This window comes from Tiliqua scincoides, chromosome 4 (genome assembly GCF_035046505.1).
Source record: "Tiliqua scincoides isolate rTilSci1 chromosome 4, rTilSci1.hap2, whole genome shotgun sequence".
NCBI classification, from domain to species: domain Eukaryota; kingdom Metazoa; phylum Chordata; class Lepidosauria; order Squamata; family Scincidae; genus Tiliqua; species Tiliqua scincoides.
This window is the reverse complement of record NC_089824.1, coordinates 70,558,360-70,630,448: the sequence shown is the minus strand read 5'-3', so window position 1 is coordinate 70,630,448 and position 72,089 is coordinate 70,558,360. Positions and strand designations below refer to the sequence as shown.

At 43.2% G+C, this 72,089-nt stretch overlaps 1 protein-coding gene across 1 annotated transcript; it reads right to left on the bottom strand.

The window, feature by feature from the left end:
• Positions 1 to 25,594: 25,594 nt before the first annotated feature.
• On the bottom strand, positions 25,595 to 52,410 carry SALL3 (spalt like transcription factor 3). The gene is made up of 4 exons (XM_066625076.1): positions 51,923 to 52,410; positions 32,849 to 35,791; positions 32,292 to 32,632; positions 25,595 to 28,777 (listed from the first exon to the last, which is right to left on the bottom strand). The coding sequence occupies exons 1-4, from the start codon at positions 51,999 to 52,001 to the stop codon at positions 28,346 to 28,348; spliced, it is 3,795 nt and encodes a 1,264-aa protein (XP_066481173.1). The 5' UTR covers positions 52,002 to 52,410; the 3' UTR covers positions 25,595 to 28,345.
• Between the last annotated feature and the right edge of the window lie 19,679 nt (positions 52,411 to 72,089).

Here is a 72,089-nt window from a genome sequence, read left to right as displayed (position 1 = left end):
TAGGAACTTTCTGGGCCCCCTCCTTTGGCTCCTGGGCCCCCTTTCTGACTCTGGGCCCGGGTACAAATTACCCCCTTTACTCCCCTTTCCTAGTCCCTGATCAAACCACTGATAATATGCTACTGCATGAAAACCACCGATAACTTCAATCAAGAGACTAACACCCTAATGCAATGTTTCTCAAACTGTGGGTTGGGACCCACTAGGTGGGTCATGAGCCAATTTCAGGTGGGTCCTCATTCATTTCAATATTTTATTTTTAATATAGTAGACTTGATGGTATGTGACTGCATTTGGGGAAATGTTACAGACATGTACTTTTAACAAGCTACTATGTACTACATTCTTTTAACAATGATAGTCAATGGGACTTACTCCTACCTTAGTCTGGGTAGGATTGCAACCTAGGACTGTTAAAAATTTTCCTGCTTGATAACATCACTTATGGTCACGACATCACTTCCAGTGGGTCCTGACAGATTCTCGTTGTAAAAAGTGGGTCCCAATGCTAAATGTGTGAGAACCACTGCCCTAATGTTCAATACATTCTTTCTTGAGTTAATCTATTCATTTCAGTGTTATTGACTTGCAAGCAGTTGTCCTTGGGACTGTAGTTTGACATAAACACACAATCCTAAGAATATTTACAAAGAAGTTCAGTTGAACTCTGGGACTTAGTTCTAAGCAAACATGTTTAGGATCAAGCGAAAAGTTCTGGTAAAACGAAAAAGAAAAATGTTAGGCAAGTAAAACACATACCCCACATTCATTTGAAATGCTGCTGAGAAACAGCATGGCCACACTGACTCCTGTATCATTTCCTTCACACACTTACAGCCATGTATCTACTCTGCATGTACAAATTTATTATGCATGATCTGTTCCCTTTGAGGCCATTAGACTAGATCAATGATCTTCAGCCTGTGGGTCCGGAACCCACTGGGGCTGTAAAGCCTCTTTTGTGGGGTCACAAGAAAGGAGACTTACATCTTATCAGCTGTTGCTCTCCAGAAATTAGTAATCAGAGATACTGTTGCTAAATTTCACTGTAGTACAGAGCCATCACGACCAGTAGGAACTAGTAAATTGGTCCTCCATAAATTTGTCTAATTCCCTGTTAAAGCCATCCAAGACTATTATTACATCTTGTGGCAACAAATTCCACAAAGTATGCCTTTCTTAAAAACACCTTCTTTTGTTCACCCTAAATAACCTACCAATCAGGTTCATTGGATAAACTCTGGTTCTAGTAGTGACAGAGGGAGAAAAATTTCTCCCTAACCACTCTGTCCAAATCATGCATAATTTTGTAAGTCTCAATCATATCTTCTCTTAATATCCTTTTTCCCCAAGTTAAATAAAGCCAGATTTTATAAATTTCACCCCATAAAGAAGGTACTCCAGCTCTCTGATCATTTTGTTGCCAACCTTTTTCCACATTTTCTACAATATCCTTTTTGAGATGTGGCGACCAGAACTGAACACAGTATTCCAACTGCACCATTGTTTTGTATGGGAGCATTATAACATTAGCAGCCTAATTTTTTTACCCCTTTCTTAAGGACCCCCTAGGATGGAATTTGCCTTCTGCACAACTACAGCACACTGGGTCAATGTTTTCATGGAGCTATCCACCATGACCCCAATATAATAAGAGAATATTATCTGATAGGGAAGTAAAAAAACACCTTGAATTTCCCTGAAAATTACTTTTCCTTATGTTATGCTATCTATCTCTGAATCAATATCTGAGAAGCAGTGAGAATGTTACAAATGACAGGACAATGAAACTAGTGATCTTCTGCCTATCTGGGATTTTTCCAAACCAAATATATAATTCTTATTTATGATCAATTTTTCCCAAATTTCTCCTAGAGCTCACCCTCTAATTTCATGGTTTTTAGAGATACATAGAGATATATTGATTCAAAGATAACCAGGTTTAGTACTGATGGCATTTTCACTTCAATTAAGCAAGGTACTGTTGGAGAGAGTTCTGGATATGATTCCCATTAATATACTATTTCGAGCTAAGTCAGTTAGCCACCTCCATCACTACTTCCCCTGCCTCTTTATACTCAAAGTCACAAAGCTCAACTGTAACTTACACACTTGAAAAAGACTCATTTTAGACACCTTCCAATTAATATTTTATAGGTTTCAATGATGACTGCTTTATCAAGTCCACTGGGGAGAGAAGCCACAACAATTATTTATAATAAGTTTGTTAGCTATAATTTCCATTTCTCTTTGAAAGCACCGATGGATGTTTCTAGAAACTGCATGTTAAACAGAAGTGCTTAAACTTGACCTTGCACTCCATCCACTCTTTGTGCACAGCGGTGTCTCTTTCTTCCCTTGAAAGACAGGTGCAATTTGTAGCCATACAAATTATACAGTTCTTGCTATTAACATTCTTTTATCTAGTAAATTACTTACATCGATTATGCTGAAGAAGGTTCTATGAAATGTTGCTAATGCATGTCTATGATTTGGCTGTAATATATAATTTTTAAATGAAGACAAGGCTGAAAAGAAATGACATCTTGCGGTAGCAGATGCGAACTAAGATCTTGGCCACATGCAGTCATTAAACACCCTGTGTTACGATTTGCAAGAATATGTGTTCTTGGCCCTGGTGTCCTGGCTAGATTCCAATTCAGGTAATTACTCTGTCTACCTAATCTCCCCTGTAGTTCCAATTGGATAAGTTATGGTATTTTCTTTATGCTTATATTTAGATTGTTTAGCTAGTATTCCTTGTGCTAATAAGTTGTGTGCTGCATTCCACTGCAGTATTAACTGTACTTCATACGAAGACAAAAGGTATTGGTTGCAATCACTGGATTGATAAAGACGGTCTGAATTCCTAGGGGAGGTTCATATGCTCCTCCCTCAGCAGTGTTGAATATCCTGTCTCCAGACTGCAGTCTGAGGTGTTACGAAAGCTAAGTTGGAAAAGGCAGGCTGACTGATTTCCCCTATCTTACTTCATTCCCACACTTTAGTTTTATTAATCCCAGAACCAAGTTTTTAAAATTGTTTTTAAGAATAGAAATATTGAGAGTACGTCTTCCCCTCAGGCAGATCCAGGCCAACAGCTCCTCTCCAAAAGGCAGACCTCCTTTTCCTCCAAACTAGAACACGATCCCTCTTCATCAGTGTTGCTACTAGGCATTTGGTCTTTAGCTGGAAACAGGTTCTAGGATTTGAAAATAGTTCTTCAATAGTGCAGGGAAAGAACCCTTTTTGGAAGTGACTGAAGTAGACTGAAGAATGTGTGGTTAGGGGGCAGCACAAGCTCAAAGATCAATAAGTCACCGGGCCCTGATGGCATCCACCCAAGAGTTATTAAGCAATTGATGAATGAAGTTGCTGATCTCTTGACTAAAATAAGCAACTTGTCCCTTGAAACAGCCACGGTGCCAGAAGATTGGAGGATAGCAAATGTCACACCAATCTTTAAAAAGGGAAGGAAAGGAGACCCGGGTAATTATAGGCCAGTCAACCGAACATCTGTTCCAGGTAAGATGGTGGAATGCCTCATCAAATAATTAAAGAAAAACAGATAATTAGATAAGGGGAAACCAGCCCTGTTTAACCAAGTGAATTTTCTCTGTGCCTGCCTGCAATAACACCCCCCCACCCACAAAAAATCAATGAGATTTTCAGCCCTCCTAAGTGCCCACCGTACCAGCGGAAGCCTGTTTTATTCTTTGGAAGGGGGTGCTGCCTTCTGGAGCAGTTGTTGAGCTCCACTTTCATCAGATTGGGACCATGCCTCCAGCCTTGCATTCCCCTTTGCCTGACTTGACCAGCAGCCAAGGCACGTTTGCTTACTCATGAGTAAATGCAACCATGTGGCTTACTTTCGCTTTCCATAGGGCTCAATACATTTGCCTGCTTGGAGGGAGCGACTTTATTCTTGGGTGTTTTGGGGGGGGGGCGGCTTTCATTGGATAGGAACCATTCTGGTGTCATTAGATTCCTCTCAGCCTGCCCTTTCCAATGGACTAAGGCACATTTGCCTACTTGTGAGCAATTGTGCGATATGGCTCAGTTTCACTTTCTATAGGGCTCCATGCATTTTTTTTGTTTCCATTTGTTTGGCTATAACTTTTGATGGAAAGGGGATAATTTCCTCTGGTTTTTTGCATTGCATTCAGCCAGAAATTCTGCATCCAACAGTATATAGCATGATGGGGTTATTCCTAACCTACACAATGTTAGCGATGGTGGGTCATTTATGATGTCACCCTCTCCAAGGCTGGTGCCTGGGGTGGACCGCCCCCTCGCTAGCTATGCCACTTGATAGGAGTAAATCTACAGAAAAAAATACAAGAAAATCGCACCTCCCACCATCACCCTGCTCTGCCTACTTTCCTGTGAGAAAAGGCTTGAACCGTGAGTGTGTGGATTATTATTATTATTGTTGTTGTTGTTATTGTTATTGTTAACAGTATTTATATACCGCTTGTCGGGGTTCCCCTCCTCCCCCAAGTCCCCAGCTTACCCAGGGAGGAGGCTTCTGAACCAGAGCAGAGGCAGCAGCCTTCCCAGCCCTCTCAGGAACAACCCTGGCAACTCCAGGTGAGAGAAGGTGGGAGGGAAACAGAGAGAGGAAGGGAAGGAGTTATGGTAAGCCCAGGGAAGGGCAGGCCCAGAGACAGGCCCTTTTTATACCATCCCTGTGAGGGAAGGGGAGGGGCCAAAGGGGAGGGGTCTGCCCTACATAAACCTGGAGACCAGGGATGACAAGGCAGTTGGGAGTTAGAAGAGCAGGCAGGAGGATCTGCTGCTAGCAGCCCCTGCTCCTGACTAATGAATGCTGCCAACCCAAAGAAGGGGAACTGGGTGATGCAACCCCCCCTTCTTGTGGGGAACAAGTCTGAGGCCTCCACGAGGGGTCCCCCTCAGAAAGGCCGGGCGGGCCCTCCCCTCCCCCACAGGGAGGCCTCACATTGCTTTTCAACTAAAAGTTCACAAAGTGGTTTAGAGAGAAAAATCAAATAACTAAATGGCTCCCTGTTCCGAAAGGGGCTCACAATCTAAAAAGATGCAAATGAATACCAGCAGACAGCCACTAGAACAGACACTGCTGGGGTGAGGTGGGCCAGTTACTCTCCCCCTGCTAAAAAGAGGAGCACCCACTTGAAAGTGTGCCTCTTACCCAATTAGCAGGGATTCCTACCTGTTCTTCATTTTTTTCCCCTTGCTGCTTATGTCATAGTAGCTCCTGTAGAGGGTTAAGGTGCTGTGGCATGTGCATGTTTGTATGCGTGGTGTCCCCAATGGTTGACAGTGTGTCTGTTGCTGTGATGCACTGTGGTTGGCAGGGGTCACCTATGAGATTTTCTCATAGAAAATACAGTGAATCCTCCTTATCTGCCGGTTCAGCATCCACAGATTTCAATATCCATGGATGCGAAGCCTGTAACTGGAGGGCCTCAGAGGATCTCCGAGACCCAAGCAGAAGTGGCTTCCTGTCCTTATCTGGGAAGTGTTTGAGGCATGGGAATGTGCTTCCTATGTCTCAGAAGGCCTCCTGGATGTGTCTGGAAGGTACATCTGGTTTGTGGAAAAACCCAAAGTGCCTTCCAGCTGCATTTAGAGGTGTGGGGAGGCCACCCATGACCTCCCTGTGCCTCAGCAGGCCTCCCAGATGTGACTGGAAGGCACTTTCTGTTTTCCAGCACAGCCCCCAGTGGATTTCATTATCTGCAGAATTCTGTATCTGCAGGGGGTCCTGGAATAGAACACTCACGAGTACCAAAGGTCCACTGTATTTGTAAAAACCTCAATGAAAAGTGGGGTTTATGTTCAGCCAGCCTAGGTAAACCACCTTGAGTCTGAGAAATGTGGTATATAACGTGGTATACAGGTGTGTGGCGGTTGCGTTCGCTTAACAGACTGCATATATGATGGTGGTCAAAGCACTATAAAGAGGCTCTTAGTGAGGCATTTACATCTCCCATAGCCTGCAGCAGAGTGTCTGTTTACACAACAGAGAGGCTCTTAATGTGAAGAAGAGGCAATCTATCACCAGTAGCCTGTGCAGCCAGCTAGTGTCTGGCAAGGAGTGTCTGTTTACACAACAAAGGCAATAGATGGAACTGACTGTTCACTTAATGACCTAATCGCATAACAACAGGGATAGGAGAAAGGTTGGAGAAGTGGTACACACCTGTATAAGGTATCTTGGCTTGTTTTTCAAACCTACTTTTCTAAAATCATGGCAATAGCTATTTAACAGCTTGTTCATTACATGCGTATATGTTCTTCAGCATTCAAAATAAGTTCATTTGTTTAAAACTTACTAATAATTTTGCAGCACAATTCTATGCTTGACTTCTCAGAAATAAGACTCATGAAATTCAATGGAACTTACTCTCAGGTAAGTGTGTATAGGATAGTATCCTTAAAGCACACCAAATTTTTTTTTAAAGAATGTGATAACATTTCTTTGATTAAGCTTTTCCAAGCTACTTCACCAGTATCTTTAAAAAAAAATCTCTCACTATAATAGTTTCTGTTGCATATCATGCCTCCCAGCCTTTGCAATTAGGAATTTTTTTACCTACTGAGAATATTGTAAAAAATTGCTATTCAACATGCAATATCAACAGTCAAATAAATAAACACATTAACAAATTTTATTTTCTGTCATAACAAAATGTTTCTTTGGTTTTCATTTCATTATTTTTAATATAGTACTAGAAGTCTTGGAATGCAGCCTCTGAAATATTTCATGAATATAGACATAATGTTTACTTATTCCAGATGTTGTCTGTTTCTCATATATGGGTAGGATACAAGGTTAAACTCTTAAGATTATTATTCTATTGCAGCAGTGTCACAGGAAATGTTTTTGCTTCATAGTACAATTTGTTATGTAGCTAGAAGCAATCCATATCAATCACACTTCCCAAACTTAGAAATTGCTAGTTTTTATTGCTATTTATAACCAACTTTTAGTGAGTTCTAATGTGTGGTGTATATATATAAAGATCAGATCACTCTACTAACAGAAGAGGCTGGGGGCTGGGGATAAGAATAGGCCCTCAGTTTGGCTGTACTTGTCCTAAGAGGCAACTAAACAGCCACCAGGTAGATGGGACTATTAGCCTGGGAAGGCAGCTCATCTGAGAGAAGGAAAACTCTGATCCCAAACCTCCACTGCCTTGTGGCTACATCCAGTTATGGAAACAGCCTTTAACATAGAATACTTGCAGCCTGACCTAATCATATTATTGTTTTAGCAGTGGTTCTCAAACTGGTGGGTTCCAAGTAACCCGCCAGCCCTGGCCTATATCCCTTTAAAGGGCGGGGGGGGGGGGAGGCAGCAATGTGATGCCCAGGATCGTGCTGTTGCCGGAGAGGGGAGGGGGATTTTTACTTACCTCCAGCTAGCACTGGAGTCCTTGAAGGTCCAGGGTGTCTGAGGATCCCTCTGCAGGGCTCCTCAAGCCTCTGTAAGTCTGTAAAAAAACAATAAAAAGGGCACTTCTATTTGCATTATGAAAACAGGAAGTGCCTGTTTTCTCTCTATTTATCGGACTTACAGAGGCTTGGGGAGCCTTGCAGAGGGCTCCCCAGACCTCCCAGGACTCCAGCACTGGCTGGAGAAAAGTGAAAAAGCCCCTCCCATCTCCAGCAGTGGCGCAATCCTAGGGATCACATTGCTGCAGCCCCCCCATCCCAGCAAATACTTATGTGGGTCCCTCCTCCTAAGGAGAACTATGGGAACCACTGTTCTTTTGAATTCAGTTGGATGTACTTCATAGCAAGCATGTTTTGAATATGGTTACAAGGGTATGATTTCAAGGCTACAATCCTGTACTCACTTTCCTGGGGGGGGGGGTGCCCCACTGAACATAATGGGACTTACTTCTGAGTAGACATGCAGAGGCTTGTGCTGTAAGGCTGTAATCCTGTGCACACTTACTAGAGAGTAACAACCCAATCTTATCCAACTTTCCAGCACCGATGTAGCCCCGAGGTAAGGGAACAAATGTTCCCTTACCTTGAGGAGGGCTCTGTGTCTATGCAGGATGCAGTGCATGCCCCATTGGCACTGCTGCATCAGTGTTGGAAAGTTGAATAGGATTGTGTTCTAAGTCCTGCTGAAAACAGTTGGGCTAATTTTTCCTGGCATGGGGGGGACACTATGTTTCTTCAGGCACCTGACTACCAGAGGAAAGCAACCCCTCACCCTTGCCTTCAGAGCCATGGTTGCAAAAGCAGGGACCACTTTCTTCAGGTGTCTGGCTGCCAGTGTAAACTTAGTTTTGCACCCCCCTCCAGGAACATCAGTGCTAATTTCTGAATAAATATGCATAGAATTGTTTTTACTTACTTAGAAGTCAACTGGCCTTATTCACAAAAGTGAATAAGAGTTTGCACAGAGTGCATAGCAGCTTGCCTTTTAAAGGCACACGTTCTCAGAGTGAGTTCAGTCAGTCATGGAGGTCTCCACTAAGGTCTTCTTTTATGAGACAGTTTCAGTTTTGCCCCTGATATTTGAAAGCCTCACTTTCCTTGTGCGGAGGGGTCTTACCTGCTTGGATGGCTGTGACAAGAAGCAGCTTTCTTTCTGGAACTGGCACCCAAATGGGAAACAATCGCAGTATGTACAGTGTTCCTGTCAGTATAAACAGTCTCCCTGCTGCTGAGGATGTGCAAGCGTTCACTTCATCAGGAGTTTAAAAATTCTCCATATGCCTACCGCTGTGTAGCCAAAGTCTGGCTGAGCAGAGAGCGGCAGAATGAAAAAACAAAAAGCAAAAAAACCCACCAACCCAATAACTTGAACTATCTGTTTCACAGTCATGAACATCTGTCTCCTCTTCAAAAGTAACATAGGGTAATCTGGATATATATTCCCAGAGTGGAATTTGGGTAATTCAGATTAGAAGTAATTCTTGATGTTTTAAGGAGCCTCTTTATTACAAAAAAATAATTACACAACCCACCAGCACAGCACACATGAAAGCAGAAGTTGGAGTTTATTTAGCAAGAAACCTCCTGGCAGATGCTAGAACAACTGGGGCAGCTAAATTGTCTTGAATCAATAACTTCCTACCAGACTGGGAAAAAAGATTGGGGGGGGGGCACCCACCATTCTTCTTCTTCATCAAAGGTCTCTGTACATTTAGATATACAAACAATTCCATATTTGCATTCAGAAATCCCAGCTTGTTTGCTCTATGATGCTTAAAAGACTGTTATGCAAGAGCTTCAGTTATTGCTGGATACATCCTGAGGAAATATTTGTCTTTGATTTGACCTTCATCTCTTGTAGTGGGGGCTGATGACTAGAAGGCCTGTACCTTAGGTGAATGCATTAAGCAATGTAGCTCTTGGGCCAAAACATATTGGTGCACAACACCTTCTGCCATGTTAATTACACGTTTGGAGATGTTAAGACACCATATTTTCAAATAATCCACTATGTACTTTGTAGCAAAGAGCTATTAATGAGAGAAGACACCTTTATCCCAAACCTGCCTGTGTTCCACGTGTGCACTTTTCTGAAGTTGTCAAGTTCCCTGTTCACAAGTCAACCATAGCTAAAAAGTCATCTTCTCATTTACTCTTTGATCTTTTACACGAATCCCTAATAAATTCACAGTTCTCTCACTCAGTTCTCTCAACTGCCTCATTCATTTCAATGGGAGACATGAAGCTGTACTTAAATTCCTTTGCATGCACTCACTGAATATCTTTCTCTCAAAATCAATAGGACAGCTTTTATGGATGAGGGTGTTGAGAGTTCATCAAGGCTCAATGTGGGGACGTCTCATTTCAGCGATGTGAAGAGGGGGGATTTGCTGCATGGGTAACAGCCTATCCTCCATACCTACTTTACCCAGGCTTCCCGCACTGGAGAGGACACTCTGTTCCAGAACCACCATTCAGAGCGTGACACCATAGTCTTCCGAGACTGAAGGATGCCAACATAGAATGTGGGGAACACAGCACAAGTAGTACTTAGGCAGAGAGGTGGATATCTCTTGTAACTTCTTCAACCATAAGCAGTTACTTGATAGTGCAACTGTTATAATGTGAAATTGTGCTCACCAGGTCTTTGCTCTGGGTACTTACTAAGTGCCTTTGAAATGCAATATACCACTGATGTTCCTGGGAGGAGGCAAAACACTAAGTTTCTTCAGGCACCTGGCCACTGGTACAAAGAAGCCCCTCCTTCTTGCCTTCAGAGCCAGGAGTACAAAAGCTTTTGCACTATACACAGTATAGTGTGATTCCCTTAGCATTGAATAACACCCCCCAATAGAATTAGGAGGAGGTTTTCAGGGATGGATTGAGTGTGACTTATTTGGCAACTGCAGGTTGTGATCCTATTAAAATTTATATGGGACTTGTGTATGCCCCACTGAGCACAGTGGAATGTATGTCTGAGCAATTAAGCATATAGTTATGCTCAAAGTACTAGTATGTTTACTGTAATTTTTGAATGTTTGAAAATACTGTGCAGCAATATTGCACAGTAGCAGGAGTGGCAGTAGGTCTGGTCTAGAGGGTAGAGCCTCCATTAGCCCGAAGATAACATCAGAAAGTCGCCAGTTCAAGGACACCAGCAGCTCCCTGAATGGCGAGACCTTCAAGCAGCTGACAAGCTGAGCTGAGTGATTCCACCTGCTCTTGGTGTGAGCAAGAAACGTCTTAGCTGCCCTCCATGTGAGAGATGGAGCTGCTTGTCAGCCTGTGTGGGAGAACTGGAGGCCAGAAGTGAGACCAAACCAGGAAGATCCATTCTGAAATGTGGTTGGTTCTTGAAAGACAGACATCTATGATTATAAAAATCCCCTTGAGGGATTTAGAAATGGCTGCCTATGTAAACCGGCGGTATATAAATACCTAGTAAAAAAAAATTAAAACAATATACTCTGCTATGAGCATGCTGACATGCCACTGCTTTTGTACTGGTCTTCTATAATCTATATCATAATGAATTAACACCCATGCAACCCATGCACTGCATTGTTCATGAGATTCATTAATGGTAAGCACACCCATGGCCAAAGTCTTTTGGTGGAAATTCAGAAAACATACCAACAGCAGATGGTGCCAGTCTTGTAAATATCAAGTTATCTACCGCAATATGGTTGAAGATACATATCTGGAATCATGACTTGAAATCCCTTGTTGTTTCTAAGCACCACATACATTGACCATATATACATCCAAGGCTAGATCAAGGCGGCATGCCACATGCTGCTCTCCTTATCCAGTGATGTGCTAGCCATGGCTCCTACCACTCTCCCATGTTCTAACTCTGTGCTCTTCTCCCCTCTACACTTCCTCGTCTTCTCTGTCCCTTTTCCAGTCCAGGGAGTGGGAGGAGGAGGTGCAGTGGAGGCAAGTAGGCAAGCAAAGATGCCCCTGCCTACCTGTTGCTTGAGGAGACCATTTCATTTGGCCTCATGAGTGGACCAGCCCTGTTGTCATGAAACTAGTGTTTCCTGTGGGTCCTATTTTTTCCTACAGTGCTATTAGAGCTATTTAGGGCTTCTCATGTGTAAAAGCTTCAGGTGAGAGTGGTCAGCCTCATTAGTGGGAGGATAAATTCCTTAGAGAATGGCCTCTTCCTTTGTATTCCTGGTAGATAAGACTTAGCCTCACTCTGGTATTGTGAATAGATGATAGAACTTAATATGGTTTTGGCTAGTCAGAAAAGCACTGTTAGATTATGTTAGGTTTTTATCTTTTTTATTGCTTTTATCATCAGCTTCACAAAAGGGTTTGCCTTGGGGAATCCTACAGGTTTGGGAGCTTCTTATAGTTGTATTACTTTGATTTGACTGCATACTTTGATTACAGAGAAGCCTTTCTCTTTGGTATTATACATCAGTTAATGGATCTTAATAAATTTTCTAGTTTTTCTATTCCTCCTTGCCTGGGTTTCTCCTGAAGTATCTGGGAGTTTATTATTCCCTTCATTGTAGTTAGTGTGAGAAAATTAAAGAGAAATCCTTAACTATCTCTATATTACAGGAAGAGGGATTTAGCACAGGGAATTCCTCTAATGATCCTCATTCTTGGATTGGTGGCAGTGGGGTAACTAAGAACCCAGGGGTTCTTAAACAGTTGTGAGACAATTGAACAAGGTGGAGTGGATAGCGCCCTGTCTGGACCCTGCATACATGCATTCAAATATATGGAGCACATTTAGATTCAGTTACAGTTCCTGAAGTATTCAGACATAAAAGTCAGCATTTACTCAGTTATCTTCCCACTTATACTATACTATACTATACTATACTATACTATACTATACTATACTGGGGTGCCCAAACCCTGGCAGGGACCAATTGCAGTCCTTGGGGACCCCCCAATCTAGCCTGCAGGGATATCCCAATCTCCAATTAGCTTCTAGCCTCCAAGTCTCCAAAGACTTGCTAGAGGCTGCACTGGCCAGACAAAACTGCTCTCAGCGACTGTGAGCTGCGGGCTGAGGGCTCCCTCCACTGTTTGCCTTTTCAGGTCTGTGAAGCAGCAGTGGCAGCGAAGGAAAAGCCAGCCTTGCTTTGTGCAAGGCCTTTTATTGGCCTTGAGCTATTGTGAGAACTTCATTCATTCATATAAGTTCCATCTCTAATATATTTAGGTAAATTTATTCAAATTTTAAATGTAAATTAATTATTATGTTTTGGCCCCTGACACAGTGTCAGGGAGATAATGTGACCCTCCTGCCAAAAAGTTTGGACACCCCTGGTCTTTTCTTTATTGTTAAGGTCTCTGACCAGCATAAACTTTAGTCTTTTACATTCTAGAAAGACCAAGTCAGGAAAATGTTAACATATGTTGCTACCGTTTTAGGAGATCATTAGATTAAATATACCAACGTTATTTTTATGAATATAATCAGAATAATGTGAAAAATACAGATTGTTTTACTAGCCATTTGATATACAATGCTGTACTTTACCTCTGAGTTCCTAAAATGTTAGTAAGCCACCTAAATTATGATAGATGTGAACTTCTAGGGATAAACTGCTGAATTTATTATCTGTTCAAAGGTCACTTGCAAAAGTGAAGGGTAAAGAGAATTGCATCTGAAGGAAATTATTAGAAACTACACTTAAGACTTCTACTGTGAGTTGAAACCCCAAGAAAACCAAATAGTAACTCAATTTCTTTTTTCAAAGGTAACTGTTCATGAATACCATCAAGATCATTTTGTAGAACTCATACTTACTGAATCACATACAATAAGAAATCATACCTAATGGATTGCATTTCTTGGAGAGAAAGGTATACGCAGGCATTGTGTGAAAGCACATACCATAAAGTTTTCCAGTGCTGTGAAATTTATGAAAATACCCTAGTTCAGCAATAATTTTTCCAACCTACAATTCAGACATATTGGGGAATAAAGTGCGGCTCAGATGCCAGCATCAGACAAACTTGAGACAAGAAGGCAATAGTCAGAGGAGTCACTAGGATTTGTGTCACCCAGTGCAAGAGCTCATGGCATCATCCCCATGACAGACCTCCTCCCATACCAAACCATACAGAATAAATTACAACCTATCATATGTGCAACCTAAATGCAGTGGCATCACTAGGGCTAGTATAACCCTATTGACTTCATTTATTTATTTTAATATGTAACAGTACATGCCACCAAACAAATCGCTAACCAAGAAAAAGCCAGTGGCCAACTTGATGGCACTCACACAACTGAATAAGGGTTCTAGTATTAGCTCTGATACATGGAAATGAGAACAGACTCACACTTACTGGTTCCCTACTGTGTCATAACATATCATTGGCTCTCAAAATAATCAATCTCATTGGTTAGTTTTAAGTTAAGAAAATCCACTTTTTTTTTTTACATTAGGCAGTTATGTTTTCCTTTTCTGGGTATTTGGCCATAACTTTTGATAGAATACAGATATTTAAATGAGGTTTGTTTCATTGTATTCTGCATTAACATATGCATCAAATGATGCGCATCATATGATGGTATTATTCGAAAAATAACATGATTTCACAATTTTGGCCAGTAGTAGTGTCACTCCTCCGAGCTCATCACCCAGAGTGGTCCACACCCTCCTGGCCATGCCACTATTACACTTACAGCAAACACTGTTGTAAGCTAACTCCATCTTAGCTTGCAATGCTGATCAAACTGGGAGAATCCAGTTGACGTTCAGAAGGGCTGACCAGAGCCATTTTAATTTTACTCTAAAATTTAATGGAAGTTCAACATCTATGTGTATAATGTTTCATATGAATCTGTCCAAACCTTCAGTTGTTTTGCCAGATTGAGGTAAAGAGGATCTTTCTGTCAGAAATCTCTAAAAGAAAGAATGGCAAAAAATTTGTGTTTGAGGAATCTGCCTGACAGAGAGTCTCCACCCTCCATGCCCTCCTCCACCCTCGGAACTCTAGTGAAGAAGAACTGAAAGCAAGCTATCTGCTTTGCAACTAACCACAGACAGTAGACCAATCCTTTTTCTCTGCCTATGCCTTTTGGCATCTTTCAAAATTGCAAGCTCTGGCAAACTGGCCCATGGTGCTGATTAAAACCTTTACCTAGCAACTGACAGATGTGCAGCTTAATTCCAGGTTGGTTATGCAGCAACCAGGAAAATAAAATATTCCAGAGATTAAGATGGAGATTCAAAGACATGATCAAATGGAAAAATCATATATCAAAAAACTAAATATAATATTTAAGTAGGGATCAAGAAAATGGAAACTGATGCAGATAGGTCTAAGAAAAGATGAGAACACAGGAAGCAGAGAAAGAAATTGAGGAAGCAGCAGTCCTAAGAAGAGGTAGAAGAGAAGTTGGTGGATAGCCCAATTCTACCTGTTTCCCTGTGCTGATGCAGTGGTGCCAGCATGGCTTGCACTGCATCCCATGGGGGAATTTAGCAGGCAGAAGATATCCTTACAGTATGGGGACACTGGTCCCCTTGCACTGGGGAAAACCCCAGTTATTCCTATGGGTCAACTTGGACCCACGCCAAGGATACTGCTGGCACAAGTCTGCTGGCAACTCAGGCTGCGAAGGATAGCATGCATCAGTGCTGCCAAACCCACTTCCCTCCTGAGCCCATCTGCCACCCCAGCCACCTTTGCTGCCCTCCCCGCCCTCAGGCAGGCAGGTTTTGGCCTGGATATTGTGCTGTCACAACATGCTTTATGACACATTTGCTACAGTCAGCGCCGGCGTAGGGGTCCATTAGGATTGGGCCATGAGTAATCTACCAACTCATTACATTCCAACTGTATGTCCATATTTCCATATATATTTCAATCATTTGGTGGGCAACTTGCTAGTTGATGAAAATGTGGTTGGTATTACAAAAGATACAATTTTGGTTCAAATTATTGCTATGAGGTTTTTGTTCAAAAAAAAATGTGCTTGGATGTAAAATATTTCCCAAAGGCATGATGTATCTAAACATATTCAAAAATCATTAGACCTTGAGTCAGTTCAGATATTATGCCCTTGAAGACATGAAAATCTTTCCTGTGCCTGTACACATGAGTGTACCTGAGCTTGTGAATTTCATATACTTTAAACTGAACAGGAATTCTGTGAGTACATCAAATCTGTGAGTTTTCAATTTGCAATGACAGTGTCTATTATTGACAGAGAACACGATTTCTGAACTGAACTTTTGATTAAAATGATTGCTTTGATGTTTGTGTGTGGATACATTAAACATCAGAAGCCTGGTAGTGAAAGGAGACTAGATGAATTAATTTTATGATTATTTGAATGAAAAACAATGAATAATTAGGTAATTGAAGGTTATCTGTTCAAACCACTACTCTAACTCAAGGCAGATCCTCTGCATATAAACATGTCCCATTGATTGAATTTGGGAGCATTACTAAGGATCCAATCCTATCTACCACTGGCCTAAGCAATGCAGCAATGCTGACACAGCCTTCACGGCATCCCACAGGCCAGCCCTGAGAGGAAAGTAAATGTTTACTTATCTCCTCCACCACTCCATAATCTCCAATGGACTTACTCAGATCTACACCAGATCTATTTTGGTGGTGTAGATCTGTTAGGGTGAAAGTGTCATGTTGGGTCCAGGATGGGAATCTAGATATCACAGACACCACTGCTGCTGAGACCCAGCCTTCTCCCTGCCCCAGTCTGTCCCTTCTGCCACCTTACTGCACCAACAGCATGAGGCTTACTGGCTGCCATGTTGTTGGCAGCGAGCCACACATTGTCAGAGAGGCTGTAAATATGGTAGCCCTCACAATGTGCTGGTGAATGGTGAGATTGACCAGCATATCATGTCAATTCAGAAATCATGAATTAGAATAGAATCAGGCTGACAATCATGTGTACACTCTAATTCATATGATAAGAACAATTGTTGGTGTGGTTGTTCCTCCATTAGAGGTGAGGTTATGTGGAAGGACACCTCATTTGTCTGCACTACTTTCCACTCAGTGGAAGGGCACCTCCTTTTTCTGCAAAAGGTCCCAGATTTAATCCCTGGCATATTTAGGTATTATAGGAAAGACCCCTATCTGAAAACTTGGATAAATACTGGCCAGGTAATGTAGCCAATACTGAGTGCCATGGACTAGGATCTGACTCTGGATAAGGCAGCTTTGTATGCTCCTTCAGCTTGAGCTATTAGCCCTGCAGGGAAAACAACTGTGAACACATTTTTGATGTGGCCACTGAAACACACCAGACAACAAAAAAAAGTCACTCTTGTATCATGTAGTGGAAGAAGAAAACAATTACATTGTTGTCAAGTCCACCGACTTCCAAAATAGCCTGGATCCTGACCCTGCAGTGACGTCTTTCTCAGAGCCCAATCCTGAGCTCAGTGCACGTTTACCACTGGTGTGCACCATCACAAACATGCACATTTGTGAGGGTTAGCACCGGCCGAGCACTGGAGCTGGCCCAGTGAGAGCCCACGCCAGTGGGAGGCTGGTGCTCCAGGCAGCAAAGGGGTGAATGGGAGTGTGAGGGGAGGTGGGAAGGAGGCGTTCCAGGGTGGGGAGAGGGTGGGGGAGGGAGTGGGGCAGGAGCTTGGGGCCAGTGGAGCTTGGGGATGAGTCACATGCCCCAACACTGAAGTCTCCGATTCTGCGCTGCCTCCAGAGCTGCTGCAGAATCAAGTAGCCCCAAGTGTTGAGCAACCCCTCTTAACATTATCAGCAGTCATTATTAGCCTGGAAAATTAAACACATGCAAAATGAGAGAAATGGAGGAAAAAGGAATTCTGTGGAACACCTACTGCACACTTGAAGAAACTGTGTAGATTGGCTACTTCCCTTACCTGGAGGAAGTCCCCTTCTCCTGGAGCTGCTGTGGGCTGCCCGGTTGCACTCAGGGTGCCGTGGTAGTCATTTTGGTGCTGCAGCAGCCCAGGCTTCTGGCAGCTCAGGATTGGGTTGCCCGGCAGGTATTTGTGTGAGGCAGAGATTACATGACCTCCATGGTAATGAGAGAGAATGTCAGAGAATGTGGTCATGAGGGAATCTCTTCCCAGTAAACCAGTGGTCTCCAAACATTTTGGCCAGAGGGCCACATCAAATATCTGGCATGGTGTTGAGGGCCAGAAAAATAATTTAAATATAAAATTTAAATAAATAAATTTGAGATGAAACTTAGATGAGTGAATAAATGAATGAATGGGCTCATTCATTCAACCTCTCTGGCCCTCAGAACACCCTCCAGACACAATCAGAGCACAGTTCTGGTCATGTTCAGTTGAGTGGGCCAGAGGCTTTCAGGGGACAAGAGGTTGGCCGCGGGCCGGATAGAGGCTTCCCACAGGCCCATCTGGCCCCCAGGCCAGGGTTTGGAGACCCCTGCAGTAAACCACCAATGCAGATCTCCAGTGTTTTCGGAAGGGAACACTCCCCACATTTCCATGAAATATTGCTGGCCTCCACTTTACAGAGGATGCTTTTATAAAATAAGCACAATATTTCTTTTTATTGGACTAGGAAAATTGGTCACAATCTTAACTGTAGTCAGATAGTCTATACTGTATTGCAATTATCAGGTTGTTTACTTTTTCCAGGGGCTTAAGTTTCTTAGATAACTGGTAGCACAAGAATAATCTTGTTCTGAGAACAGAAGTGTCCAGTCTGGGCCTCTTCCCGCCATTGGAGAATTCACCTTGAATAAAATGAAGGACTAATAACAGTGATCCCAGTGAGCTCAAGGTCTCTGAAATGACAACTATTTGAACTGTAGATAAAAGAAAAAGGTTATAAACCACAAGTGTTGAGCAACCCCACTTAAGCTTATTAGCAGTCTGCCTGGAAAATTAAACAAGTGCAAAATGAGTGAAACGGAGGGAAAAGGAATTCTGTGGAACAGCTACTGCACAAAGTGTGTAGACTGGCAATGATGTTTGCTAGCTGTATGTTCAGTGGGAAGTCACAGCTTTTTGACAAGTGGTTTTTTAGGAGGTATATGTATCACTCATGCACGTTTGAAAATATGAACATCTTCAGGCGTGAGGACTTGTGGAACTGGGAGTGGGGCATTTGCATCCTGCTCTTCATGGTTCCTGTTTCTCGGCTTCTGCACTTCTGTGGTTGAGCAGACTTTCATCCTATAGGTATCAAATCATGTTCTGATTAAGACTGCAATGTGTCTACACTATAAGAAGTAGCTATTGGATGGTAACTGTTGTGCTCGAGCCTTATACAGTATATTGACTGCAGATGACTAACAAGATTCAGAAATTATCCAGGGATTCTATTTCAGAAACTAACCTCAAAGGTTGCAGTCCTAAACACATTCACATGCAGAGGATCAAATTATGGAAAGTTTTGCTCGTTATAGGCAAGGAATCTTGGAAGTTGAAGTGTCACCCCAGTTAGGGTCCAATCCTATCCAACGTTCCATTGCCAAGGCAACTGCATCAATGTTGCATTTACTGCATCCTGCAGTGAGGGGGGGCAGAACAGAGGGCTCCTTGCTTTAACGGAACATTTATTCCCTTAGCTTGGGGCTGCATTGGCACTGGAAAGTTGGATAGGATTGGGCCTTTTGTTGCCTAATCTATGGAAGACACAAAAATGGAAGAAAATGCTTGAAACTCATAATTACAGCACAATGTTCTGTGTACAAATTCTTCCAGTTCCTCCAGCCTGTAATAGCTTTGTTCTGGTATTGCACATTGGAGTGAATTGTGGGTATTGTATGGGGGTAAAAACAAATACTGTATGCCTAACGTATTCAGTATACAATGGAAAAATGTCTAGTGTGAATATGACCAACAAGCATTTGAGAATGCTTGAGCTCAGTTGTGCTCATCACTGAGCCAGAATTGACTGCAGCTGTCCAGAAAGCTGCCTTGACCAGAGTCAGCCCATTCAGCCATCTAGCCTGTTGACACTAATGCTCCAGGGTTTCAGACATCATCATCATCATAAACTTTATTTATATCCCGCCCTTCTCCCCAAAGGGACCCAGTGCGGCTCACAACATATTAAAAACAGATTAAAAACATAATTTAACCACAAATAAAAACATATTAAAAACACTTTAACATATACCCATAAAAACCATAGTCAGATAAAAAGTCAGATAAAAGGAGCAAAACGTAGCAAATCAGAGGAATCAGGCCTGTAAAAATACTAAAAGATACAGAAAAGATGTTTAAAAAGGCCATGCACTCAGAAGGCTTCTTTAAACAAAAATGTCTTCAGGCCTCGCCGAAAAGTCTCAAGAGAGGGAGCCATTCTCAAGTCAAGGGGAAGGGAGTTCCATGATGTTGGTGCCACTACTGAGAAGGCCCTATTTCTTGCCGCCGCCCCACATACCTCCTTAGGCGGCGGCACTTGTAAAAAGGCCTTCTCTGATGACCTAAGAGGACGAGCTGGATTGTACGGAAGTAGGCGATCTCTGAGATACACTTCAGACATGAATTTTTCTCTGCCTTACCTACCTCTGCCAGGGGTTGAACCTGCAGCCTTTGCATGCAAATCAGGTTCTCTATCACTGAGCTATGTCCACATCTGATACATACATCAGGAGTAACTTGATGGCAAACCTGGGGTTTGTTCCGTGTAAATTTAGAAATGGCCTGGGTGTCAGGCATGTTTTAATAAAGCCCAGGATTTCTTTCACAACTTTGCACCTACTAGATTATAGAACTACTGCACTGGTACAACATCTCTGGAGGATTTGAGTGAAGGGTCTGATAGTGTTGGACCTGAAAAGCCTGAATCGTCTGTTTGGATCTTAGACGCTTTCTAACATTTCCAAAAGAAATTCATATGTAATACATAATGTAATGCATTCAGATGCCAAAAAAAAATGCCGTATCCATGTATATTCATGCCAAAAGCAGTTGTGCTGGCCTGGCTTCCACTGTAGGATTGTGTAAAGATCCAGAAACCAGAATTCCATGGCCAGTTATAAGCCTGGCTGGCTCTCTTCAGTTCTGGTTGCTGGTTTGTAGTTCCAGTGGACATTAGAGAGACTTGCTTTAAAATCACAATGTTTTTGCTTTTTCTTTACTGAGTACATAACATTTTTTGATAATCTCAAGAAGAGATTATAGTTGATGTTAAAAGTACACAATAACAGCATTGAAAAATAAAGAAGAAACATTACTTCATCAGTCAAAATGAAGGGCTTCTACATCTTGAAGCAATATACCCTTATCTTGAAAGAATTTGCTGTGTGTGCTGCCTCACAGGGAAGGGGTGTGTCAAGGCCAGGAAGGGGACAAGTATTGGCAGCCATAGTGCCTCCAATATCCTGTTCCCCTTCCCGACCTTGACCTACCTTCCTGGATCCCACGTCCAAAATCTCTCGCACAGGTCCAAATTGACACATTTAGGCAATGGAAACTTACTCCTGGGCAAGGGAACAAGTGTCCTATTACCAGAAAGAGACGTATGGGACTGCCCCTCCTGACATGATGCACAGGTGTGGCTGCATCCATGGGGTGGTTGTGGTTTATATAGGATTGGGCTGTTAAGGATGGGCAAAATGTAATCAAGAGTGATGAGAAGTGGGAGACTTGTCAGCAGAGGGGTGGATCAAGGTGAGGAAGCCAAGATGAGCCAATATAAAAACGAGGAAGACGTTTCAGTAGTCAAGTTGAGAAATGAACAGGGCACAGAAAAGAGCTTTGTCTTCAGCAATCAGGAAAGTACGACAATATTGTAAAGGAAGAAGTGGTATGATTTGGTGACAGGCTGAATGTAGAGAATACAGAAGAGAGGACTCAAATATAAAGCCAAGTCTTGCTGCCCATTGTACAGAGTGGATGGTGAAATTCTAAATGGATAAGGAGAGAGTATGAGGAAGGCTCCAAAGGAAAAATGAGAAGTTTCATCTTGGTCGTACTAAGCCTGAAATGATAAGGAAGCATCCAAACTGAATGCTCCCAACACCAAATTGGGAGGCTCAGGATTGTGTGGAGAGAGACTGCTGTCATGATTACTGAGGTAGATGAAGGAAGCAAAACGTATTAAGGAGAAAATAAGGAACACGCACCCTATTCTCTAACACATTTACTTGGAATGTAACTCCACAGTCAGGGAATTAGAGGACAGGTCCTCTCATGGATTGAGAACTGGTTGAAGGCCAGGAAACAGAGAGTGGGTGTCAACGGGCAATTTTCACAATGGAGAGAAGTGAAAAGCGGTGTGCCCCAAGGATCTGTTCTGGGACCGGTGCTTTTCAACCTCTTCATAAATGACCTGGAGACAGCGGTGAGCAGTGAGGTGGCTAAGTTTGCAGATGACACCAAACTTTTCCGAGTGGTGAAGACCAGAAGTGATTGTGAGGAGCTCCAGAAGGATCTCTCCAAACTGGCAGAATGGGCAGCAAAATGGCAGATGCGCTTCAACGTCAGTAAGTGTTAAGTCATGCACATTGGGGCAAAAAAATCAAAACTTCACATATAGGCTGATGGGTTCTGAGCTGTCTGTGACAGATCAGGAGAGAGATCTTGGGGTGGTGGTGGACAGGTCGATGAAAGTGTCAACTCAATGTGCGGCGGCAGTGAAGAAGGCCAATTCTATGCTTGCGATCATTAGAAAAGGTATTGAGAACAAAACGACTAATATTATAATGCCGTTGTACAAATCTATGGTAAGGCCACACCTGGAGTATTGTGTTCAGTTCTGTTTGCTGCATCTCAAAAAAGACATAGCGGAAATGGAAAAGGTGCAAAAGAGAGTGACTAAGATGATTACTGGGCTGGGGCATCTTCCTTATGAGGAAAGGCTACAGCGTTTAGGCCTCTTCAGCCTAGGAAAGAGATGCCTGAAGGGGGACATGATTGAGACATACAAAATTATGCAGGGGATGGACAGAGTGGATAGAGAGATGCTCTTTACACTCTCACATAACACCAGAACCAGGGGATATCTGCTAAAATTGAGTGTTGGGAGAATTAGAACAGACAAAAGAAAATATTTCTTTACTCAGTGTATGGTTGGTCTGTGGAACTCCTTGCCACAGGATGTGGTGATGGCGCCTGGCCTGGACACCTTTAAAAGGGGATTGGACAAGTTTTTGGAGGAAAAATCCATTATGGGTTACAAGCCATGATGTGCATGTACAACCTCCTGATTTTAGAAATGGGCTATGTCAGAATGCCAGATGCAAGGGAGGGCACCAGGATGCTGGTCTCTTGTTATCTGGTGTGCTCCCTGGGGCATTTGGTGGGCCGCTGTGAGATACAGAAAGCTGGACTAGAAGGGCCTATGGCCTGATCCAATGGGGCTGTTCTTATGTTCTTATGGAATTACTACACATTTCAGATTTATTTCCATATACACTTGATTAGGGTTACAACCTGAAACTTAACAGTTTTCTAATGAACAAGAATTATAAGCTCAAGATGACTATTTCACCATCAGTTAAAGATCAAAAAACATTTGCTGGCTCAGTGTTGGGATTTCCACGTTTTAATCTGACAAATTATGGATAGTTTCATTTCATTAGTGAAGCAAACAAGTCAAACAGCCAGCAAGGTGCCTGTCGTGAGGACAGTATTTTGTCATACCATTATTTTATTTATTATAGTGTTGGAAATCTGGTCTCTAATACATATTGGTCATAGGTGCCCACTGCTTTCATATGCTGCAACATCAGTCTTGTATGAAGGCAACAAAATAATGTGATGCTTTATATTTATTTCTACCAAACAATTTAAATTTAGGATCATTAGGTGAGGGTTTTTTTTAGAAATAATATTTCAGAAAGCATCTTTGATATTTCCCAAATGTGTTTTTGCCACAGCAGTAGGACTAATCAAAAATTGGTTCAGACATACAACTCTGCCTTCACAGGTTAAAAAAAATTATCCATAACTTTTCTATTTGTTATGTACAAAAGCACCTGAAATAGGAGCAGGAAACAAAAAATATGGACAGGTGGCTACCAGTTTAAGCCTTTTTTCATAGTTGCATTCTCCTGCTTTAGATGTTTTGATTTTATATACTGCTTTGTTCTTTGTCAAATGCACATTGCTGTAAGCACTTTCAATGAAACTGCAATTAATAAATGCTAATAATTAAGAGCCTTTTTTAAAGTGGAAATTTCTGCATTCACCTTCCCTGTCAAGGCCCTTGCAGGGTGGTATACAGTGGTACAGGAGGCCACCAGAGCCAATACACATATTCTATTAATGAGGAATCTTCTTATATAATTGTAAGGATTATAAAGCACATTGCACTTTACAAGTAATAATAAAAATCTGTTTGACTTTTCTAGGTCCTGCTGTATTACTGCTGGGGAGATGTAGAATTTTTACAGGTGACTAAGTTGCAGATCATGATACATGATTCTGGCAGAAAAACTAGAGCAAGTCTAGAAAAACTTTAGGAAAAAAACAATGAGATAAAAATCAACTACTCAAATGGCATCTTGATTCAAGGGTTGTGGCCTATTGTGTATAAAACAATATTGTTCTCATTCATTGATAGTGTTCCACACTGATGTTGCTCTGTACCAACAAATGGCTAACAAAGGGAAACAAATCCACAAATGAACAGTTTCCTAGAGCACCAGTTATTTATTTCTTAGTGAATTATTTGATAGTAATACTATTAGTAAGTATCAATACTATAAGTTACTTTTACCAGCTTCTGAAGAATTACATAAGCTGAAGGGAACACACAAAAGTTGGGAATAGGTCAATAAAAAAGGACATAAGAATATCTTTTGCAGCTCATACAAGTATTTGCAAGCTCAGGGTAAAAAATGATGAAAGAACACCTTTAACAAAGCGTTTACGAATCCCAATAATTCAGATTTAAATTGTAAAATGAACATTAACAGTATAGTGTCTGTCTGTGTTTGTGTGTTTGTGTGTGTGTGCATAATTTTAAAAAAGCATAATTTTACGTTTGCTATTTGCTTTTAGGTGTTCAGGGTGTATAGGCTATCTTCCATATACCCGTTAAATTTCAAAATTACCTTTTTATTCCATTTTAATTTGTAGCAGACAAAATCCAAATTTCAGGCAAGTATTTTTTTATTAAGGCCACAGGCATCTATGGCTCTTGTCATGTTGTCTTAAGTGGCCGATAACACGCTGCCATCCGGCTTTCATTTCTACCATCAACATCCAGCCTTCATTTCTACCATCAACATTTGAAGAGTGATATCAAAACTTACATTTCAGCATTGCAACCTTAAAGCCAATCTCAGGCATTCCTATATCAATAGGATTGGCACATTTGTCATAAACTGAACAAAGTACTGACATTAGTGTTTCTGTTTCAATGTGTAGATACAAGAGATGATTGCTTAGACTATGTGCTAGCATATAAAATTTTAAAAGCTCAAGTTCAAAAAGGTAGGTTGCTCCATTGGTTCCAATTGCTCTATTGGTACAGAGGGATTTGCAATGATGCAGTGCTCTGAGAGAACTATGACCTGCGTATATCAGTAATGCACGTTAGCAGCTGACTGCAGCAGCTGAGTCCTTCAAAGTATGTACAAGTGTTTTGCTAGACTGACATATAGAACAGCATGTAACGGGTTTTAATACACAGCAGTTTTCCTGTTTATAATAACAGGAGATGTGGTATGTATGTCAGCTATTCTCTGGGATTCAGAAGTCCATACATACAAGACCTGCACATATCCTTTCTGTTTTCCAGCAGTTTTTCCTTCAGCAGCAACTGTGACAAAAGTGAAAGCCAAATCAAAAACTGCAGAAAATATCTGCAGGAACAGGAAATGCTTATTGTGTGCACAACACTGATCTCTGGATCACATTTGTTGAGAACAAATATGCATTGTAGTTGATGTAAATTGAATTCAATAGAACTACAGCTTTGAACTACAGCTTCGAAGGGAGATAGCAAAACAAGATTGCTGCAGAATGTAGTCATTTTAATGCAGCTTATTCCTGGTGAAGAAATATTCACAGGACTCAACAATAATTATTGCAAAAAGTGGCTTCTGAATACCAGTCCACGAAAATATGTTCAAACAGTGTTTCCATACAAGGTACCAGCCCTATTAAACTCCCAGGTGTGACAACTGAAAATCATTTGCATTGATCTACCACGAACAGCCTTGGTCTTGAATCTCACTCTGTTATTCGAATAATCATGGAACACAATTCAGAAATAATATTACATCCTGCATTTTATTCAATTCCATATGACAAAAATAGTAACCTAGACTAAGACATCCATTTCAATCAGTAGATGTGTCAAGCCAACAAGATTTAATAATAAAAAATATTGGATCTAGGTAACAATTCCCAGCTGGTTCAGGGAGGCTCCTAGCCCTACATGGTATCGCAGTATAAAAATAGTGTCTCTCTTCACCATGCAGAGAGGAATGACCTAACCCTGAATACAAAATGGGGTCAGTCTTACTGTACCTTCATCAGCCATCTTATTTACAACACTTTACATCTCTTTTTAAGTTATGCACATCCTTTAGGGAGAAAAGATAACACTACATGGTACCAAATACTAAACAAAACAAAAAAAATTCACACCAGAAATGGACACAGATAAATAAAAACATTCATTTGCTGAAATACAGCAACATTAAGCCACCTTAATTTTCTTTGTTTTCCAATTCTACACCCCAAACACAAACGGTGGTCACCGATGGTAGGTGTTATAAGGATGTTTATTTCATATATGTATATATGTGCATGTAAGAGTGTGTATGTGTATATATACACACACACATATGTACACACACATATATACATATATATGTATATATAAGAATATATACATATGCATATACATACATATATACACACGTAAGTGTGTATATATGTGTACACATACACACTTGCGCACATGCACATACATACATATTTGATATATGCATGTATATATGCACATATATATTCTGTATCATTGCTGTAGAAAACATGAGCTGTAATAATTCATTGTTCATTTCAAAACAAACAAACCACTAATAAGTCTTTCAAACTTTTCATTCAATGACACGATGGCAGAAACAGTCCATCCTCTTACAGTAATTTTTTTGTTGCACATGAAAGATTGTCCTATTTTTTTTTCAGTCTCAACTGAGAAGACCTCACTGTCTGATTCTTTCTTCAGGGGCATAAAACGTCTTGTGCTGTTTCCCAGCTACCCATAATGTCCCTTGAACAATTTTGTTGGACGGAAGTTCATAGTGTCAGACTCCACCATGCCTGTAATGCACAAAAATGAGGTAGTACACAAAACATTTACTGTTCAAGTTTTGATTACGCCCCAGCCTCACCAGCACTCTCACTTAAGAGTGGAAACATTCCTTTTAGTCACAATTTTAAACAATGCTTAAAACAACTGAAAATTATATTTGAACTAATCAGAGAACATTGTGCTTTGTAGTAAATCTCAGAATATTAGAAAATCAGCAACAGTTGGGATTTCATGCTCAAGTTACGACTGATACTTAATATTTTTGTTCTCTGCTTTGCTTTACATACCAGTGCTATTAAGCAGTCAGCATCTTTCTTGTGGGTGGGAGTGAAAGAGACAGAAGAGATTACAGCAAAATTAAGCCTACACAATGTTTTCTTTAGCCTCTCCTAGGCTTGCACTGATATCACAGCCCTAAGATTAACATTTCAAAGGTCTGTTCTAGGGTGGGCTTAGAGAAAAGTTAAATGAATCATTTCGGTTTAAGAAATGGCAGACCCCATTCTACCCAAGAATCTGACAGTGGCTTTCCTGTTTAAAGGAGCACAGATCTCTCATACTGTTTGACCTTAAAGACAAACACAACAAAATATTCCTGCAACACACACACACAGGCACGCGCGCAGACACACACTTTTTTTCAAACCAAGGTACTATTTATAAAATAGTTTACATCTTTGTTCAGATTCAAATTATAGACAAACCTCCCTAAATATAAAATACTAAAAGTGCAATAGTATAAATTAAGAGTTTGCGACCACATTATACAAACACTGCCTTTTTATTGTACAGCCTTTGATAACATGAAGTGTTTTACTCACAACTGCTTATAAGGTTGTGAATAATCTGTGGTGATAAGGTTTGTCTGTAACTTGTTTTCCAACCATGAACTGAAGTCCACACTACATTTTTTCATTTAATAGAACAACTGTCCACATAGCAGCTACAAATATTTAAATTAAAATGGTTTGTTACTGACAGGTACTTGCACATGAAAAGCATGCTATCTTTCCCGATAAAACTTCACAATTTTGCCTGCATTGAAATAAACCACTCATTTATAGTAAAACAAAACTTGCTTTAAAAAAAAAAAAGTCACATAGCCAGATGTATTTTGCAGTACAAAAGCTTCATTTAAGGATGGGGCTAGTATATTGTCTGTTACCCGCATTATCTTTACATTATAAATACTACAGACAAGAATACTGTAATCATACACAGCATTAGGGTACTAAATCACTTATTGAATGTTAAGAGGATTTCTAAAAACATAGTTCAAGTTTCTAGCTAAGTGGAACAAAACCAGCAAAGAAGGAGCTGGAGAGAAATGCTATTGTGAAGCCCTCCTTTTGCTCAGTTGATGGCATTTTTCTGTTTTGTTTTTTGTTAAGAAAGAAAAGTTGAAACAATTTAGCCTCCCTCCATCCCTAATGCAGTAATCCAATGTTTTATCATTTGCTTAAATTAAAAAGGTTCCAAAGTTCTCAGTAACAGTCAGCTCACTGTTGAAAGTAGTACCATGCAATTCTTGCAAGACAACTTTTCAGCAGACACAAAGTTATGTATTTCTGCTATGGGGTAAAATCTTAAAGGGAACCTAGGCAATTAGGTCAGGAAACTAATGCTTAACTTCCAAAACTGTACATGAAAGAACAAATGTTGTGTTGAGTAGTGGTCCGACAGTTACTTGTAATGAATGCTTTTAATTTATGCCAATCTCTTTATTATCCTCAATAAACCTTGTGAATGGGCGGTTGGCTCCAGTTTCGGAACTCGCTTTGTCCAAACCAATGATGGGAGGGCTACTGCCGGTGCGAGCTTTGTCCATTCCACTGGTAATGTTACTTAAAGACGGAATGGCACTTCCGCCTAAACTTACTGGGAGCTGGGGAATGCCTCCGTTCTGTATGACAGAAATTTCATTGTTCTTCATTGCAAGTCCATTAGTAATAGCTGCAGCGTATTGGTTCCAAAAATTTGGGTCAACATTCATTGCCCGAGCTGCCAAATCCTTCTGGAACATTTCGGAAAATTTCAGAGCATCACCACCTAGCAAAGCCATCGGGTTTTCCACAGACAGTCGACGGCCACGCCGTGCAGGAGCATTATTCCACATATGAGTTCCCATGTGAACCTTCAGAAGAACAAACAAACAAAAAGATTGGCAAATAAGAAAAGTACAGCAGTGGTTCTACATAGCTTTTAAAAACCAATTAGTTTTCATATCAAATTCAGATATTTCAACAATATGCATCTTGTAAATCATACAAGTTTATACCTAAAATGTAAAAGTAATGTGCTTTTTTTCCCATATCAAACATAGAAGCTAAAAATGAAATAGGAAATTATGTGCAAAAGAATTACTGAATACAAAAGCAATACTAAGCTTACAAGATATTTGAAGACTTACTGCCCAATCCTATCCCTCCAACCCAAGTGCCAATGCAAATCCACTGGTGGAGTGTGTGCTGCATCAAAGGGGGGGGGGGAAATCGGACAACCAACAGGGGGAAAGTAAAAAAATGTTTCTACTTACTTCCTGGTAGGTTGCCCAATCACCTATGAGTTTCCTTGGATCTATGCCAGCCATTTTGATGGTGAATGTCCAAGGAGAGAAAAGGAGCAGAGTGGCTTGGGAAAGAGGGGGCAAGATCTGGCACACATGGGTGGTACTGAGATATATTCCTTCCCCCTCTCCCGATCCTCACCATAACTCCCCCTGCTCTCCCTTTCCTGCCCATGACATGCCTCCACTGCCAACTTACTGGTGCTGACAAAGGCCTCTGGAGCTGCTGCTGTGCACACTGTGCTACTGCCCACATATGGCAGTGGCTCAGAATTGTGCAAACGCAGCCTGGCTTTCACTTCACAGGAAAGGAAGTTGCACTGCCAGAATGCTAGTTCCAGCAGCACAAGGCCCCAACAGGATTGGGGCCCAAAATTCCTTCAACTCCTCAAAGTGTAATTCCTTCTCTTGCAACTTCTTTTGAAATGCTGATGAATATATTTGGATTCTGCAGCCTGATTCTATACGTGTTTATTTAGAAGGAAATCTCATTGAATTCCATTGGGTTTATTCCAACATGCATTAGATTACAATTAAAGTTGATGGCATTTTAAAATAAAAATACGAATACAAACAATTCTCCATCTTGCTCAGCTCTCCAAAGGCCATTTTATTTTTTCCTTATTAATAATGGCTTGAACCCAAAGATCCTGTTACATGAACAGAATGGGGAGCACCCACTGGTTTCCACCCCCCCCTTTGGTCCCTAAAAACTGATTCCAGAGGGTCAGAGAACCCTCTAGAGCAGGGGTGTTAAACCAGTTTCATACAGCAGACAAAATAGCATTCATGGCACCTGCTGAGGCTGGCAGTGACATCATTAAGCAGGCGATGACCAGAAATAAGCACATTTTTTTCTCAATTAGGAAACCATTAGCTGCAAATGATAGGAAATACTCAAAACCTGATAATAGTTTCAAGATATGGGAGAGTCTATTTATCACATGGGCTGCCCTTTTAGCAGTGCCACTTCTGCAGAGGCGTCACTTTGCAGCTCAGCAGCTGAGAGGTGGTCTAAAGTGATACCTCGGCAGAACCAGCACCCCACATGATAAATGGTTCTCTTCGAGCCTCCGCAGCTTCTCCCTCTCTCACCCTCTTGGTCTGCCTCTTCCCCTATACCAGTATTTCTAAAACTGTGGGTTGGGACCCACTAGGTGGGTCACGAGCCAATTTCAGGTGGGTCCCCATTCATTTCAATATTTTATTTTTAATATATTGGACTTGATGCGACCATGGTATGTGACTGCATTTGGGGAAATGTTACAGACCTGTATTTTTAACAAGCTACTATGTATATTCTTTTAACAATGATAATAAATGGGACTTACTCCTGGGTAAGTGTGGGTAGGATTGCAGCCTAGGATTGTTAAAAAAATTTCTGCTTGATGGTGTCACTTCTGGTCGTGATAGATTCTCATTCTAAAAAGTGGGTCCCAGTGCTAAATGTGTGAAAACCACTGCCCTATACCATTCCTTGCCTTCTCAGGCCTCCTTCTGTCTCTCCCTCCTAGTACCTTGGCAAAAGCGGCACTGCTGAAAGGGTGGGTCCAGTTAGCACATGAGCTGCCCTTTCAGTAGTAACACCTCAGGACTGCTGAAAGGGTGGCCTGCATGATAAGAGGGCTTTCCTAGCACCAGCATTTCAGCAGTGCTGCTTTTGCCAATGCATCACTTTGAAACTCAGCAGTTGAGGGCAGCTGATGGTAGAGCTGGGAGGGTCCAACTATCATGTGGGCTGAGTAAAGAGCTTCTGTGGACTGCATCCAGCCCACAGGCTTTACATCTGACATAAATTAAATTAGTAAATTATTAGAGTGAGTTTTCAAGGGCTACTACAGATCAGTGGGGGAAATAGCCTACTCCCCTAGATTAGCAGACATACCTTCCACTCAGAGTGGACTCTTTGGATTCAAGCTGCATTTCTTACAAGGTTTCAATCCACCTAACAAAAGTTATGACTAAGTACCAGTCTAAACCAATGGAACAATGTAGTTGTGATTAGCTTAAGTCCCATTGCTTTCTATGGAAGTTAGTAACAACTAATTTTAATACAATTAGGGTTAATGTCAATCAAAAGGTTTTTTCTTTATAGTCTCTAATCTTCTTATGTTTACCTGGTTTATTCAGGGATAGAAGACAGTGCCAAAAGAAATATATAATTTTTAATTGCTTTTAGAACCAGATCCAAAAATCTGCCTTGAGGTTTGAAAATTATATGCAACTTAGAAATCAGAACAGGCAACAGAGGTTTCCCACTGAGGTTTTGGTAATTCTGGAGAAAGGCACCATAGTGTGTTACACTGCTGTGAGCTGCAAGCTGTAGAAATGTTCAGTATAACCTGAGATGACTTAAAAAAAAAATACTACTGTGCTTCTGTAAAATACAAAAATCTGGGAGGCTGCAGGTTTATCCTAAGTAGTGCAAGAAGATGTTTGGGTAAATGAATTTTCCCAACCCCTCCTCAGTATAGCAGGCTTCTGCAACCCTGCAAAACTGCTCCTGAGAGCTGGAGAGCTTTCTGGAATAGAACTGTATGCAGTTTGAAGGACTTCAGAAGTATGGGGTGATCCCCAAAAATCTGGAACTGCCATTCACCAAAAAGGCACTTATAACCTCACATTTTGGAAGGAAAACAAAAACTAAATGTCAGAAACACTAACATAACATAATTGCATTGAACTGTCTTTTGAAGTTAAAAAAATTATATACATCCTTTTAATATCAAAGTTATTTCAAGTCATCATTCCGTCATTAATGTACAATGGCTTTAATACCTATCACTAAAACACTATAAAATGGGAGAGTTTACATACAAACATACATAGTTGGTATGGTCATACAAAACGCTTGGGAAGGTATTTCCCAAGTGTACAATAGCACCTACCAGTTGTTCTTATAATTGATTCAGAATGTATTATGAAATGACATCATACTACAACCAGAATTTTCTTTCCCTTCCTGCCCACCACCCTTAATTTGCATAAAACAAGTAGAATTTGCTGGTGTTCAGTTTCAGGGCATTGTTAATTTCTCATACCCTTACAATTTTAATCTGAGACTGAAGAGTTCCCTTCTTACCTTTAGATTCCCTTTTGTGGTAAAAGCTCTACCACAGATTGTGCAACCAAATGGCTTTTCACCAGTATGGGTGCGTTCGTGTATCTGCAGTGCACTTGCTGAGGAGAAAGTCTTCCCACACGACTGACAGTTGTGTTGTTTGGGAGTTCGACGTGGTGGGGGTGCCAGCATAGGAGTGATGCCGGGGCTCATCACTGTCTGTGGAGCAGCAGGAACCTGGATTCCAGCTGGAAGCGATGGAACCTCCCCCAATGAGATCGGCTTGCTGTGACCATTCACTTCCATTTTGATCATAGTAGGCGCAGTGCTGGTGACCAGGCTAGGAGTACTTTGGCTGGGACCTAGAGTAAAGTTGGGTTCAAATAACTGAGAAGGCAGTTCTTTTAATTTGTGTGTCAGTAAGTGCTGTTTTAAATTACCCATAGTGGAACACCCACGATTGCAGACTGTACATACAAATGGACGCTCTTTAGTATGGCTGCGGTAGTGAATTTCCAATGCACTGTTACAAGCAAAAGGCTTGCCACAGATATTACAAACAGTACTTTTAAACTTACCACGTTCTCTGTTCAGGAACAGCAGGCTAAAAGGAACTTCTTCTTTGATGACTGGCCTTCCCGGGTTGGTGGCTGTCAGATCCAGTGCACCTCCATTTTCAACTGTAGGTGGTGGTGGACTGTCAGGTTTTTCTGTTTTTAACTGAATTTCTTGTGGTTCTTCTTGGTTACTAAAACCTGGGGATTTTGACCTAAAACTTTCACAGTTGCTGTTTTCAGGAGATAGAGCTTGCATGGATGAAGACGATTCAGACATGGCAGGGCTCCCTGCACTTTGGCTCTCCAGATCTCCAACAGCTGATGAGGAATCATTGCTTAAATGGTCACTTTCCCCTGATCCATTTTCTATAGATTTTAAATTGGTCAGCTGTTGACAGTTCATGACAGAATCAATCATTTTCATTTGATTCTCCAGAGCAGCAATGCTAGAAATGACAGATGGGGGGGAAGGCGGACAGGACCCAGAGTACGGCATCAGTGGTTTGGAGGAATCACTTGCAGTATCTTTTAATTCCGGATCTTCTTCCATGGAATTTTCATCAATGTCATCATCATAGTTACTCATTGTTTCCATGGTCTTTTCATCAAAGGAAAGCTCTGAGTCCATGGCATCTTGAAAGCCCTCCGGTAATGGTGTATTTGGAATTTGCCCACCCATGTGCATACGAATATGCTGTTGAAGAACAACAGCATTTGTAAATTTCTTCTGACAAATGGGACACGAATGCTGTACTCTAAGTGGTGGCTTCGCTCGATGAACTCCAAAATGTGTTTTTAGATTGCCTTTTGTAGTAAATGCACGTCCACAAATTTTGCATTTAAATGGTCTTTCTCCTGTATGGGTTCTGTAATGCATCTTGAGAGCACTCTGACAACTAAGCACACGGTGACAAATGACACATTGATTTGGATCTGTCATCTTCTTATCGATGTTCTCTACAAGCTGTTGCAGTTTTGAGGTTTCTGATGTTTGCATAGAGTCTAGTAGACCACCAAATGGAAACTTAGCTTTGAACTGGTCAGGTAATGCTGGAAGCACAGGGTTTGCAATGCTTGTGGAAATGCTGTTGTCTGTAACAGCATTAGATATCGAAGATGTGGGTACTGCAGAAACCTGTCCACTTACAGACATGTCTCCTAGCCTTGCATTTGTCACAGGAATATTGACAGGTTCAGATTTTGTCATAGCTGAGCCACTGTGAATTGGCTGTGGGGATTCTGCAGACAAAGGAATGCCTGGTTCAGAATTGTTTAGGCTTGGAGATAAGGAAGTGCATTCACTTGATGCAGGGGATGGCCTCTGGGGTGATCTGCTCATGGGAGTAATACTTGGGGAATCTCCATAACTGTTCACACCAGGTATTGTTGGGGGAAGCTGCAGCCCAATTGAAGTTGGAACTGTTGGTAACACAGGTTTGCTATCCAACCACGTAGTGACTGGTTTTTCAGGCGGCAATGACATTCCATATGGAATCCCAGAGCAAGTAGGAACATTGTCGAGGTATTCTGGAACTGGGTAGGGGTTCATTTGAATGTGTGGATACTTTTCCTTGTGCCTTTGAAAATGAACTTTCAGATTGCCTTTTGTAGAAAACCGATTGCCACATATGTTACACTTAAAGGGTCTTTCTCCTGTGTGTGAACGCAAGTGTATCTGTAGAGCACTGTCACTCCCAAAGACCTTGGCACAAAATCTACACTTATGCTTAAAAAAAGGATCCTCAGAGCTTGTCTTGGGTTCAAATACAGATACATTTGGTGGCTTTCCTTTGCGATGCTTCATAAGAGCAGATAGAGGATCCAATGCATTAGCAGTTGCAGCAATGCTAACCAGTGGATTGGGGAAAATTACACTACTGGATGAAGTCTGAGGTAGAAGTGGGTTTGGCAGGCTGGAAGCTGAGGTGAGGAGATTTCCAGGTCCTATAGAAGGTGGAGTCGAAGCATTTTGGGGCTGTGAAGAACTGTTAGTACTATTTGACACAGAAACCGGTGTTAATGAAGCCGTAATTGCATTAGAAGAGGATGGTGTGCTTGATTCATTTGGGACAGAAGAACCATTGCTTGACATGTTAGGAGTACTTGCACCAGATGTGGGTCTTGAAATGTGCTGAGAGCTCTCAAAGGCAGTTGGTGGGTTGCTAGTGGCTTGTGCCACAACGGCAGACGGAACTACTGCTGCTAACTGAAGAGCAGAGTTAGCCGCAAACCCTTGGAGCTGGTTAGAGGCTTGCACAGGAGCATTCTGAGAAGGAGTAGTTGGATTTAAAGTGGGACGTAATGGTTGCCGATTCATCATTGCCACCTGACTTCTGATCTGTTCAATTAGCTGCAGCTGATGAATCTGCTGTTGCTGCAGAGCCATCAGCTGTTCAAGAATCATTGGGATGGCCATCGCTGTCACCCCACTGGCTGTAGTTGCTGTGGTTGCACATCTCGTACTCTGCGAGAACTGGGCGACAGCCACTTTAGTACTCAACAACGTCTCTAAGGTTACGTTAGTGTTTGGCATGTTATAACTTGTCAAGGAAGATGGTTCACTGATCTGAGGTAGTGGCGTAGCTGTGCTAGAGATGCCTTGACTGGGGTAATTTTTTTCCGGAGAAGGTTCTATCTCCATAGGTTCTTCTTCCTTTTCAGTATTCTTTACCTCACAGCTCTCATGGTTTTCAGTCTGAACACTTTCTTCAGCAGCTTCACTGTCTGCCTGTTCACTGGGAGTGCTAGCAGGAGAAGGCTCTGGGAATTCTTCAGAGGGCGGCGCTGCTTCATCTTCATTTACAATCAACACCAGCGGGTTTTTAGTACAATTTTTCTTGTGTTCCAGAAAATCGGTCCATTTGAAGAATTCTGCACAGCATTTCTCACAAACATTTGTTTCCTCACTTCCACTCCTGCTTTCATTCCCACTATCACCATCATCTGCTCCTTCTCCTGGGGCTGCTAGAAAAATCAAAAGATTGCATCAGCCAATGACTTTCAAGACAGCCCTAACTCCATTTTAGAATTTTGCACATGAGTAAAAATCAATATTTTTTATTTTGTACAGATTACACCAACATTTCTGAGGTCCCTGGGTGTGTGTGTCCGTGTGTGTGTATTCTATGACTCTTTCTACCTAGCTAATCATTTTCTTAGCGCAATCCATCAAATTATGAGGCCCTATCAATTGTGGATACTGCTTCTTAATGAAATTCCATAGAAGCAATTGATTTCCAATATTTTCATACAATTCACAGCTACCTTGTCTGTTCGGTACAAAGAAAGCTTTCAATGGACTCATTAGGATTCCCCTTTGCCATCAAGCTTCCTCATTTCCAGCAAAATTAGAGATGCCTTTGCCAGTTCACTTAACATTGCTAAACTAATCTGTAACCTTTAAAACTCAAATCAGCACCTGACACGACAAACTGGGCTTCTGTTACTCAAGTGTGGTCTTTGTGCCACTTAGATTTATTATCTTTGTATTGTGTTGAGACACCATAGGCTCTGTGTAATTCTACATAACCTGTTAAATCAACAAGCATTTTTAACTTAAGAGATTTTTAATAAAAGCTCACATTTATTTTAGTAACAAGAGCACCATACACTTCTGATGTATCGATTTTTAAAAACTGTCAAATAATTAGACCACCTCTAGCATACTTCGTATGTCGCTGACAAATTCTATGAAATAGAGATTAAAGTAATTCTTTTGAGGTATGTAAAATGAAATGTGTATGTCCCAGCTATATAAATAAAATTAATACCTTTAATTGACTGTCAGATACAGTATTTTTTTTTTGCAAGAAGAACTAAAATTACATGTTACTGTTGTTAGCCAATAGAGTTCAGTGGTTTGTTAACAAACCAGAAATTATATATTTAAAGTTCATTTACATTGACATGTTTAACATGAGAATGTTGTACTCAAGACACACTTCTAGTACCTATTTTCTTCTATTCTCATAGAAAGACTCAGCAAATTATATGCTTGTGCCATAGTGGAAAACCCACTAATTGGTTACACATGTTTAATTACTGTTGTAGGCAGCCACTTCCTCTAACTCGCGTTACTCTCTTGTGCCGAATAACAGGCATGTTTAATGAACAGAATTCTAATTCACACCTGATCAAATAAATAGCTGCACACGAACAAAAAAAAAATCAACATGCAATCATACTTTAAGGGCTTCTTTTTAAAAGGACTGTGTGTGTATGTGTACTTTGTAGGTTGTGCAAGGCTTCGATGTACAATAATTACTCAGGTTCCATTTGCTGCTCTGGGCATTACTGATGCATAACTGCTTTTTGTCAGCCTACAGATAGAGTGACAGCAGCAAATCAGTTCCACAGAATAGAATGACAGCTGTAAATCGTTTTGTGTTATACAGACTGGAGTATGTGAGAAAAACCACTCCAGATTTTGCTAACATATCAATAATTTATTCCATGCCAAGTTGGCACTTAGTTATTTAATTCATTTTTATATTCAGAAAGGAAGCCCAACAAAAATCCCAGAACCAGTGTCAGAGTGATGTTTAATTTTTTTTTTAAGAAAAGAGAACGTTCCTCTGAGCTCTGAAGCCTTGATATTAAATTCTGTCTCCTATTTCAATTTACTTAGTCTACTTTATGAATATATTTCATAGCACTTGTTTTCTTAATCTGGTTTCAGAATGCCTCTAATACTAAAAAAGAAAATACTAAAATGGAAAGCCACAGGCAGGGTTAAACAGCAGAAAGCATGGGGGGGTGGAGAGAAAGAGGCTTCACTTAAGAATTTACACCTAAACTGCATCCTGATATTAGAATGCAAATAGTCTAAATAGTGCAGCAAGTCAAATAATATAATATGTTTTTGTAACGAGGGCGAGTATAGCTGGAAGCAAAGGCACAGCTAATTTCCATGGAAGACAGGCAGAAGAACCAAGTGAAGGACCTGATCCTAATTCTACTGACATTAGAGGCTGAACCCCCCCCCCCCCCCGTAGATGGAGAATGATTTATTATTAAAACTATTTATATACTACTTTTCAACCAAAAAAAGTTCACAAAGTGGTTTACAGAACACACTCCCACAATATGTTACCTACTCAATTGCTGCAAAACTTTACAAACAGAAATAAAATGTTCTGCTAATACACAAAGCATGTCAAGAAGCAGCAAAATGGCTTATTTTGTGAAGGCAAAATATTTGGTGCAAAATACAAGCACTCCCAACTGATTAATTAAACTAATAATCTGCCATTCTTATTAATAAGTTTATGGATTACATTCAAATATATTTAAATATTATCCAAATCAAAATATATCTTTTTGATATATTGAAAGAACTATAACATACAAAACAAAAGATACAAAGACCTGTAAGACCTCCAAGATACAAAATAAACAAAAGCTACCACTAATTTTTTTGATTATTTTTAATATTCTCTTTTTCATTCTCTATTACAGTAATGTACCAGTTAATACAGTTCCATAAAACACGTGTCCCTTAACTTTCAGTCCCATCAGTTAAACTTGTCACACCCTTCAACATTTAGTCACCTAAAGATTTTTAAAAATTTCGCCAATTATACTACCAAATCTTACAGCCCAAGAAAAAATACCATCAGCCTTCCACATATATACTTGCAACTAAGTCCTCCAGATTTCAGTTATCACAGCATTCAAATACATGTTTAACACTATAATCTCAAACTCACTTATTAGGGAGTAATCTCAACTGAACATTGTGAGACTTCTGAGTAGACATGCATAGAATTGTGCTGCTGAAGTGTTTGGAAAGATGACACCAGAAATAAAATACTGTGGATGCCTTCATATCTCATTTGCCCAACTATTAAAATTTCACATTTGTCTTCCAGCTTCATTATGATACAAATGCTACTACTTTTCATTTGTGATAAACTCAAAGAGCAGGCTGTAAACCCCCTTAAGAACATATAACATATTATAAGTTTCTCTATATATGTAAGCACTGTACTAAATGAGAATCTAAAGAAATGAGCCTTCATGGTAGTACCAAAGCACTACCATGTACAAAGTATAAAATCAATATTTATGACGATGTTTCTCAGTCTATATAGCCATCTGAATAAAAAGTAACTTATTTTGTACTCCACTGTGACATCTCAGCATTCTGTGCTTAGCAGTACAAGACTTAATATATTTGATTAACAAATTAGTACATTAAAAAAAAATTGTATTCCTGCTTTATATTAATACAAAACAAGGTAGCAGTGTCAACTAAATACTTGTCAACTAGTCACAAATGCTTTTGCAAATCTTATACTGTCCAGTATAAGATTTTGGATTTAGTTTTGCAAACTGTGCTTCCTATGAGCGGATCACCTAAAAACTGAATTATAAACCACAAGGAAAGGAGAGCCTGGTACACATGAGTGGACTGCTTTACTCTCTTCTTCTTTTTTTATTAAAAAAAAAAAGACCACTAACACTCATCTTTATTTACTTTTCAGATTTAATTTTTTCTTACATAAGCTATTGCTACATGTATCACACATACCAAATTCTTTTCTATAGCAACAATATAGGATGCAAAGAAAATCACTGGTACACACTTCACTCTCCAGCTTCCTGAGCCAATTTGAAAGTTTTACTGAAAAGTTTGGCACAGCAATCACAGCGACTCATAATTTAAATCAGTCTTTGTTCCTGAAGTTGCTTAATTCAGAAGAGCCAGCTTAGGTCTTGATTCTTTTACATTACAGAAAACCAATTTGCTCTCTGACCACTCCCAGCCAAGTGTGTGTGTATGTATATATGTATCAAACTCATATATGACAAATTGTTCATGTATGACAAAGTATTTTCAGCAGCCCAAGAACTTTCAGGCTATAGAAGACAAGGTCTAGATTCAAATCATCCCCTAGTTTGGAAGTTTTTGGTTTAGTGCAGTATTTCTCAACCAGTGGTACTTGCAGTGGTGTCTGGTGGTACTCGTAGGACCACCAAACCCTCACCACCTGGCAGCGAGACCAGCAACACAATGTGACAAGAAGCAATAGGAGACTTGGCTTGTTGGGCAAAGCTCCAGCATGCACTGTTTGTGTGTTCGAAAAAGCCCTCCTGTCTACCCTCAGACTCTTACCGGTGTTTGTTGCATTGCGGCTGGCCTCCCAATCCAGAAGTAACTGCCAATGACATTGCCAGTTACTTCTGGTGGTACTTTGAATAGGTGGACCATGAGAAGTGGTACATTGTGGCACAAACATTGAGAAACACTGGTTTAGTGTGTTGTTTGAATAGACAAATGATGGTTTGAGATCAGTTGGAAAATAAGAATCATAAACTATAATCTGAAATTGATTAGTACTTCATAGTTTGTACTAAGTATGATTTGGTGTGGTGTTTCAATTCACAAACCATAGTTATGAATGTTGATGTGCCTCTGGAGACCACTGCCCCATGAAAATAGAGTGCTGAGCAGAGTGAAGATTAAAAGAATCAATCAACTCCATGGTTTACCTGTACATTTAGCAGTTCAAACCATGGTTTGGATTCTAAACTATAATAGACAAAAACCACGCTTTGGCATGATTTCCATGTTATTTATAAAGATGCACAGCATAAACTGGAACACTAACTCAGTGGCTTCCAAACTTTTTTGATTGGCGGTTTCCTTGACTTACTGGATCATTGGCTGTGGTTCTTCTATGTTGTGGAGGGTAGTGGGTTTTTCGCGAGGATTACGTGGCTCACCTGGCTGGTTTCTGCAGCTCCCTGGGGAGCCACGGCTCACAGTTTGGGAACAACTGGTGTAATTATTTAATGCCACCGACTCTCAAAAACTGTTGTAAAGTACCTGACCTAGAATAGGGAGATCTGGGCTCTAATCCACTTCCATCATGAACTTAACGCGAGCAACTTTCAGCAGGTCACTTTCTCTCAATGTAACATACTACACAGTATTGTGAGGAGAAAAGAGACTAATCCCCATATGTATTGTTCAAAGCTTTGTGAGGGAAAAGCAGGAATGAAGTGAAATAAAACAATATATTGTTTGAAATGTTAAAAAGAAACCTTTTGTGTTGCCAAAGTAAAAGTGTTACTTGTAAAATAACATTTTTGAATTTATTTCTCGAGGCCTCCCTGGACCCAACGCTCACAAGTTATATAAAAAGGAGAAGCATCAAACTAAACTGCATGATGATCTTTTTCTAACTTATGAGACTAATGGGAGATAATGAAACTGATTTTCCCAAAATACTGCTTTTTAAAATAATTCTCAAAATCTTACCTTGAGATTTTTTTTAAAATTCATCTGAAATAATCTCTTAATACTGAAATATTTCTAATGGTTCATAATAAATCATTAACAAAAATTATGTAGCACTTTTGGGGCCAAAACACCTTACAGAAATCCAATTCTGATCATCAGGGCTGTTACATGAAAGTAGGTTCTACAAAAAATAATGTAAATCGCTTCCATTAAAAATGCAAGATTATAACACAGAATGTACTCTGGTTGTTCTAGGGAATTTCATTCTCACTATAAGCATCTTTAGTCATGCCAGTGAAATATGTATAAACACACCCTTTTATACTGAAATAATCACATGCAATTCCTTTGAACAATAGAAAAGAATAGGGGAAATTATTGTTGTTGAGTATTCTTAACAAAAAATAAATAAAAGAAATAAGACAGGAGTGAAATGTATAGTGATGCAGCTTGCAATTAATTTTCTCTCCTGCTTCCTATTTTGATTATTCAAATAAAAATCCCTTTTCAACTAGGCTTTCCCATTGATTTTTAAACAGAATTCCCCATAGCCTTTGATAGAAATGGGCTACAGCAACGTTTTGTTGACTTAAACAATTTTTAATGCCTACATGGGACAAGTGTATTACACTCTGATCACATTCAGCTCAGCCATTTTTGCCAATAACTTGTGTATTTCTGTCAACAAGATTATAATTTAAATATTTGATGATTGACAGCCCGATGTGTCTTCTTCAGTAACCTCCAATGTTAAACCATAAAGTTGAGCAACATAATTCTCACCAAATTGAATCCATTTATAATAGCATACGTTTTAGCCAAGTAAGCTGTTTTATCAATACACAGTTTTATAATTTAAACAAGTATTCCCTAGGTTTTAGATATTTGGGTATATCCTAAAGTCTTGATTCATGACTTGAGACTTCAATATTGCCTGTGGACAAGCTACTCTGGAGTTCAGTCTTTTAAAATCCTTCATATTAACACCACAGCAGTCAAAAACTAAATGGTACAGCTAATAGTTAAGAGATCAACAGCACAATCCTACACATGTTGACTCAGAAGTCCCATTGTGTTCAATAGGGCTTACTCCCTGGAAAGTGTGGATAGAATTGCAGCCTAAGACTAGGTTTAGATACTCCATGGTAGTCAATGGAAAATTCAGTGATTTTACAATCTGAATTAGCCCATTTTTGAAATTACTGACCCTCTAATTATAAACTCATTCTTTGGAATTGTCCTACTGAAGTAAGGGCACCAACTCCTACTGCATGTTCTGAAAGAACTGAAGTAGGAGCTACACCAACATCATAGAGCTTAAGGTTATTTTACAGTTTAATAACCACATCATCTACAAGCCGAATCCCAAATACTTTATCATAGGTCACTAGATTACCTAGTGTATCACACAAGTGGTCCTATCTCAGTTTGGATTTATGTGAGCTGATGTGGGCAGAATTTTTCCTTGCAATATAGCATATACACCCTGAGCCATAGTTCTAATTTAATAATATTTGAAAGGATTTTAAGTAAATAAGAATTTAAGGTTGTGGTTTAAGAAAGGGAACATTAGTGAGAGTTGACATTTAAGAATTCTACTCACTTCAATGGAGCAACATCATTGTAACCAGCCATTGATGGGTACTTGTTGTACATTTCCTTTAAGGGTACTTGTTGATGGCTGTATAGCAAGCATTACACTCCTACATCAAACACACTAATCTTCCCATGGCAAGCCAGAGAAAAAATAGAGAATGTCTCTCAGTTAACCTCAGAAAATCTATTGTTAGTTCACAATTGTGCTATTTTTCCTTTGCACTTTTAATTTTAAATACATTCCATTCTGGTATTTCTTTTATGAGACCAAGATACATACTGATTTGCCTGAATGTTCTACTACAGTCAGGAAGGCCTGATGGTAATATGACAGGCTCTATAATCTATTTCATTGTTAAGGAACAGTCTTTAATACTAACAAAAAAATTCCTAAAATCTGCAAAATGCTACTACAGATGTTACTAGAGAGAAAAAATACATCCCCTAAAACAAGTGGCATGCTTTCTTTCCCTTGCCTGTGAAAGCAAAGCAAGACTTGCACACATAGGAAGACAGAGCTCTTCAGCACTCGAGCCTACATTGCCCTCTCTTACTTTCCCACCCCTGCATTGTTTTTTTTTTAGGTACCAACACTGAAGGTCACCCAGCTGAGGTTTCACTATTTTAGAATATGGATATCATACAAAAAGTATACTACCTGAGTAAATGTTGCCTCTGAATATGACTTCAATTATAACAGTTCTAGTTTTCTAAATGAGCCCCTTTACAATTATTATGTATGAAGATAATAACAATTTCAAATGCTGTTCTCTAATGACATTCTGTTAACAGTGTCAATTTTGTTCTCCTTATTCCTTAAAACTCTCAAGCCCATTTTGAAATGGACATTGTTGAACAAGAAAAAGGAAAACTTTTAGTCATTCTGCAAAAAGCTAGAATATCAGAAAATAATGAACTACTTATCATTAATGTGTTTTCATTACTTATTCACCTTCCACTGATTTAAAATCAGGAAAATACAAAAATGTTATATTTTGTTTCAACACTATACAATTTGCTTAAAGGAATATTTGAGAATCAAGGACATTTAGTCAGCGTTTAGGTGATGGAAAACTTTACATTGATTTCGAAATGACATTTTTTTTCCTGCAAGACAAAACTCCTACTAGTCAACTTGTATTATATGAAAACATTTCAAAAAATTATGCTTGCCTGTTAATAGCTTTGGAAACCTGAAACGAAAGGTGCAGAAGACTCTCATTTGCATACATCGTAAAACGTGGGCATTCGCCAATTTTTCATCCAATTAAGCTTCCTTATTACTGATGGCTACTCAAATAAAGATTGACAGGTTTTTCACACTCAGTTTGTCAGAATGGCAAAATATTTTCACTCTATGTTCAAACGTAATTTTATTTATTACAATCTATATGGTTGCAATATAAATACTTATTTATCTTTTATAAGGGATATTTTCTGAACAGAAAAACTCTGATATGATATACCTGCACTTCAGATTATTAATATTACTATTTTGCTTTAATTGTACATCTCTTAAAACACATGCCACTTTTTTTTAAATTGAGGACATTATTTTCTCTCAAATTAATTCTTTTTAACTCTTTTTATGATAGCCTTGAATCCCATAAAGAAAGATGAATTATCACATACTGAGCCCAAGCTGTGAAACAGGAGGAGACAAATAGAGACCCCCACTGTGTTTAACAACGTAGAAGAAATTCCAGACTCAATAGAAAAAAATTTCTATCTTTTTTTCCAGACCACATAAACTGATAATATGAATGTGAACAGTGGAGGGCACTCTTGCTATGCAAAACGTGCAGTGACCTGGTATACATTTTGATCTATTCAGTGGTCTAAATTTCAGAATTCAAGTTAGCACCCACCTGTGGCATAATTACTAACTGCCTTCCATATAAACGTATGCAACATCTTACCAACCACCAGGGCCTTGGTGTACACTGACGCAGAACCCACCAAGCATTCCATATTTTATTCTATCTGTAAAAACATATCTTAGTACCACATATTTAAATATAACCACGTATTTTAGTAACAGGTGGTAAGAAATGATGTACAATGCTGTGGCAAATGCTAAAGCTTGGCATTTTATAGTTATACCAACATCAGCGATTCCATGTAAGCTGTCTGGTGCTTTGGTATTCAAACAGAAAGGGCAGATTTTATGAGAAGCTGATACAATGCTAAGGTTTGGTCCCTTCCATTTAATAAATATATCAAGAGCAGATGCATATATTACAGTGCACAGGAGCCTAAAAAATACAAGAGAATGTAACATTTCAAGATGATTTCCCAGTTTCAGAGACATAAACTGCTAGACCATTTACAATATAAGAGCCAACAAAATGACCTAATTTGATGCTTACTGGTCTGCCTGTATGAGAAACCAAATACAAGCTGGATCCCATATAATCTTCCATACAGACTTGTCAATGGCACCTCACAGACAGCAATGGAGCTCAGCGGATAGGGATGTGTTGGGATTTCAGGCCTGAACTCCAGCCTTGCAGTACTGTGATGTCTTACTGATCTACTCCTCCACAGATAACTACTCTGTATAGATAACTAGGACCACTAGCAAACCAAATGCCAGTTGCTATTAGGCTTATGAAACATTAATTCACATAAACCCTAGTTATTTAGAAGATTCTCTTAAAAGAATGTCATTTTGATTAACCAAAGGAAAACTGCATCAACATTGGTAAGGTTAATTAAGCAACTCAAGCCTACATAAAAGAAAAAATTTCCCCCACCCCTTCTTAAGCACTTGTGCTAAACTAGATGAGCATCTGATAAGCTGTACAGAATGCAGCAAAACTCACAAGCATCTCCAGCTAACACTCAAATTCTGTGTTAACACTTAACAGAACATTGGTAAGCCATGCTGCCAAGGTCAAATGCACAGATGTACTAATTGTATTATGAGCTTGACATCTAGTGGCCACCCCTGGCAGGGCAAAGCAGGCAAAGGTTAAATCAGCAAGCCTTGTCAAAGCACTTCTAACTACCCACCCTCAGGGAGAGTCCATCGGAAGCTTGTTGGCACTCCATGCGATCCCACCTTTTCACTGACACCAAACAAAAAGACTGTGTAGTTATACTGGACACTAAAGCACAGGAAACAGAAAAGGGGTGGTCTTGAACACTGAATATAACATGTGTGAGTCTGCCTCAAAAAAAGAAGGAAAGCATTACTTTGTAAAATATATAGACTTGATATTGCTTTGGTCAAAATGTTCTTTTCACCTGTGTGGATATTGGTATTTTCCAACTGAAATGTCCAAACTTTTTAGAAGAACTGTATACTGTACAGATACTGTTGCCAGGTACAGTAACTGGACAAAAGAATCACTTTCACTCTGGTATTTCCTTATTCTCTGATGACAAAGTATTTTACAAAAAGAATCATTAATATTTTATATTTTCTACAATGCTACTGTGCCATGATATGTCATTACCTTTGGCAACCATCCTGCCCTCACTTGATCTATGTTAAAACTCAAGGATCTCAACAGGTCTACTTTGAAGCAAGTTTAGCAAGACTGCAGCCATGGTTTCTCCCCTTCTTACCAATTTACCTCAAAAACACAAAAATAACTATAAACTTTCTCTTCTGTGTAAATACTGCAATTGTAACATTCATATAAGAATGAAGCCGCAAAACAGGATTAGCAATATTAAGATTGCGCTTAGTTTTGTGTATCTTTACTGAAATTAATTGTTGAAACAAAATACTATTGCTAAACCCAAGTGTTTCATTATTCATAACACATAGTAGCATTTTGCATACATGATGCTCTATGACAGTGTTTTCAACTTATGTTTTGTTTTATGAGAAGTGTGTCAGAGGCTGTTTAATCCTCTATCACAGTAGATTGGCTTTATTATCAGCAAAACTGAATGGATCTTGTCCTTACTAATGAATGTCCTATAGATATGCTAGTGTGGACTTGGCAGTCAGTCAACAAATCATGCAATGAAATAAAAGCCTCTATTTTGTTAAGTTTCAAAGGAAGTAGTAACAATTTTGTTTCAATTGTTTCAGATTTCAAAATATTCATGTTTCAAAACTATGAGTTAACAACTTTAAAAATATTGAGATTCAAAACACATTTTGGCAAGTAAAGTGAACAGCATTCATGTTTACAAATATTAATATCCACCTGATATTCCTTGTATAAATAACTGTTAACTGTCATGATTTTTCAAAAAATTAAATGGGCTTATTCACAGAAGAGATATGTTTCATCGCCTCCTTGAGGAGGCATCTCTGGGTGTAACAGCACAAAAGAATATGCACCTCTTTAGCCTACTTATCATTTGCATTCTAAAATAAAACCAGCTGTTTAATTAATCCAGTCTATTAAACCATACTTTTTAGGTCTTTGAACAGCATATTAAAATGTGTCTTAAATGTTTATGATGCGAGTTATCTATAAAAAGTCTAGAAGTATACAGTAGTAGCAAAGTAAGTTAGTTTGCCTTCCTCCTTACAGCTCATCAGCAAACATTTTGAAGAATTATTGTTAAAAGCAAAAAGGGCTTTATTGTTATTTTAAATAAAATGTTACAAAAGTGATACAGCTTCTTGTTAAACTGAATGCTTGTCATCACATCTCGTGTTCTTGAGAGTCTTACACGTTATTTAAAGTACTATGCAGATTATTCCACACTTCTTTACATAATTTCCAGGGACATTGCTAAGGCTGTTAAAAATGTTTAAAGGCGCTCATGATAAACCCGTTTCTTTAAAAAAAAAAATTCCAAATTACTGGCAGCCTTAGTACGAACTGGCAGCAGAAGAATCACCCCAAGCCTCTAATTCTGGAGCCATTGGATGTACAAACTATTTCAAATTTAAGAGAACAATGACAGAATTACAAGAAAATGAGTTTCAATGTAGAACAAAAATCTTTAGCACAATGAAGATGTCATCTTAAAAAAAAATCTTTTTAAGTCACATGACATTATTGCAAGAATGTGTTCCCTTTAAACTCAAACCAAACAATAATTAATGTTTGCTAAGCTGTATAAAACATATCCTTACAATCTCCAATAATTTTTTAATCACTATTATCCACTTGGAAATGCTAAGGGTTCTCCCCAACATCCCTAGAAAATTATGAGTGCAACTGGGTCAAAAGCGTGTGCAGTGTTTCCATTTACTGTAACAGAATAAGACTCTTCTATAGTGCTTGTAATCTGTTGATTTAGAGAGAATCGTTTAACTGGGGGTGTAAAGTCTCCTGATATTTGAGACAGAGAACAGCAAATTTACCATATTGGGTTTTATAACCCCTTCAGTTATTGTTTCTCTCTTTATAATGACCATTTCTTTCAATATGGCACCCTTTAAAATGTTTTGTGCATAAATACCTTTTGTTCACTACTTGTCAGCATAAACTGCTATGCAGATTCTAATTAATCACTGCATGTAAGCATTCATTTTCCAAATTACAAAAAGCATGATCTATCTTTTCCACAATGAATGTTTCAAAATAGTGTGGGGGCTTTTCACATTCTTAGTAGTTTTCATATTTCTCAGATAACTCTATTTTGCTAAATAAAGTTACATTGCACTATACTACAATCTGAGCCCAACCATTATTTATCGTATTTCTAAAACTTCTATTGTAGCATTGCCACCTAAATTGACTGGCCTTCCTATAACTTTAAGTACGGCCTAATGTTTATCTTCCACTCTGTCAAACTGTCAGGTTTCTTTTTGCTACTGTGTAACATAATATCAGTTAGGGGGAAAAAGAGCATTCATCCTTAAAAGCTTTCCTTGATGAAAGTACACTTTGAATGCAACATTTAAGCATGATTCCCATCTATAAAAAAATATAGGCAATCTTTCTAGACTTAGCAGTAGCTTAAGCAATTATATAATCCTAAACGCTAAGAAATTTTAAAATACTAAAAAGGGTTAAGATCAGAACATATTTACAGTAGCAGTTTCATCTTTTTAAAAATAGAACATATATACTTTTCTGCGGCTCTAATGGTGCGGGCTAGGTTCTGGCCTGTTGCAAAAAAGGGTCAGGAACTGTGGCAATGTCTTGACTATAACTGTAAACTGTAATGAAGAGAACTGACTTTACAAGAAATGTTTGAACTCTTAACAGCTTGTGCTCCTGCATATATTGAATTCCTTTAAAGGCAGAAATATTTGCACTTCATAAGGTGTAGTTGATTGGCATGACAATCATGTGGATTGCCTGCTGCAATTTATGCACATCACTGTTCATATTTCTGTAAATGAAAGTACAACATGCAAGCAGGACTACCTCAGCTTGCCACTAACAGCTTGCAAAAATGCACTGCCCTATTATCTAAAATATGTTTTATGAAAAGGGGATACAGCACATTTTGAGCACAACCTTCTTTAGCTGAGAAGTATTTACATTGTTGCATTTTCAGGCTGCTGTGAAAGCCGATTTTGAGCTATTCAGGGACCACAATAATAACGCTTTAAAATTCCTCACTGGGATGCAATGTAGTCCTTTTGATGGAAAGACTGTCTTTCTCATTCGGCAGAAATAAATCCATTCATTTGATCTTGTAGTCATTGAGGGCAATACAAAACAAACCAAGTGTGAGAAATTCTATGTGAAGTAAACAAAACAAAACCCCCAAAAAAGAAAAAAAAGAGAGAAAAACCATTTCCATGACAAAAAGATTCTTTGTTCTTAATCTACCCACCATATGCAAGCGCTTCTTTTTAGCATATCTCCTGTTCTAATCTCTGGTGACATGGCTACATAGATAAGACTCACTAAGAGGGGGGAAAAACCCTTCCTAGTTTAACAATTTTCTTCAATGTATTAACTCACCAGAAGTGCCATAGTGAGGCAGCAAGCTTTTTGCTCCTGAACTTTTTAAAATATTAAAAGAATTGTATACATGGTGAAACCAAGGACCCTTCCCATCCAGCATGGGTTTAATTAACAATACTTTATATTTCAAAGAAATGCTGATTTGCTTACACTGAAGTATTTTAAAACCAAGAACAGTGTTCATGTTATAATATGAAATTATTTCATATTTCAGCTGGAACACAGGAAACTTGGTCCACCACCTATCCTTTATTGTCATGCCAAATGCCAAAAGCTTTTCACATTAGAAGTTGCAGCCAACCCTGTCCCTTCTGTACTCCTGTTCTGGAGTACTTTTAGGAAAAGGAGGTGGTGGGAGTAATATTCTTGAATATTTGCCAATCTAACAGATGTTTTAACCTTATGAAATCAAGTCATATTGCCTGAGGCTTCAACGTTGTAAAGTTCATTTAAAATAGTCAAAAATCCTTTGTTGCCAACTTCTTTTTCTTTTCCCAGATGCAACTCCTTTGCTGAAGCACTAAGATGTCTTGTTTTTTCCTTGGGTGAAATAAAAGACAGAAGGCTGGCTTAAAGTGTGCAACGATCAGGGGGAAAAAATCTTTACAACAATGATTACCTAATCATGTTAGAAATGAACATGATTACTGTATGAAGGAAAGAATAAAGATCTTCCAAGGATGATATTGAAACTTCACCACAGAAAAACAGAACTAGGGTAGAAATGCTGTAGCAAATTTTACGGCCACATGCAGTTAGTATATTTTTTTAAAAAATTTTCTAACACACTGAAAAAAGGCTGTTCAAAAATAGTTTTAACCAATTGCAACCCCCAAAATTTTGACATTGGGGCACATTGTGTTAGCATATTGGCTTAGCACTGAAGGGGCCAAGGAAATTTTCTTGCATCCTTGTAATAAGTGGAAAAGAAAATAGCCTATAATCCTAGAAAACCAGGAACAACTTCATGGCAAGGGAGGTAGGAGTAAAGCAATGTAAGCTCTGCCTAAGGGCAGGCCATTCATCCACCCCAGGCCTTGGCAATTATTCCCAAGCCGAACCCAAATGTCCTCCCCAACATCTAGGAGAGACATCTTCTCCCTTTGACCCCCTGACCACCTCTCCCCCTATTTAGAGGAAACACCCTTCCCCCCCCCCCCACTTACTCCACGCCCAGGCCTGTTTCCTCGGAGGGAGAGTCAGGAAGTCATAGGGGCAGATAACATCTTCTGGCTAAGCACTCGCTGCTGGGCGTTGGGAGGGAGGAGCCTTGGGCCACTGGGGCGTTGAGGAAGCCCCCTCAGGAGCCCTCTTGAGGACACACCAGCCCTGGGGACTCGCCACACAGGTCACAATCCTCGCCTACTTTGCCAAGTCCCCTGGACTTGGGAGTCAAAGCAGGTCCTGCTGTGCCAGGGGGAGGAAGGGGCTCACCTGGGGCGCCTGCAGCCCCGCTCGCAGGGGCTACCCCACCACAGCCCCAGGCGTCTGCCTCTCGGCCCTGTGGCAGGGCTGAGTTTGCACGGCCGCAGCTCCTGCACCGTCCCCAAGACGCGGAGTCACTTTCCTCCTGGGAGGCAGAGAGAAAGGAACAGGGGATGCGGCTGTAAAACTCCGGGAGAGAAACCCCGCGGGGAGAGCAGTGGCCGCGGAGTGTAGCGGGGAAGTGTAGGACTCCGGCACCCCGGCCGCCTGGGGAGATTCTGAAGCCCCAGCCCTTCCCGCTCCCTCCGGAGTGCAGCCGCCAGTAGATGCGCGCAGAAGGGAGTTCCTGCGAAGAGAAGGGCAAAGAGGCTCCAAGAGAGCCCAAACTTCGGCTGCGCTGCTGAACTTTCCTGCCTGGCTGAGTTTCTCTCGCCTTCCCCAGACCCTCCATTCTCTGCCCCAGCTCCACCCGCAGGCACCTCAGTCCTAGCCACACTTTCCTGGGAGTAAGCCCCACTGGCGAGACCGACTTCTCAGCAAATAGACACAGGCTTGGGCTACAAGGCTGTAATCCTAGCCACACTTTCCTGGGAGTAAGCCCCACTTCCTTTAATGGAACTGACTTGCATAGCCTTGGGCTGGAAGGTTGCAATCCTATCCCCACTTTCCTGGGAGTAAGCCCCATTGGCGAGAACGGGGCTTACTTCTGAGTAGACTTGCCTAGGCTTGGGCTACAAGGCTGCAACGCTATCCACACTTTCCTGGGAGTAAGTGCCATTGGCAAGAGTGGGGTTTACTTCTGAGTAGACTTGCACAGGCTTGGGCAGTAAGATTGCACCCCTATCCCCACTTTCCTGGGAGAAAGCCCCACTTCCTTTAACGGGACTGACTTCTGAGTAGACGGGCATAGGCTTGGGCTCTCAGCCAGCCCCAGGCGCTCTCCCACACACAGACCCCCTCGCCAGCCCAGCGCGGACGCCTTACCCTGCTCGGACAGCACCTCGACGGGCAGCTCCTCGTCCGACTTGAGATGCTGGGGCTTGGCTTGCTTGCGGCGAGACATGCTGCTAACTGCGGCGTCTTCGTGCGCCTGCTTTTTGCAGAGGCATCAGCGAGCGGTGGGGCGCTGCTGGAGAAGCTGCTGCTGCTGCTGCTGCTTGGGGCGGTGGGGGGAGACCCCCAAAAGCGGCGTCGCTGGCGTCGGGCGACCGCCCCCACTCAATTAATCAGGGGGAAGGAGACCGGCCGGCCGGCCAGCCGAGCGGTGGCGGCGGGGCGCGCGCGGGGCTGTGCAGGGTGCGCGGCTCGCGCATGGGGCTCGGCAATTATGAACGTGAATAATGCATGGCCATTAATGATGCTGGGGGCGAGCGCGGATTGGCCCGGCTCCAGCGGGCTCGGGCTGCATATGCAAATGAGGGGGCGCTCGGCAATTAGCCGCTCCGGGCCGCCGAGCGAGGCCCCCGCCCGGCCCCCACTGCAGCGGCGGCGGCGGCGGCAGCAGCCCAGGAGACCTCTGCGTGTGCGCTCGCTTTACACCGCATGGGTGCGAGCCGCACCGCCGGGGCCGGGAGGTCTGCGAGGCATCTTCCCGCCCTGGTCGCGCCTCTGGATGCTTCTACACGGCATCGCTCTGCCTTGCCTCCAGGTTCCTCCTGACCCAGAAGTTAGCCGGCATCGCACGGAAGTTTCTGGCAAGGGGGGATCAAAGAGGGAGAGCAAACTTTTCTCCGCCTGCGCCTGCTCTGCACGCAGTCGCTTCTCCGAGGTGACTTCTGCTGCTTCTCCGAGGAGGCGCGGGGCGGGGTCGGGGGGCTGGAGGGCACCGACCTGGAAGACCTGGGGGCACTTCTGCCTCTCACCTCTCCCTCTCCTTCCTCCTCCCCCTTTGTCTTGCAGCTTCTCCCTCCGCGTTGGTGCTGCCGCTGCTGCTGCTGCAAGCGGGGACTTCCTGTTGTCCAGTGGTAGGAAGTTTTCTTGCCCCCTCTCGGATGCAGGTTGGCTTTGCGGGGGGAGGTGCCACTCCTCCTCCTCTTCCTCACTTGTTCCGCTCTCCCTTCTTCGGAGTTGCTGCGCCTTCTTCCGCGCCCGGGAGCCGGCTTTTGTTTGGGAAGGGAGAGACAACAGTCCTTGTGATCTCCGGCGGAAAAGAACCCCCGGCGAGGCTTGGAGGGGGGTGTGCTGGTGGTGGGTGAAGGTGGTGGATTGTTGTGCTGTCGGGGCGGGCGGGCTGGCTGGCTGGCTGGGTGGGTAGGTGGGTATTCCCTCGCCGCCGCCGCCGCCTCCTCCTCCTCCTCTTCCTGCCCCCTCCACCTTCCTCCTCCTCCTCCCGCAGCCTCGATTGGGTGGGAGGCTGGCTGGGCAGGCTGGCGCTCGCCAATCGATGCCTCCCCTCGCGCGGGGAAAGGAGAAGTGTGCGCAGCCAGGGCGGTGCTGCCGCCGGCGAGAGAAACTTTCAAGTTTGGGAGCGGTGGGGCTCGCGGGGCGACTCCTCCTCCCGCTGCTGCCTGATGAGCAGCTCCCGGCCGCCCTGGGAGCGCCTCTCTCTCCACCAACGCTTGCCCACCCGGGGCTTTTTTTCCCTCCCAGACACCGTCGCCTGGTTGGCTCGCTTTTTTTTAGAGGGGAGGAATCCCCTGCCCCTTCTGCACCCCTCCCCCCACTACTACTCCCCGCAACTCTTCCCCCATTCGCTTTGGTGGCTGCTCGTTGGGGGGGGGGGGGAGAGCAAGAGCCTGGCCGAGGGCGAGTTCGAATCCCCGCTTGCGCCCAGGCGCCAAAGTCCGCAACTCAGCCACAAGTTGCTTTCTCTCCGCCCTCCCATAAGAGCAGCTGCCGCTAGGATGTCCCACCGACCTGCGCGCATCTCCATCCTCTGCGCCGTCGCAGCCAGGGCATTGCTTTAGGGTGCGCCTCCCCGTGCCCCCCCCAGCCCCGGGGTCTGTCGCTTTCCCATCAATGGGCACCGCACCTCGCTCTTTCTCCCCTGCGCTTGCCCGGAACGCGAGCCACCCTCCTCCCAAACTTTCCTGTTTGGGGAGTCCTGTGGGGGGAAGGCGTGGGCAGGGGTTCCTCCGGATCCTCCCTCCCAGCCTCCCCTGCCTTCGTGCCATCCATCCCCAGCCCCCGCGGGCACGCACAGCTCGCTTTCTTTGGGGGCAACGCGGCGTGCTGGGGAAACTTTCCTGGCTGAGTTCCGCGGATCCGGCGCGGTTCCCTCGGAGAGCATCTCCTTTCCTGCCCTTGGGTGGGAAACCAGATCAAGTCCCGTTCTTGGGGCGATCCCGCAAGATGCGTTTTCTTTCCGTCTTTCAAATTTTACTTAGAAATAGACATTTTTTTGTTTAGCTCACACTTGCAAGTTTGAAAACAAATAGGAAGGAAAGGACTCACAGCTCAATCCTATCCACACTTTCCTGGGAGTAAGCCCCTTGACTCTAATGGGACTGATTTCTGAGTAGACATGCATAGACTGGACTGTCAGGCTGCAATCCTGCGCACACTTTACTGGGAGTAAGCCCCTTTAATGGGACTTACTTCTGAGTAGACAGGCTGTAAATGAAAAGCATTTTTCCCGCACGACGAACCCCAGGAGCCTTTCGGATTCTCTTTCTCTCCATGCCACGTTTTAAAACTATTTTAGTATTTGAGGCGGTAGGTGTTTTATAGCCCAATCCTATGCATGTCTACTCAGAAGTAAATCCCTTTCTGGTCAATGAGTCTTACTCCCAGGAAAGTGTGGATAGGATTGGGCTCTTATTCCGAGCCCAGCTGCCTGTTTAACTTCTCTTTTTCTTCCCCTTCTCTTTGCTTTTCTGCCTGATCTCCAGCAGGCTCGGTTCAAGACCCGGAGGCTGTAAGTGTTGCCATCTCGGTGGCGTCCGCAGCAGCCCCAGAAAACTTGGAGGTGGCAGGAAAGCCCACCCGATCTGATTTTCCACCAAGAAGGGAGGGGGACAAGGGTAGCGCTGCCATGAGGAATATGGTACAAGCCTGCGTGCAGGCGTTTTCACACAAGCAGCCTTTCCCATGTGCAAAAGAACGAATGCAGGTGAACGGGAGCCCTCTGCGAGTGTCACCGAATCCTCCCGGCACTGCAAGAGGGAATTAAACCCAGGGGGGGTCCGGCTCCCTCGGAATGCGACAAGCCAGGCTATTCCGTTCGGCTGCGATCCTGAGCAGACTTACTTGGGGGTCAGGCCCACTGGACACGCTCGCACACGAATGCCTCGCAGGCAGTGACATTCTGTGCGTCCAGAGAAAGCCTCTCAAGGACTTCCTTCCCTCTGCCCAAAGGACTCTCGGACCCGAAATGGGGGTCCTTGCCGCCTACAAGGTTGACGTGTTTGTCGAGCCGCCGTCCTTCTCGAGTCGTTTCTTCAGATTTCTAGGGCTTTTGTGGCATCAGAGAGGACGTCTGATGTGGATCTGATGAAACTATTTTTCTCTTTCGTGTATATATGAAAAATAGTTATAGAGAAGAAAAATAGTATGTTACATACACACGTATATATATGTGTGTGTGTGAGTGTGTATAAACTATTTTTCTTTTCTATAAATCGCAGGGTGCCCTTATGCTTGAAAGCATGTCTTGCACCCACGCCTTGACACACTCACACACGGATATTGTGACACGGGAGAGAATTGGAAAGGGGAAAAATGGAAAGAGAGGGGAAAGAAGGTCGAGACTTCAGGACCTGCCAAAGGAATCCTGAACACAGGCACACACGTGTCTTCCGACTTGTGCAGGGTCTTGGATGACAAACGCCACAGTTTTTGGTTTGGTCTTTTAAGTGGGGGGGAGTCAGGTTTTGGGGGGTGGGGGAAGAGCCCTTTAGCGAGCAGTTCCAGGAGTTGTGGAGGTGACCGGATTCGTGTGGTTATTAATGTTTTTGCAGCACTCACACTTTTCTTTGCCTTCCTCCGGCTGCGTGGAAGTGGGTCAGCGCGGAGGGAAGTCTTGAATGGGTCACCCGTCCCCTTGAACTCTCTCTGTCTCACACACACACACACCTGCTCGGCGCCGTTGCTCTCTCCGCCAGAACTGCCTGTGCCATCACACGGAGAGAAGAGCGTAGCTTGCCCAGGCTGGTAGCTCCAAACTTTGGAAGGCGGTTTAGGGCGAGGAAAGTCCAGGATGAGAAGAAACTGGAGCGGTGGAGGCTGACATGATTCACAGCCCAGTCCTAGCCACCCTTTCCTGGGAGTAACTTCTGAGTAGACAGGCAGAGGCTTGGGCTCTCAGTTCGCCCTCTCCGCACCCACACACACAGGCAGGCCCCCTGATTTGATCCCTGTTGCGTATATGCAACGTTGGGCAGGAATGGCTCCAAGGAGAAACTTTTTCTCCCGGGCGCCTGGACGCTTTCAGCCGCCCCGAAGCAGGCCACACGCGGTGTGGCTGAGCGCCGCGGACCCACTCCGGTTTGTAGAGGAGCCGAACGTCTGTACGGGGATTACACCGCACCAGCGCAGGCGTGTAAAAATAGGTTGGCTAATCTATAAAGCCCCAGAACCACGCACGTGTGTGCAGGCACCGCTCCCAGGCACAGACCCCGGTGGGGAGGGGGCCAAGGGGCAGGAGAAATATTTTCATAGTCAGGGGTGGGGGGGAGACTGCTCATCCAACACCAACTTGCTTTCCCCCTCCCCCGGCAATTAAATCCACTCTGTTAATTGTCCTTCCCTTCGCAATGGAGTTTGCACCTGAAAAGAAAGCACACCCAGTCGTCATTTGGCCGGCTGAATCGTCATATTTCACCAATTAGTGAATGTATTAGGGGAGGATGTGAATGGGCGACGCCGTAGAGAAGCGGTCTTCTTTCCTTCCTCTCCTGGGGGAGTGGGGTTGGGGGAGCCGGGCTTCCCCCTGACTCCCCCCCTCCCCATGAGAAAAGGCAAAGGGTTTAGCCTGCAGTCCTCTGCGCACTTTCCTGGGAGCAAGCCCTATAGAAGCCAATCGGACTGACTTCTGAGTAGACACGCCTAGACTTGTGCCCTGAGTCCCCGTGTATATATGCAGAGCTGTCTAGACTCTCACCAGACGCCCTGAGCCGTTTAAGCCATTTCTGAACCAACGTTGCATTTGCGCAACAGGGACCAAATGTGTACACCTGTGGGCCGGGCAAAAATGGAAAGGTTCACACGTGCACAGAAGGCTCGACAGTTTCTGCGGACACCCTGAACGTTTTCTTCATTTTCTTACGCCCATTTCTCCTTATTGCTCCCCCCCCGTGTGTGTGTGTGTGTTACATGGGCATAAATGTGTCTGTCCCCCCCTCTTATTCTCAGTTACAGTTTCTCTTACAGCCCCTCCTTCCCTCCCTCCTCCACAACTTTTCTTTCAAGGACTCTGCTCGTTTCCAGCGTAGCCTTCCTAACACCCGCGCCAGTACACACACACACACACACACGTGTACACAGCACCCCACGCCTGCCCTGCGGGGCTCTTGGAGAACTCGGGGTTTCGTTCGTTCTTCCTGGACCAAAGATATGACTCCATTAATATTATGATTGGTCAGAAGAGGTAATTGATGACACCACCTGCCACTCCGCAGCGATCAGGATGATAAATGTTTCCATCAGAGGGGAAATCTGTGCTTGGTCTACCACAGCCTCATCCAAACGGCACGTCAAGTGTCAATTATAAAGATGTTTTTTTTTTTTCTGTTACAATTTTTTTTTGGGGGGGGGGTGATGGTGAGGTGAGGGGGAGCGGAGAAAGCAACTACCACGAGAATCAGGGCTGGCTCCAGTGTGTGAGCCGGACCGGTTTCTCTTAATATGACCCAAGAACGTCTTCAGATCGAAGCTAGCCTTGGCTTCCAGACAGGAAATGGACAGTCCTCACACTTCCCCCGGCCCTTCAGTTCCTGGCCACTTGGTGTTCTTCCCAAGTGCCTTCCCAAGGCATTTAAAGGAACAAGCCAAAATCTCACCATTGTGGACGAGGTTTGATTTGCACACATAAAGCCAGGTCCAATGGAGGGAGAAAGGACCAAGGAGTTGTAACTGATGATCCCTCTCCCTCCCTCACCCCCTCACACAGCAGCATGTGTACATGCCATAAAATGTCTATATGCACAACATCTTTGCAGCTTTGAAGCCTGCTGATTTCACTGGCACTGCCTCCCAAGTCATCGCGCTTGGCTTGCATTATTCAAATATCAGATCTAAATGACTGGTGTGTGTGTGTGTGTGTGTGTGTGTGTGTGTGTGTGTGTGTGTGTGTGTGTAAGTGTACACTTAGCTTTCCATTGTATCTGGCCGATCCGTGCGTTGTGTAGCTGTCCACCCAGCCATCTGTTTACAAATGAGTATCACTCCCAACGACCACTGAGATGTATATATATCTCGCATAATCCACCTATAGATTTAGGCTGCAATCCTAACCACACTTTCCTGAGAGTAAGCCCCATTGAACAAAATGGGACTTCCTTTCTGAGTAGACCTGGTTAGGATTGTGCCCTTACATACAGACACTCACTCGCGTTGATTGTGGGTCTCTGGACCTACAAGCAGATTTCTGCCTGTACCTATTTCGAAGCTTACATTTCAAAAACCAGGACTATAACCACCGCCCCTCTGGTAGGAAAACTTTGCCTCCTCTCTGTTGTAGATATATATATATATATTTTTTTTTTACAGAAGATTATTATTAGCTGGTATTAATAGATGTACAGGCCTCAAAAGACGAAATCAGCTATTGATAATTGCAAGAAGTATAGGGCAGCTCCCGTATCGATCGGCTTGTCCCTTATTCCCCTGGTATGGGAGAGATAAGAAGACACAGTCTTTAGTGCAATATAATTTCTTTTGACCTATCTGCTTGCTACAGACTTATGATGAATAGCCGGAGTGGTTAAAGTCCTTTATCACGAAAGTTGCCCCTTGATATAATATTGATTCTTTATAACTAGCTCCAAACACAAAAATCAAACTGTCCACTTGGCCATCATCATCATCAATATCATCACAAAAGCCCTGGAATAAAGATCAGCCGAGGACGGAAAACGCTTTCTATAATCTGCCTCCTAATCTTTATTTGCTGATGATGAAAAGGAAAAAGGGTGGGGTGGGGGCAGGGAGGGGGAGGCTGCGTGTCATCTGAACCGAGATCTGAAAATATGGGGCGGTGGGGGGAAAGCTCGTAGAGAAAAAGGCATCCACTGCCCTCCCCAGCCAAGGTGTGTGTGGGGACATTTGGAAACTCCCTGCACCCACTAAGGATCCTTTCCTTCACTCCCGGGTCGAAGCCATGTCAGCTTTGGGGTGGGGGTTTTCGCAGAAAGACCTGCCCGTGTCATCTTCCGCGAGACCCACGACTTCTTTTCGAAGTGGGGCACACGCCTGTGTATGAAGCCATCAATAATCTCTTTCAAGTGACAGGTTCGAAGCGTGGAAGGCGGGGAGGGTCAAAGAAGAGAATAGGGACCGGGGTGGGGGGGGGGAGCGCGGCCGGCACGGATGTATGACGGTGCGCAGGCAAGCCAGAGAGCCAAATCCGGGTGTGTGTGTGTGTGGGGGGGTTCCCCCCCCGCCCCGTCGGCGGAGCATTAGCGCAATCACCAGTAATTACAAGCCGTGCACAAGGGAGGAGGTAGGGAGGACGTGATTCCTCTTGGAGCAATCAGGAGTGGGAAAGGTTTGGTTCCCTGCGAAGAGGATGCCTGCATCGTATTTAACAGGCTAGTTAGGCTCACAGTAAAGCGCAAGTGCCATTTCCAGGCAAGGGGGCATGCAAATGGCGTGGAGGACCCAGGAAGTTTGGTTCACTTTGGGCAGTGGGGGCCTTGGAAGAGAGTTCTCCCTGCCACGGCTAGGGACGGGAGTCTGCACACTAGGCGGCCCCTCTTCTAACTAGTCAGAAGCTCTCTCTCTCTCTCTCTTTTACACACACACACATATTCTCACTCTTACACACTCACTGTCTATCTTTCTTACACACTCACTTTATCTCTCTTACACACACCCTCTCACTCTCTCTCTCACACACACTGTCTAGCTTTCTTACACACACACAAATACTCTCTCTCTCTCTCTCTCTCTCCAAAAGGTTGACCTTTCACAGCCAAAACGAGAGCAAGTCATCTCATGTGGTTTACAGCCCAAGCCTGAGCAGGTCTACTCGGAAGTAAATCCCATTTTGTTCAGTGCTGCTTGCTCCCAGGAAGTGTGCATGGGATTGTTGCTGCTGCGCGTGCCTTATTCTCTGTCTCCGCAAGACTCGATCTCAGGCAGTGCGAAGCAGCCGTCCAGGCCCTCCAGCAGGTAGTCTCGCTGACGTTCGTGGGAAAGACACTTGGGGCGTCTTGCGGGGTGCGGAGAAACGCAGCCAATGCCGTTTGGCGGCAATCCTATCCACACTTTCCTGGGAGTAAGCCCCAGTGAACACAATGGGATTTACTTCCGAGTAGACATGCCTCGGATTGAGCTCTTTCTCACCCCCCCCCACCGCGCCCCATCCTCCTCCACAGAGTCCGCGTGAACTGCACCGAAGAAGCGCTTCTCCAGCCCCCCCCCCGCTTGCCCTGGGCGCTGGTCAGCCGCCGTGGCTTCCTTCGCCCTCGCTGCCTCCCCCCTTCCCCTGCCTGCCCCGATGCGCGCCCCCCCCCGCCCCGAGGGAGGCCCCTCCACCGCGGGGCACTGCCGGGGCCGGGCATCCCCCTGCGCTGCGCCTGCTCCCTCTCAGGGTCACCGAGATGGCAGCCGCGATGACGGGCTTGGCCTGGGGGGAAAGAGCGCAGGGCCCGCCGGGGCACAGACCCGCAGGCAGAGCTGTGGAGCGGCAGCCAAGGCTCCCTCCTGCAGGGATGTGAGGTGTGTGGGGAGGCCTCCCCACGGAGTCCTTCCTCAGGCGCATGGGCTGTGCGTGCTTGCGCACCTCACAGGGCAGCCCTGCTTCTCAAAGGACTCCGGTGGGGAGGCTCTGCCCTCAAGTCCCTGCCCTCCCCAGCAGCTCACCATTTCCTGTGTCACAGCATACCTCTCAAACTGGCCTACAATCCCACTAGGCCATCCTCGCAGTCTGCCCCTGGAAGCTTGCTGAAAGCTGAATAACTGTGCCCAGGACTGCAGTCAAAAGTCTCATGCGCTGAGCTTACAGAATCCAACCCTTTATATTACATGGTCCTTTGTATTACATACATTCTGACATGTGTGGGCAGAGATGTACCTAGAGTGGAGCCTGAGGGGCACCTGCCTCTGGCACTCACTATACCAAGGGGCGTGCAAAGCTGCCGGTGCCTCCTCCTCCAGGCATAACCCAGAAGTGCTGCCTGGTGCAGTTCACGGTTCTCTTGGAGGAGGGGGCACTTGCTGCACTGGCGTTGAGCCCCCACCCCTTCTCATATGGAGTCTACCCTTTGAAGGGGGCTCCATACAAAGGAAAGCCTACTCAGGAGAAGGATTGGGGGAACAAAGATGCCAGAGCCTTCTCCTCCAGGGAGAACCTGGATGTGATGTCACAATGTCATTTGATTTAGTGATGTCACTGTCCCAGCACTGAGGCTTTTGGTTACACCTCTGTGTAAGGGCAGGGTTTTTTTGTAACTGTGGTGTGTGTACGCCAATGGGGACAGAAGCACTCCATCACCTGCCCTCCTTGTCTCCCCCATACTCATTCTCTCCATTCTCTGCTCTCCTACTCTCTCCTATATATACAGAATATTCTTTCCACTTATATCCCCAAAGGATCTTTCAAGTGTTTGACTTATTAACATTGCCAATAGACACTGCTCAAAACAATAAAGGGAACACTTAAACAACACAATGTCACTCCAAGTCAATCACACTTCTGTGAAATCAAACTGTCCACCTAGGAAGCCACACTGATTGACAATCAAGTTCACATGCTGTTGCACAAATGGAGTAGACAACAGGTGGAAATCATAGGCAAGTAACAATAAAGGAGTGGTTCTGCAGGTGGTGACCACAGACCACTTTGCAGTCCCTATGCTTTCTGGCTGATGTTTGGGTGACCTTTGAATGCTGGCGGTGCTGTCACTCTAGTGGTAGCATGAGGCGGAGTCTGCAACCCACACAAGTGGCTCAGGTAGTGCAGCTCATCCAGGATGGCACACCAGTGTGAGCTGTGGCAAGAAGGTTTGCTGTGTCTGTCAGTTTAGTGTCCAGAGCATGGAGGCGCTACCAGGAGACAGGCCAGTACACCAGGAGACGTGGAGGAGGCCGTAGGAGGGCAACAGCCCAGCATCAGGACCGCTACCTCCGCCTTCGTGCCAGGAGGAACAGGAGGAGCACTGCCAGAGCCCTGCAAAATGACCTCCAGCAGGCCACAAATGTGCATGTGTCTGCTCAAACGGTCAGAAACAGACTCCATGAGGGTGGTATGAGGGCCCGACGTCCACAGGTTGGGGTTGTGCTGACAGCCCGACACCATGCAGGACGTTTGGCATTTGCCAGAGAACATCAAGATTGGCAACCTTGCCACTGGCGCCCTGTGCTCTTCACAGATGAAAGCAGGTTCACACTGAGCACATGTGACAGAGTCTGGAGATGGCAGGGAGAACGTTCTGCTGCCTGCAACATCCTCCAGCATGACCGGTTTGGCAATAGGTCAGTAATGGTGTGGGGTGGCATTCTTTGGGGGGCCGCACAGCCCTCCATGTGCTCGCCAGAGGTAGCCTGACTGCCATTAGGTACCGAGATGAGATCCTCAGACCCCTTGTGAGACCATATGCTGGCGCGGTTGGCCCTGGGTTCCTCCTAATGCAGGACAATGCTAGACCTCATGTGGCTGTAGTGTGTCAGCAGTTCCTGCAAGATGAAGGCATTGATGCTATGGACTGGCCCACCTGACCTGAATCCCCAGACCTGAATCCAATTGAGCACATCTGGGACATCATGTCTCGCTCCATCCACCAGCGCCACATTGCATCACAGACTGTCCAGGAGTTGGCGGATGTTTTAGTCCAGGTCTGGGTGGCAATCCCTCAGGAGACTATCCGCCACCTCATCAGGAGCATGCCCAGGCTCCTGATGGTCATACAGGCACATGGAGGCCACACACACTACTGAGCCTCATTTTGACTTGCTTTATGGACATTACATCGAAGTTAAATCAGCCTGTAGTGTGTTTTTCCACTTCAATTTTGAGTATGACACCAAACCCAGACCTCCATGGGTTAATAAATGTGATTTCCATTGATGATTGTTGTGTGATTTTGTTGTCAGCACATTCAACTATGTCAGGAACAAAGTATTCAATAGGAATATTTCGTTCATTCAGATCTCGGATGTGTTGTTTAAGTGTTCCCTTTATTGTTTTGAGCAGTGGATATAGTTCAAGGAGTGCAGCAAAGGAGTTTTTAGAATCAGAACTGGCCAAGAACATTTGATCTGCATCTGCTCTAAGCAGGAACATTTGACATCTTCTCAAATCATATTACTTCTACAAAGTTATGCAAGTGAGGGGATGCTGCTGTGAACAAGCACCTGTTTTGCAAGGAGAGGGTTTGATGTCAAACACCCAGCATGTCTGGGTAGAGAAGAGAAAAATTCTGCCTGAGGGCCCAATCCTATCCAACTTTCCAGCACAGGAACAGCTGCAATGCAGTCAAGGTAAGGGAACAAACATTCTCTCACCTTGAGAAGGCCTCTGTGACTGACTCCCCAGCACATGATGCAGTACATGCCCCACTGGCACAGCTGCACTGGCACTGGAAAACTGGATAGGATTGGGCCCCAAAACCTTGAAGAGCTGCTACCAGTTAGTGTTGAAAATGCTGAGGTCGATTATCCTGTGGTCAGACTCAGGAGACTGCAGCTTCCAACAGAGACTGTATTTATGGAAGAAGATTACGCACAGATTTGAAAATTCAGGTTTTCAAGTGTTGGAAAATTGGTGTCTCCATAAATTCCGTTGTCTTGATCTAAACTGTGCATACTTGTCCCCCCTCCCTCTGAAAGTGTCCCTTGTGCTGTTTGTGTGTGGGGACTGAAAAGTCCTCTGGCATTGGATCTGCTGGCATGTCAACAAAGCTGATCAAGTCATGGCGGTGGCTGTTTTTATTCAACAGTGCATTTCTCTACTATGACCTAATGTGATGTGCTATTGAATTTTGCAAAATGCATTCACGCTTCCCTTGGGCAGAGCTAAGGTGTAAGAATGGACAACTAACAAAGGTAATATAGATTAGAATCAATTCACCTTATCTGGTAAAAAAAAAATAACATTGTGTCAGCAGTGTGAACATCCTCTCATCAAATGACACAATATAATTTGATTAGTTAAATAAATAATCAGCTATGTCCAGACATATAGGTCACCTACTTGTAAATTAGATTACTCTGTTTACTTACAGGCAGCGCCTTGATTAGTAAATAGGCTCCTTGTCCTTTTTCTTTTTGTATCTCCCATCCTGTCTAGCGCTTAAGACAGAACTTCTAATTTTGAGGACTTCAATGCTTGTACCAATGCTCTAATCCAGGGGTGCCCAAGCTCTCCTCGGGGTCCTCGGGGACTCCCCTTGTGGCCCTCGGGGACTCCCAATCCAGCCCACAGGGAGCCCCCAGTCTCCAATGAGCCTCTGGCCCTCCAGAGACTTGATAGAGCCCATGCTGGCCCTACGCAACTGCTCTCAGCATTAGGGCAACTGTTCGATCTCTTGCATGAGCTGTGGGACAAGGGCTTCTTCCACTGCTTGCTGCTTCACATCTGTGATGCAGTAGTGGCAGCGAAGGAAAGGCTGGCCTTGCTTTGTGCAAGTCCTTTTACAGGCATTGAGCTATTGCAAGACCTTTATTCACTCATATAAGTTCCATCTCTAATACATTCATTTATGTAAATGTATTCAAATTTGAAATGCAAATTAATTCTTGTTTTCCCCCAGCCCCCAGCACAGTGTAGGAGAGATGATGTGGCCCTCCTACCAAAAAGTTTGGACACCCCTGCTCTAATCCAAGGGTGCTCAAACCTCGGCCCGGGACCATTTGCAGCCCTCAGGGACCCCCAATCAGGCCCACGGGGAGTGTCCAGTCTCCAATGAGCCTCTAGCCTTCCAGAGACTTTCTGGAGCCCACACTGGCCCAACGTGACTACTCTCAGTGTGAGGGCTGACTGTTTGATCTCTCCTGTAAGCTTCGGGCTGAGGGCTCCCTCTGCTGCTTGCTGTCAAACCTTTGTGAAGCAGTAGCGGCAGCAAAGAAAAGGCTGGCCTTGCTTTGCCAAAGGTCTTTTACGAGCCTTGAACTATCACGAGACGTTCATTCATTCATATAAGTTTCATTTCTAATATATTTATTTATGTAAATTTATTTAGATTTTAAATGAAAATTCTTTTTTCCCCAGCCTCCAACACAGTGTCAGAGAGATGATGTGGCCCTTCTGCCAAAAGGCTTGGACATCCCTGCTCTAATCCAGGGATGTCTGAACATTTTGGCAGGAGGGCCACACCATCTCTCTGACACTGTGTCGGGGGCTGGGAAAAAAAGAATTAATTTACTTTTAAAATTTGAATAAATTTATATAAATGAATATATTTGAGATGGAATTTATATGAATGAATGAGATCTTGCAGTAGCTCAAGGACTATAAAGGGCCTTGCACAAAGCAAGGTCGGCCTTTCCTTCTCTGCCACTGCAGCATCACAGACGTGAAACAGCAAGTAGTGGAGGGAGCCCTCGTCCCACAGTTCTTGCAAGAGGTCCAACAGTCATCCTCCCACTGAAAGCTGTTGTGTCGGGCCAGCACAGGCTCCAGCAAGTCTCTGGAGGGCCAGAGGCTCATTGGAGACTGGGGTTCCCTGCGGGCCAGATTGGGAGCCCCCAAAGGCCGCAAGTGGCCCCTGGATCAGAGTTTGGGCTCTAATCCTATGCATCAATATGGGACAGTGTGCTTGCTACCTTGAGGGACAAAGTTTAGTCAAATGATAGGCCAGAAATTTTAAAAGAAGGAACAATATGGCAGATTAATCTCAAGAAGACTTATGGATGCACAGGAGAGTTTTGGCTGCTGGAGGACTCCTTAGGATAAGGGGACATTTGCCCCAGGGTAAGCCCCATGGGCCACTATGGGTCAACTTGGAGCTGCAGAAGCTCAACTGCTGACTTGATTCATGCAGGTGGATCAGGCCCAAGAAGGGGGTCAAGATGCTGCCAATCCTGCCCCTCCCACTCTGATCTGCCCTTCTCCCTGCATCTGACTCTGCCCACCTCCTTCCTGTTCCACCCAACTCTGCCCCATTCAACCTCCTCCTGCTTCCTTCCACCCCCCTGCATAGGCTTACCTGCTCCAGTGGGTCTCTGTAGATCCACTGGCATGCACAGGAAGGCTCCAGCACAGCCAGAGCATGCCTTATGGCTGCTTTACAGCAGGCCATACCAGTTGAACACACATTCAGGATCGGGCTACCCTTCTGGTGCAAGTACATGCTTGATAATACGGTTGCTGCATAGATTGAAATTAGTGTCAAAACAGTGAGCTAAAGTTTACTGGGGTGTGTTCTTGCAATCAAGGGCTTGAAATGAGGCAGGTTTCTGGCCTGCAATTTGACTACAGCAGTATAAAACTGTAGCTTAAAAAAACATGTACATCCTAAAATGAGCAAAACTATTTGAATTTGAAGGAATATGTTTGTCATGCTTTCACAAAGTGTTAGTGTAAAAAAAAAAAATCAGAGGTAGGAATGCTTCAGCAACTTGTCATAACAGCAAAGGAGAATACTGGGAAGAAATTTAAAGAGTAGGATCAGAAAGAAGTGGAAAAAACAGGTGGGTCACAGAAGGCCTAGGTTTTAGAGCTGATCTATAAGCACAAAATGTGCATGGTATAGCCATTCTGGAACTTCATATGGGGACCAGCATGTTATGGAAAAGACTTGGACAGAAACTTTTCTTCTGATATGCTAGGTTTTCATGGTGAGAGAGTTTTTGAAATGGTTTTTGAAAGATGTGATATTCCACTTGGATTCTGAAACAGGCAAGACGGAAAGGCGGGAGGGCAGTACCATGTGTTTTTTCTGAATACAAGGATCAGCCCTTTGAAAGCTAATGTGAAGTCTAAGCAGTAGAAGGATGTCCAGATCTAGAGCAAAGGGACACTAACAGGCATACACAAAAGGTGGGGGGGGGAGTGAAGATCAGGATGTTTCTTCATGGGGCAGGGTAGGGTGGAGCGGAGGCTGGTTGTCATGGTTATTGGAATGGGACCATAAAGGAGATACTATATGGTCTCAACAAGGTGCAAGGGGGGGGGAAAGCTACCACAATCAAGATTAGCAGTTTCAATATCTGGAGCTACTTTCTGGTGGACAAGTTTTAGGAAAACACACACACACACACAATACAGTCCTAAGCAAGTTTATTCAAAAGTAAGCCCCATGAATTCAGTGAGCTTTACTGCCTAGTAAGGGCCAAATCCTATCCAATTTTCCAGTGCTGGGGCAGCTGTGCCATTATATATACAGTCTCTCTCTCTCTCTCTCTCTCACACACACACACACACATACACACACACACATGTGAGAATAGTAAATTCTGGTGCCTATCAAACTACAGGCAAAATCAAGTTATCCTAAAATAAGGTAGTGGTTCCTACAGGCTCAGAGTCCTACACAGGAGTACAATAATTTGTAAGTTAAAAGAAAAAAGAAAGGTAAACCTCCTGCTTATGCAGACTGAACCTGCTCAGTAGTCTCCAAGAACCACAGTATGTTGAAGTGGCACTTGGGAAAAAGCAGAATATGGGGGAGGGCGGGGAGAGAAATTGGCCTGTTTGAACCTTTATGGTGAGCATAAGGGTTGCAGTCATGAAACATTTTGTTGATGGTCTCCCTTATAAAAAAACACCTTGGTGTAAGTGAAATCACTGCATACCAACTACTGAAAGCAGCCTGACTTGGAACACATGAAAATATCTGTGAATGTCCTAAGGAATGTGTAGAGGGTTAATAAAGACAGTATGGGATTTGAATAAACATTATGAGATCACTTTGCTTTTCTTAATAAGCCTAGAAAAATTCTAATGGTGAAAACAGAACATACCTTGAATGATCAATCTAAGGTTGGGTGAGAGGTGTGCAAGAGAGATTTCTTTAGCTGTTCATAAGTAGGTTGCAACTGCTTCAGGCCATTTGTGCTGCTGAAATAAATATCAAAGTAGGGGGAAAAAAGTCTACTCATGACACCCACTTCTGCTTTTTAAGACCCTCACTAGTTGGCAGAGTCAGAATGTATTTTTTTAAACAAAATCTGAACTGTTCATGATACAACTACACAATCGTGCACTTTACTGAGTGTATGTGTATTCTGTGCCTTTGCTAATGTCACCTGACAACACTTTCATTCAAGGTAAAGCAACATGGCAGCAATAGTATTGACTTTCTGTTTTTCCGTCAGTGAAATGTATAAAATGCTGTGGGTTTTTTTTCCCTTCCTGGACAAAATTGATAAAGTATCACCCCTGGATTGTGAGCATTTACTTAAATTGTGCAATAATGCTCTCATATTGTGGTCTTGGCTATTAAAGAAAAATCTTTGCTGTTATTGAGATCAAAATCAATTGATCAGTCAATCATCCTGTCTGCCTCTCTCTCCTTACACAGAGAATGGAATTGCAGAACAAACCAATTCTTGCCCTCCCTTAGATTTTGTGATGGGAATCATTTCTAGTTTTCTTTTTGTTTTTAAAAAGGGATTCAGATGCACATCACCATAGTTTTAATTTATATCATTTTCAAAATGTGCTTCTGTGGTCCCTATATCTACACCCCCCTCTCTCTACTATATATATCAGTCTGAAAGATAGATAGATCTGTCTATATACTATTTGTATGTGTAGGCCATATACAGAGTCATACAGTTTCCCACTTAAATGCATACATTTAAAGCTTGACTTTAGACTAACATTGAAATGTGCATAAATTCTGGTTGGAAAAAAATCAATCAGTCAAAGAATTGGAAGGACTGATTGCAGCTTCTGGTCATAAACATGGCTCTGTCTCCCAAAAGCATGAAGTCACTCCCACCCTGCAGACAGAAACATATATTCAGATAAATGATTGGTCTGTCATTCCCTTGCCACGGGTAATCCTGGGAACAGTAGTTTGGTGAGGGAGAATTAGAAAGCTCTCTGAGAGAATGGTCAACTCCCTCACCAAACTATACCTCCCTCACGCTCCCTCTGCCCCAGAATGCCACCACCCTCTGGTGGTGCCCTTTACCATAGGCGCGCCCCCTGGCATCAGCTTCCCGGCACTGGGCCCAACACTGGTGCTCCTGTCTCTCCCCATGCTGTAAACGTGCTTTCCAGCATGTTTAAGATGCCCAGTGCTAGTGCTGGAGCTCAGTGCTGGCGCTTGGGAGGCTTTAGGATTGAGCTCTAAATCGGAAGACTTACTTCTGAGTAAGCAAGGCTAGAATTGGGTTGCAGGTGTGCTAAATACAGCGTGCAGGGACCAATTTCTGATGTAGCATGTAGCAGTCTGGATGATCCCCAGATATCAGTAAGTGAGAAATCAGCCACTGTCTATATTTAAGAGAAAACTTTGCAACCACAAACAGTTTATCTGTAACTTGGGGTTTCCAGAGTGCTTACATTTTCTCTGGAAAACTGATATTGGTGGTGTATGCAAGGATGATGTAAAGGGCCACCAGCTCATTTTAATCCAGAAAATCGTGTTTCTATATGTTGTTTAGAAAAGTTCTGTCTTTGTTGCTTGTGTTCTGTGTAATAAAATTAAATAATGTTAGTAAGTTCAACTTACAAGTCATGAAAAAAATCAAGCAGTTTTCTATATGGTTTTTGTGGTTAGAAACCAACAACCCGACCCTAGCTAAATCCCTGCATGGTGATGCAGTGGCACTGGCTCAGTGTCTGCTTCATCCTGTGGGAGATTTTTGGCTGCTGGAGGTCTACTTGGGATAAGAAGCCACTATGGAGCAGCTTAAACTTGCACCAACTCAATCGCTGGTGAAAGTCTGTATTGTGAAACAGGCCCAGGAAGGGGCTTTGGATTTGACGTGCACCACCGCCACTGAACTTGCCCCCTCCTTGGCCTGATCTGTCCTCCTCCCCTCCACATTGCTGCTCTATTTTGCCCACCCCCATGTTCTGCCAACGCTGCCACCTTCAAACCCCCCCCCCCGCTTTCCTTCAGCCTCCTGTGCAGGCTTATCTACTCCATTGGGTGTCCATGGGCCGGCCAGTGCACTGGAGGCCGCTGTTTCCCCCCATTGGCAGGTCCACTGTGCTCCTTGACAGAGTAAAGCAGCCTCCAACTAGGCCAGGTAGGTCTGGCAGAGGGGCGGGTGGAGGATGGGGAGGGGGTGGAATGGGGCAGGGGGAGGATGGCAACAGGACAGGGGGTGGAAAGATTGGGCCTGGAGGGGGTGGGATTGGTGGTGTGGGTGCACGCCATATCCTATTCCCTTTCCCAGGCCTGATCTGCCTGCATGGAGCAATGCAGACTTGCACCAGTGATATAGCTGGTGCAGGTTGAAGTCTACCCATGGTGGCTTCTGTGGCTTACCCAGGAGCAAGAGGACAAATGTCTCCTTACTCCAAGCAGCCAAAATTCCCCCACAGGATGTAATGTAGCCTGTGCCAGCACAGCTGTTTTACACGTGGGAATTTTGTTAGAATTGAGCTGTGTGACCTTTTGTTCCATGTTGCTTTCAAGCAACCCAGACACTGATTCTGAGAAGGCATTGTTGGGAAATATACACATTTCAATGGTCATGCTGGCACCAGTTGAAGAGAAGTCAATAGTCTTTCATGCGGAAGAAGGACAACTGGTTAACCCAGGCACTGGACTAGGCCACCTGAGCTGGCATCTTGAACTCTCTGAAGAATGAACTCACTAATTCAAGGCCTCTGGACTCCCTATGAATCTTTGGCTGAAGCAGCAACAAACCTATCTACAAGGAACAAAATGTCAGAGCAGTGCATGAGTTGGAGGGCCCAATCCTATCCAACTTTCCAGTGCTGGTGTAGCTGTGACAATGGGACATGCACTGCATCCAGTGTAGAGGGGCAATCACAGAGGCCTTCTCCAGGTACAGGTGTTGGAGGAATCTCTTAAACCTGGTTTCCTCCGTTGGGGGGGGGGAGCAGAGTCGCTTCAGCAGCAGAACCCCCCTTTGCTGGGAATCAACCCCAGGGAGCCTCCCACACCCGGCTGACTGCTAGTCAAGAAACACAAACAACATTGGCTGGTTGAAGTTGCAAGAACAGATTCATTTACTCACGATTCATTGGAAGTAAGGTTACAACATCTGAATATGTTCAGAGGTACACTGACTTAAAGATAACAAGGCCCTACAGCTGCCTTGTCCTGCGTGCCATGTGGTCAAGATGGCGGCGCCAGCAGATCCCTGCTACATGCCATCTTGTCTGCTCAGTTGTGGTGAGGAAGAGGGAAGAGAGAGGGAGGAGAGCGTGCTCAGGAGTTATATAGGGTCTGGGTCACGCCCCTCCCACATAGGTCATTAGAAGTGGACAGGTAGAGGTTGCCTGGGTTTAACCCCTTTTAGGACAGTCTCCTGCCACCCCTTGAGAGCATAAGGAGTTGCACCAATTCCAACAATGGGAATGTTTGTTTCCTTTCTTATTGCTGCAGCACCAGCACTGGAAAGTTGGATAGGATTGGGGCCTAAGAGCCCTAAGCCCTGCCCCGAGGGTCAGAACTTGGAACAATCAAGGCTTGCAAGTTCATAAGGATTCAGTCCTGCTGTCTTTTTGGCTTCTAGGAAAAAGTTGTCTGCTGTCCCTTGAACATGTCCAGGTTGTGGGATATCTTGTGCTTGCACTGAAATCTGCTCTTCCTCCAAACTGAATTCTAGTGGCCGGTTATCTCCTTCGGCTGCCAATTGCCAATTGTGCTGTCATCTCGTTGTCTAGCCATAAGTGTCTAGTGAAGCCTTAGTAGATCTTACCAAGTAGTAGAATCTTGGCAAGTTTTGCTAGCTGCCCCAAACAGGACAATTGCCATGACTTGGATAGCATTATTCACCTACTGTGACAGAAGCTTCAGTCCCAATCCTTTCTGAGTCAGTCCATTAGTGCTGGGGTTAGATTGCACAACCAAGTGTGTCTGCGCGATGATAAAAGCTGTGTTGGCGCTGGAGATAGATATGCTGGTGTGAATTTTAAGGTTTGGGATGTTTGCCATTTAGAGGTGTTTATGCTGTTGCA

What these genes read in the sequence shown, in the direction of transcription:
- SALL3 (XM_066625076.1), bottom strand. Translation starts at nt 52,001, where the DNA reads ATGTCTCGCCGCAAGCAAGCCAAGCCCCAGCATCTCAAGTCGGACGAG. An exon ending in GTTCCTGAACAGAGAACGTG is followed by an intron (nt 32,633 to 32,848) that starts GTAAGTTTAAAA and finishes ACTTTACTCTAG; the next exon opens with GTCCCAGCCAAAGTACTCCT. An exon ending in CCACAAAAGGGAATCTAAAG is followed by an intron (nt 28,778 to 32,291) that starts GTAAGAAGGGAA and finishes GTTCTTCTGAAG; the next exon opens with GTTCACATGGGAACTCATAT.